At 43.1% G+C, this 72,089-nt stretch overlaps 1 protein-coding gene across 1 annotated transcript; it reads left to right on the top strand.

Annotated features, from left to right (window-relative positions):
- Nucleotides 1–29,136: 29,136 nt before the first annotated feature.
- On the top strand, nucleotides 29,137–57,046 carry LOC311236426 (putative global transcription activator SNF2L2). Its single transcript, XM_084324108.1, has 6 exons — nucleotides 29,137–29,298; nucleotides 46,200–46,432; nucleotides 52,063–52,168; nucleotides 53,842–53,943; nucleotides 55,035–55,197; nucleotides 56,351–57,046. The coding sequence occupies exons 1-6, from the start codon at nucleotides 29,197–29,199 to the stop codon at nucleotides 56,482–56,484; spliced, it is 840 nt and encodes a 279-aa protein (XP_084180234.1). The 5' UTR covers nucleotides 29,137–29,196; the 3' UTR covers nucleotides 56,485–57,046.
- The last annotated feature ends 15,043 nt before the right edge of the window (nucleotides 57,047–72,089 follow it).

Genomic DNA, 72,089 nt, shown 5'->3' with positions numbered 1-72,089 from the left:
GTGGGGAAACCCTGGGGCGGAGTCTCTTTCTGATGCATTTTCCCATCGACTCCAATCCAATGATGTGCATTACCATCCGGGAGACGATAGGGGGCGGTATTTGCCCTTTTCGAGCTCGGAGCCATTCACAATGATAATGTCAGGCTGGATGGATGAAAAATGAATGGATATCGCTAATAAAAGAAATAACGATTAAATAACGAGAAATCTCGTCATTGGCAACCAACGCATGGCGGCCAACAACGAGATATCTCGTTGTTGGCACCAAATGTGTTAAGAGAGACCGCTTGGCCCCTGCACTTGTCTCTCTCTCTCTCTCAAATCGCATTCCGAGTATGGGCGGAGCCGAGCCTCAAAACGGCTTAAAATTTTGAGGTAGAAAAATTCTGTTTTTGAGTACTTGATTAAAAATACAAAACAATGAATACAAAAAAAATAATACTTACAGATGTGTTCCATAAACTCACAGGAATTGTGTAAAATTGCCCAAATAGTGAAAGAAATGGTAAATTAGTTCCCCTTTAACACTTTGATTGCCTAAGGTTAAATTCATGATATACCATCCGTTGCCAGCTCTATTTAACATGGAGAAGTTCCCCTTCTTTGCAGGGCTATAACTTTTTAAATTCTATTGCTAGATTGCCATTATTAGGGCCCATTCAAGGTCCTATATGTATTGTTCTTGCAGTAATTAGTTAGGACTGTTACTTAACCCTCCGAATTTTTTTACATTTTACATTTATTTGTATATATATATATTTGTTTTGTATGGATTTAAATCAGTAAGGAATTACATTCATTTTGAGTAGTGGAAAAGGGGTATGATTAAATAAGTTCATATTCTTCCTACTCCTTTTTGAACATGTAAATTGAGTTATGTACATAATTTATATTTCATTGCTAGAGATGAATGATTTGCTTTTGTTTTATTTACATGTTCGAAATAAAGATATACAAACAAAAATAAACATCTTTGGTTATATTAGTCAGATTATTTTAATTCAGCTGGCTGCTTCCATTCCTGCCATGTTGGATGCAGCTATCGTTAAGGCGCTACTCCTTGTTTCATATGGACGCACAGTGGATCAACCCTTAATCTGCAGGAGCTAGTTAGTCTGGCCGGTCTTTGACCTGTTGTCAAAGGTAGAGTTAGAAGACGGTTGAAAAGACGTTGTATATGTGATGGTTGTTTGAGATCCTATCCTATAATCCTGTGTGAGCTCATTACAGCAGTGTGGTGGGAATCGACAGATGAAGGGGCTGTGCCTGTAAGTGGTGTTCTTTTGTTTGTTAAAATAAGTGGTCAACGTGTTAAAATAATGGCTCTACATTCTGACGGCCATCACTGATGTAGAGTGTCTGGTCAGTAACATGGGTCTCTCAGTCCCTCCACTCTGCAGTAAACAGCCATCACTGATTTAGGGGGCTTTCTCACTGCCATTCGGGGTCGAACCAGCTCCGCTCCGTCCTCGTTCCGTCCTTGGGTGCGAACTTCTACCGGTCGATCACGGCCGACTGGTTGGGCACCACTGGTCTATAGAAATAAATGCATTCGAACGAGAAACCAATGTATAGTAGACATAGCAATGGCAAAAAATGTTGCCAGGCCTAATGCGAGCCAGGGAAGTCTTTAGCCCCTTCCGTGACTGCGATGTGCAAGCCAGGGGCTTTATATCTGATATATTTCGGACCCACCCGAGCTTTTTTTTTTTTTTTTAAACTTTGGCCATTCCGCTGGCTCTTTTTTGCGTTTATCGCATTTACTCTGGTCAAGAATGACCGACAGAAACAGGCTGAAGGGGTACAGATGGGGGGGAAGACACTCTGGGAAAGGCACGGCTGCAGTCCGGGATTCGAACTCGCTAAACCCCAGATCCGTGACGAGCACGGTTGTCCCCGGCGCCGAAATAGCGCTCGAGGTATGCGGTGAGCTACTGGAGCTCCCCCCACCCGAGCTTTTAAGCAGTGTTTGGTGGTCCAAATTAGCCTGGCTACTATGGAGCTGCGAGTGACTGCGTATTCAAAAGCCCCTGGCTTGCACATCGCAGTCACGGAAGGGGCTAGGGAGTCTTATGCTTGTAACGTGGCTTCATGTTTTCATCCACTGAGCCGTGAGGCTCAACATGATTGTTTGGTTGAGGTCTGAACTCGCCAAATTGCCCATAAATATAGTTTTTGTGGGTATTGTCCAGTTGTTGCTGTATGTTTTTATCTGCCCAAAATTCAAGCAAGCATGAAAGCATTACAGTAATGACGTTGTATGTCAGCTAGTTGATACAACAAGCCTCTCCCGTGTTTTGGTACAAGCTCGTACACCACGCCCCCCGCTCCCACTGGCGCGCACCCGGAACCACCTATTTCAGCAGTCCAGGTTTGGAGCGAATCAGCGTCCCCGCTGGTGCGATCGGGCTGTGATTCGACCCCGAATGGTTAGTGAGAAAGCCCCCATAGAGTGTCTGGTCAGTAACATGGGTCTCCCAGTCCCTCCTGGTCTGCAGTAAACAGCCATCACTGATATATAGTGTCTGGTCAGTAACATGGGTCTCTCCCAGTCCCTCCTGCTCTGCAGTAAACAGCCATCACTGATACAGAGTGTCTGGTCAGTAACATGGGTCTCCCAGTCCCTCCTGCTCTGCAGTAAACAGCCATCACTGATATAGAGTGTCTGGTCAGTAACATGGGTCTCCCAGTCCCTCCACTCTGCAGTAAACAGCCATCACTGATACAGAGTGTCTGGTCAGTAACATGGGTATCTCAGTCCCTCCTGCTCTGCAGTAAACAGCCATCACTGATATAGAGTGTCTGGTCAGTAACATGGGTCTCTCCCAGTCCCTCCTGCTCTGCAGTAAACAGCCATCACTGATACAGAGTGTCTGGTCAGTAACATGGGTATAATAATAATAATAATAATAATAATAATAATAATAATAATAATAATAATAATAATAATAATAATAATAATAATAATAATAATAATAAAGAAAAAGTTATCTACAATAAAATAGACAGCCATCACTGATATAGAGTGTCTGGTCAGTAACATGGGTCTCCCAGTCCCTCCACTCTGCAGTAAACAGTCATCACTGATATAGAGTGTCTGGTCAGTAACATGGGTCTCCCAGTCCCTCCACTCTGCAGTAAACAGCCATCACTGATACAGAGTGTCTGGTCAGTAACATGGGTCTCTCAGTCCCTCCTGCTCTGCAGTAAACAGCCATCACTGATATAGAGTGTCTGGTCAGTAACATGGGTCTCTCCCAGTCCCTCCTGCTCTGCAGTAAACAGCCATCACTGATACAGAGTGTCTGGTCAGTAACATGGGTCTCCCAGTCCCTCCTGCTCTGCAGTAAACAGCCATCACTGATACAGAGTGTCTGGTCAGTAACATGAGTCTCCCAGTCCCTCCTGCTCTGCAGTAAACGGAAAATAAATGTCCTGGTATCACTTTCCCACTTTATCCAATCAGGAGAGAGAACTCCACACTGCAAAAATGGTCTGACAAAGTATTTTTTTAAGCAAATGTGTGCTTGAAACAAGTAAAATAATCAGTGCAGTAAGAAAAATAAAATCTAGGGTTCTCTCCCCTCATTGGATAAAGTGGGAACAGGAAATGTATTTTGTGGAGGGACTTGGAGAATTATCTTGCTGACCAAACACACTATATCAGCAATGGCTGTTGGAATGTAGAGCTACTTAACCCTTTCACTGCCACACTACAGAAGGTTAACCCTTTACTATCACACTACCGACGGTAACTGTTGTGTGATAGTAAAGGGTTAACCTTCTGTAGTGTGGCAGTGAAAGGGTTAACCTGCTGTTGTGTGGCAGTGAAAGGGTTAACCTTCCGTGTATTGTCGCAGTGAAAGGGTTAACACATATTTTAACAAAGAAATACCACTTACAGCACCTTTATACAGACAATACAGAATACTCAAACATGAACTGAAACACAGGCCTTTTCCCACCACCATGTGACGAGCAAGCAGACGGCAACTGTCAATTACAAGAAAGCATGTGTGTCAATCACAACTCACCAATTAGTGACGCCACACTCACACCACAGTGTGAATGTAACACCAAAGAACAAAGAAAGTAAGTATACCCTCCACCATGTGAAAAGTACACATAACACTGGGCAAGGAAAGTGACGAATGTGGGGAGACGGAAGGGACAATAATAGTTTCAAAATAAAGAAAAGGTGTCCGTATGCTGCCTGCCCATGATATAGAGCCCATTATATCTCTTTTCCCGACCAAAATCCACCAGCGAACTGAAAGGAAAACATAGACTTGAATTAATCCTGAGCCAATAGAACACTACCTGTGACACCTTTGATGAGGCGCCCAGGTGTGGCCTCCGCCTCGTTAGCACTCTCTTGGCATCGGGAGCCATTTGTCTCCCCAACCAGGTGATTGATTGATCGATCTTTATTTATTTATCTCGAACAACCATAAACACACAAACTTGAAATAACAAAAACTAAATAAAATACAAATACAAATAAAATAAAATATATCTTCCTAGACATGGAAGCAATTGTCAACATAGCTCAAGACAAATGGTTTTGTTCAAGAAGGGACAGAAAGAAGCAAAGCTTATCTGGTCCTGCCCCTTCCTTACAATATCATATTAATATTAGGGCTGTCAAAATGAATGCTTTAACTCTGGAGATTAATTTAAATTCTTTAAAGCGTTAAAAAATATTTATCTAGATTAATCTATGGAGTGAACATTTTTCAATATAATATAAGAAAGCGGTCTAGCTGAGTCAATGTTTATGGTTTTGTTGAACATTTGTATTTCACAGGAGAGAAACTGTATTCAAAGAAAGCTATTAACATAGTCTTTGAATCTAAATATACTTTCTTTGTGTTGATTTTACATTAATCCCATGATTTTACTCAAGTAAATATCTGTTACAAGCTTTGGTCGTAGAAAAATGCAATTTTTAATCTAGATTAATTACAGAAAATTGTGAGATTAATTAGTAAATTTTTTATCTATTGACAGCACTAATTAATATGTAATAAATTATCTATCAATATCAAAAATAATATACCTATCCACTACAGCAAAAGATAAATAAATATAAATAATTACAAAAATACTAGTTCACATTATTTTCAAGCTCCTCTCATTTATACTGCCAGCTGATTGACTAGTGGCCCTTCCACAAGCAGCAGCAACGGTGCTCTTTGTCCCTCTGTTTGCACACCGTGTATAATCCTGCTTTCAACAATGCCAACAGAGGGGGGCAGGGTTTACATTTGACATTTTGTCATTTAGCTGACGTAATTATATTAGTTACTAATCCAAGTAACGATGGGTTACTGTGTTACATCGTTGGTTGTTATTTATCTCCTATAACGTTAGATTGCGTTTATAGGGAGGTGTAGTGGTTACATCATTGCTGTTTCCGGCCGGTCCACCTCGCAAAATTGCAACGTATTTCCCCATTGCCCATTTCTAAATCGCCTCGTTTAAAACAAATAAAGCATGCACATTTGCATGGTGTACCTTTCTGTGCCCATTCATCCACATTATATAGCTCAACATGAAAATATTCGCAATTAATCGCAAAATAATTATGTCATTTTATTTCAACCAAAAATGCTTAACACTTTCGCGGCCACTTGGATCCGTCTAAAATCACTCTAGACGGCCAGCATTTCATAATAGACTTGCATAGTCCGTGGGGCTGTTTGTAGAGCTAAATCTATACTTTATAGTATTGCTATCTGTCCATTCTCATTGTCAATTGACACCATAAGCCGTCCCTTCAAAATGGCTTAAAGAAATATTTTTTTCATCAATACGTTCTCATTTTATAGCGTCTTGAATATAAGCGTTATAAGGGATTTGGTCTAGTATATTTCCTGGAAGGCGAGATACAGACCGCTAAGCTACTAACGTTAAATCCAATGGCATTTCGGATATACAGAAGCTACAGTTAAAACTCAAACTGCATATGATCGGTATGATGGTCCACCATGAATGCATGAAAGGGGGGGGGGGGGGTGGCGGGGGACGTCGTTTCTGATTATTGATTACCAATAACCTCGTTAGCCTCAGTAGCCACATTCGCTGACCGGGTGGATGGCTATCATAACAAGCCCTGATCAGCATGTAATTTACGTGAAAAAGATCTTACCGTGGGCCGGTTGGATTCCCCAAATGATTTCCCAGTTATCGATCGCCATCTGGTAGATCGATATGTCCATTGGCTGATGATATATTCCTTTACTGCACACTGAAATCCGCGTCCCAAAACGTATTCCAAGCTACAGGCTATAGGCATCGCTTCATGTTAGCAGAAAACTACATTGGAGTTCCAGAAAAAACAAGACAACTTCTGCCACAGGGAACACTGCATTATCGAGATAGCGCCCCTAAGAGGATCTGGCCGGTAATGCACTTTTTCGAATTCAAAGAGTAGGGTACTTCTGCAGTGCTGCTCGGTGACATCGAGTAGGTTATTAAAATGGAATAAAAGCCAAAACAACCTGTTGGTCCTCAACCGTTGGATTCGAAACACGGATTTATCCGTGGTCGGGCGGGAATGTGTTAAACAATAATGTTAGTGATAGAAGGGAACTCATTTTGTGCAAAAATGGAAAGCTTTCCAATGTTCATGAGGCATAATTGTTACAATAGCCGATAATCCATTTTCCCAATGATAAATCCCTATACGGTTGGACCTTGCGGGCGGGTCCAAAGTGACGGCAGACTACACCTCCCTATAGCTGTCTGTTGTAAACTATGTGGGGGGAGCAAAGCGTTTGTAAACACGAAAAATATAACATCTCATTTTCCTGAAGTCATTTAGAAATTTCAGAAACCGTGCCAGATAAAACTGGTACTTTTAGGAAAGATCATTGAGTGACAGAGCTGGAGTTCGACCGAGTGACGAGGATACATTTATTGAAAATGCCTAGGGGTCATGTGACCCCTTGTCGCTGGGTATATTGTTAAGGAGATCTGTAAAGTATTCATAGAATTTGAGATTTTGAGAATTGTGAGATGTAACCCAAGGAGGGGAACATTGTCTACGGAGGGAGCACAGCGGAAACATCTCCTTCTTAGGTCGGTCTCTGGGCTGCCTGGTAGGCCTGCGGGAGTGCAGGAGGCACCAAGTGTGTAGATAGTCCCGTTCGTCTCCTCGTCTCCAGCATCTCTTATGCCGCTCGATGTCTCGATTTCAGCACCCAGTGTCAGATACTGAGAGCGCGGTCTAACTTGACTTTGATACAGAGACCTGCAGCTCCAGAGTTTACAGTTCACCCTGTCCCTAGTGGATATACATAATCTTTTGTAGCTACAACGATGGAGTCAAGAGACTCGTATCATACTCCATGGCCTTACTAACTATTGGCAGGACGCCATCATCCCGAGGGGCCTGTTCATCGCCAAGGCAAGACATCGAGCGGCATAAGAGATGCTGGAGACGAGGAGACGAACGGGACTATCTACACACTTGGTGCCTCCTGCACTCCCGCAGGCCTACCAGGCAGCCCAGAGACCGACCTAAGAAGGAGATGTCTCCGCTGTGCTCCCTCCGTAGACGATGTTTCCGGACGGCCCCCTTCCACCACGGAGGAGTAAGCAAGAAAGGATCATCGGTCCCGGAGATATATACTTTTACTGACATTTCAAGTGTTTATTTGAGCACCACTATGTCCTTGCTTAAGGGTGTACCGTATCTCTCTATTTTCTCCTAATGCAATCTTATTGTTTAAGGGACTCGTTAGTCTACAATGCCCTCTAGAGGGGAGACAGGTTACTATATTCATTTGATTAATGGCTCTGTACCAAAGGGAATGAATGAAACAAATTTTGTTATCCTGTTTCCTACAAGAGACGTTTTATTACTTTTATTTTCATGAGTATATTATTATTATTTTATGAATGGAGAAAAGTTTTCCTTCTGTTGTAGTGGTTCTTTGCTTATAGAATTTTGTGTTTGCTTTTGGCTTATTTAAGTTTCTGGTATATATTTGTTTTCAACATGCTACATTAACAAGTCCTTACTCTGGAGGTCAAAGTTGACTAGCATTCCCAAGCTCACCTCTATGATGTCACTTCCTGCCCACATGGTATATAGCTCCCATTTTTACAAGCTATCACTGCTAGCCTATTAACACTGAAGATGGAACTCCTGTTCCGAAACATGTCTTAATAGGCTGCCATTAAAAACTTTTTTTAAATCTGAGAGTGCTGGTCCGGCCTTCGGCTTTATTCTTCATAAATGTTTGGGATTTCAACACCCAGTGTCAGATACTGAGAGCGCGGTCTAACTTGACTTTGGACTTGACTTAAGTAAAAGTAGAAATACTTTCATCATCTGAAATGAAGAAAAAATTAAATAATAACTTTCTTACTGTCCTATACTACCATGCACTCCTACTATACTAATATGTCTTATGTCTATTCACTCAACACTGCAGCACCCAAGTCTCAGCACTATTCGATGAACATTGTTACTCAGCTGACAGAGTTGTGCCCTTCCTGCCAACTTGTCGTACAGAACTTGTAAGTCGCCTGGGATAAAAGCGTCAGCTAAATGACAACATGTAAATGTGAATACCAAGATAAAATAGTACTATGGTGAAATTAAAAGTCCTCTATTCAAAGTCCTACTTAATTAAAAGTACAGTATTTGATATGCACATTTGTTTTCCTGTGCTGTCTGGCCTCTTCTCTCTGTCTACCCTAACTGGCATGATATACGTCGTACGCTATGTAGTCTGTGCAGGTTTTGGTGGTTGAGAGTCAGACACACAAAAGGGCTGTATACCCCCCATGTAGAGCTGCAGCAGCTCCTTGGAACTGAAATAAACATCACCCTCTGTCCTCCCCAGGGGTCATCTCTTTATGTCATCTTTGCCTGAGAAATGCTTTGTAAATGGTAACCGTAAATGATGCATTTATGTAGTGCTTTTATCCAAAGTGCTTTACCATTCTGTTCCTCACATTCACACGTTCAGACACCGACGGCGGAGGCGACCATGCGAGGTGCCAAACCTGCTCATCGGGAGCAATTAGGGGTTAAGTGTGGGGGCTAAGTAGGGGTTCTGATTTCCAGACGAACGCTCTGTCTCCTCCTGAGCCGCTGTCACTTGGTCTACTGGGGTCCGCTTCTCTCTCTCGACCTTACACACAGCTAACTCCAATAAACTGGCAGGAACAAGAACTCAACGACGGAGACGGTAAAAGCAGGGTAAAGTATTAAAGATGTAGAACCTTTTTTTTTTTTTTTTTTATCCACTTTTTCTCCCATTTTTCTATATTTTCTCCCATCCCAATTTCGTATCATCCAATTCAACCCTCCCCTGTCACGAACGCTGTTTCTTGCCTCCCACAAGCCGGCTGCAATGTGGACTAAGTCATACATAGCACAAGTCCCCTCCGGTACTTGAGGTAACAGCAGTCGCATCTTTTCACCTGCGCAGCTCGATCTCTCAGTGTCGAGGAGTAACGCGTGGGAGGCTCACGCTGCCCCCGACACTTCCTGATTCTACTGCGCAGGCGCACCAACCGACTTGTAGGAGTCGCTTGTTCACAACGTTCGATCCCCACCCTTCAGTTTTCCCTCCCCGTAATACGGCCAATGTGTATTACTGCGGACGACCAGCTAAACTGAAAACAATGTGGAGAGCTGGATTCGAACACGCGAATCCTAGCGTCTCCACACTGGTGGCGAGTGCCTTGCCCACTACACCACCTAGCCGCCCTAAAGATGTAGAATTATTTAAAATCTTTTAGAAGGCAGAGTGGATTCTTCAAGGTGCCTTTTGAGAGCTGCAGCAGCTGCAAGGATGGACTGCTGATGAGATTTGGTTTAGCACGCTCTCTCCACAAAACAGCAGTGATGGTGGCGTAGAGACAACTGTGACAAGCGTCCATCCAAATTGTCAATAGCTTGTCACAGTTGTCTCGATTAGGGGCTACACATTAACACTTTGAGTGCCAGCAGGGGTCGCCAGAAATAGCGCTTGAGTGCCAGCGCTGTAGTCAATGTGAGGGCGATCACATTTGCGAACGCATAAACTATATCTTAAATTATGGCTATGTGTCTAATACGCCCGTCGCTTATCAATGACTTGTTTGCAGTCAACATTGTCGAAACGGATTGTTTTTTAATCGGTTAATTTCCGTTTTATACCATTTTGAATAAAACACTCGTTTTTTAAAACTTAAAAAAAAAGAAAAAAAAAAGATTCTGCAGGAATCACCCTTTACTGGAATACACAAAACACGTTGTCATTTTTCGGCCTATTTATGAATCGTTTTCAAATAAACGCTAGATTATCTATAGTATATGTGTACTTATGCACGCTAGAGAAGCGGGCTGAAAAATCGATTATCTTATTTCCTGATCAGCACACACACACATATGGGACACGCTGAGATATAGGTGAAAAAAACTCTGATTATCCCAAGACTGGTAAAATAGATTCCTTACCTCAGATCAGATGTTCTCCAAAAAGATTATTCCAATTCCTGATCGCCATTCCAAATATCGATCGCGTTTATTGATCCAACGCTGGGTACTGGTAACACATATTCCACGCTGTTCTGCGGCTCGGCAATGAGTGGGATCGTCTCAGGTTACATGCCTGACAAGTAAAATGTGGATTCCGGACTATTTTTTTCCCATCCATTTCATTCAGTCCAATCCAATGGGTGCAATACCATCCGGAGAGACGATAGGGGGCGGTATTTTCCCTGTTCGAGCTCAGACAGATCCCCACTGGTAACGTGAGGCTAGATTGATGAAAAATGAATGGAAATCGATAATAAAAGAAATTACGATTAAATAACGAGATTTCTCGTTCTTGGCACTCAACGCATGGCATGAACTAACAAGATTTCTCGTGGCTGGCACTCAAAGTGTTAAGATAAGATATTCCTTTAACTGTTTCTTTTTTCTCATTTTTATATTTAGAGTTAATTATATATATAATTATATTATATTTACACTGTTTATTCTTTGTCATATATTGACATTTACATTTACATTTACATTTAGTCATTTAGCTGACGCTTTTATCCAAAGCGACTTACAAGTTCTGTACGACAAGCCATCAGGAAGAGCACAACTCTATCAGCTGAGTAACAATGTTCATCAAAGTGTTGAGTGCTACAGTGTAGGTTAGTTTATTAGGACAAGTGCATGACAGTATGGTTAGTTAGGGTTAGATTTTTTTTTTTTCTTTTTTTTTTTTTTAATTCAGATAATGGTTGAAGAAGTGCGTCTTTAGTCGACGGCGAAAGATTGGACGTGTTTCGGCTGTCCTAACTGGGGTGGGTAGTTCATTCCACCATTGTGGGGCAAGGACTGAGAATAGGCGACTTCTCTTTGATGACCCTCCCGGAGCTTGGATAGGAGTAGGTCTGAGGCGGCCAGAAGATGCAGAGCGTAGGGGTCTTGAGGGTGTGTAGTTAGAGACCATTGACCGGAGGTAGGCGGGAGCAGTTCCCTTTGCCGCACGGTATGCTAGGTCGAGGGCCTTGAAGCGGATTCGTGCAGCAATGGGGAGCCAGTGCAGGTCCCTAAGAAGTGGGGTGACATGGGCCGACTTCGGTAGGTTTGAGATCAGGCGGGCCGCTGCGTTCTGAATGAGTTGAAGAGGCTTAGTGGCAGTGGCCGGGAGGCCAGCGAGCAGTGCGTTGCAGTAGTCGAGGCGGGAGATGACTGTTGATTGGACGAGGAGTTGGGTGGCTTCTTTTGTCAGGAAGGGGCGTATCCTTCTGACGTTGCTCAGGAGGAATCGGCAGGTTCTGGTTGTCGCTGCGATGTGAGCAGAGAAGTTCAACTGGTCGTCGAGGACAACACCAAGGTTCTTGGCGGTCGGGGACGCGGTCACAGCTGCATTCTCGACTGTGATGGAAAGGTCGGTCAGGGGGGAGGATTTGGCCGGCAGGTGGAGCAATTCTGTTTTGCTTAGGTTCAGTTTGAGGTGGTTGGTCGTCATCCAGGCGGAGATGTCGGACAGACAGGCCGAGATCCGCTCAGAGACGTGGATATCTGAGGGAGGGAAGGAGAGGAAGAGTTGAGTATCGTCGGCATAACAGTGGTAGGAGAAGCCATGAGACGTGATAATGTTACCCAGTGATTTAGTGTAGAGGGAGAAGAGAAGGGGTCCTAAAACCGAGCCCTGGGGGACACCCGTCCGCAGGGGGCGGGTGGCCGACAGGGTCCCTCTCCATGACACTTGGTAGGAGCGGTCATTGAGGTATGATGACAACCATGTCAGCGCAGAGCCAGCCACTCCCATTCCTGCGAGGGCCGCGAGGAGGATCTGGTGGTTGACTAGTCATTCAGCTGACACTTTTATCCAAAGCGACCTACAGGTTCTGTACAACAAGATAGATAGATAGAAAACTTTATTGCCATTTCAACACATGGTTGATTGGGATTTGTCTAACAAGTCAGCAGGAAGGGAACTCTTACAACTGAGTAACAATGTTCATCAAAACAGTGCTGAAACTTGGGTGTTGCAGTGTTGAGTGCATAGTAGTAAAGACATATTAGTATAGTTGGAAGAGCGCATGATAGTATAAGACAATAAGAAGGTTAGTGCTTTTTTTTTCTTTTTTTATATTCAGATAAAATGTTATTGCCTATATTTATGTCTTTCTACAATTACCCTGCCCATACCTGTACCCCCCCCCCCCCTGCTGCTATGATGCCCGAATTTCCTCCAAGGGATCAATAAAAGAATATCTTATCTCATCTTATTCTTGGTGATTCGATAAGTAAAAAAAAGAAGACTTGACTAGTAAGCGGAGAAGGATAGATGTGTTGATGTCATACATAATTTCAACATGTCCCCCCACCCTGCTCTGTGTGAGTGTCGGAGTGAACATGCCGTGCCTGTGTAGTACCGTGAGAGCACTAATAAAATACAAGGCCATAACGCTCTATGAGGTCCGTCAAAATCTGCAGTTGCTATGGTAACATCCGGCAGTAGAAAGTGTTGTTTTGAGCAAGTGGATCTTGGAGGGAAAATGGTAATGAAACGGAGAGCCAATCCAATCCAGGCGGTGGTCTGAGAATCGCTGCTAGGCCTGTTTAATTAGGCAGTCTGCTCTTCACAGCTGTGATTAGCTATTGATTAAAAGAGGGCTTTATTTATTTATGATATTTTTAATTTTTTTTGTCAGTTGTTGTTGTGAAGGTTAATCATGTAGTGGAAATTCCAATATCCTTCTGACAATCAAATCCTTCGCACGACACCAAGCTACCAAACTCCCACCCACACTCCTCCTACTCAGAGAGTTGGACGACGTTCCAGTGGTCAAACTCTGCCCAGAGAGGGGCGCCCTCGTGGCGCATACCATAGTGCCTCGCGCACCTACGCGGCCGACCCGGGTTCGATCCCAGCACCCGACGTTATTTGTCGCATGTCCTCCCCACCTCTCCTCCCGGTCGCCCTCTCCTCTGTCGGTCCTGCGTGACCAAGAAAAGCTGTAAAAATGCTAAAAAATAATAATAAAAAAAATAAACTCTGCCCAGAGAGGAAGCACTGTAAGGAAGCGCTAATTGGCAGTGGTACATTATATTAATTGTCTTCCATATCTCTCTCAAAATTGGATAAAAGCGCTATATAAATGCGCCGTTTACCATCTTTCTCAGTCTACCCTATAAGTATGAACTGAAGATTAGTTGGAAAAAAGTTCCACGCCTATTTGTGTGTCCGTGGAAACTATGAGGAACGCTACCATAAAGGTATGGCTTCCTTATGCAGAAAAGATAGTCATTTACTTTTCTGATAACTACATCACAGCATAACTCATAAATGTTTAGAATGATAAACTTAATATTTGGTTATTTGTGATATTATGTGATACTTGTGATACTGTATAATCTCTGCATATAATCCTTTTTACATATCTGTAGATACTATATATATATCTTTACTGTTACATTTGCACTCTGGTCGGATGCCCAACTTCTTTTCCAGGCGTAGAGCAACTATGCGTAGGGGTGTACCGAACTCCAACAAACACCATCAACTAACTAGACGTTTGCTGTCGGTAAGGGCCCGAATTCTCAATCCACCGAGCCATTGAGGAGTCGTTAATGTTTTTAGTAGGGCTGTCAATCGATTGTTTTTTGTTAAGTCTTGTAAATTATTTGCTTGAGAAAGAATGCATGGCCAAAACCTGCATGGACTGCAACGTCATGCCAGTTAGGGTAATAATAATAAATCATCATCATCATCATCATCATCTTCGTTTTACGTCCCTATTTTCCCACTACAGTGAGGTTGGACGGGGCGATGACTCCACGCCACTGGGCATGGTTTTGTGCCATGTCTTCATGTATCTCCAGATCCCTCATATCATTCTCCACACATCCCCTCCACGTCTGCTTCGGTCTCCCTCTCGGCCTCCTCCGCCCATCCACAATCATCTCCTCCACCCCTCTCAACATCACCCCCTCCTCCGATCTTCTCACATGTCCAAACCACCTGAGACGTCCATATCCATAAATCAATCAATCAACACCACAGATCTCATCCACCTCGGCACTGGTCCTCCCATCCTGCCGTCTGACTCCCGCCACATAGCTCAACATCTTCCGATCACAGCTTCTTAACACCACCATCACCATTTTTGTCATTGCCCACGTTTCTGAACCATACAGGAGAACTGATCTCACACATGCTTCATATATCCCTCCTCTGATCTTTACATCTATGTTTCGATTCAACAGTAGCCTACTAATTTCCCGCCACTTCCTCCATGCCGCCGCCACTCTCGCCCTCACCGCCCTTTCCATTCCCGCCTCACAGTCCATCACAATAATTCATTACATTTATATAGCGCTTTTCTAGACACTCAAAGCGCTCCCCACAATGTAGGGTGGAAATTGCCTCCTTCACCACCACTGGTAGCACCCAACCTTGGGCTATGCAGGCTCAATGGCTGCCATACACACAGGCACCAGGCACACATCACACTACACAATGGCTTAACGGCTCAGGAGACAAGGGCTGATATCAGCCAATTAAGGGGGGGAGGGATGATTAGGTGGCCTTGATGTCAGAGGCCTGATTGGGAATTTAGCCAGGAACGTCGGGGAACGCCCTACTCTTTGCGATAGGCGTCCTGGGTTCTTTACCGACTGAGATTCAGTCAGGAGGACCTCAGTACCTTGTGTATTCGGATTCAGTCAGGACCAAGGGCACCTTGTGTATACTGTTTACTCTCACTCATAGTATATATTCAGATTAAAATGATTTATTGCCTATATTTATTGTAACGTATAAGATAACCGATAGGGCACACACTGTTACACTGTTTATTTTTCTCGTATTTTTATGAATAGAATAGAATAGAAGTACTTAATTGATCCCGAGGGTAATTCAGCTCCACAGATCGCTCACAGTAAACATTTAGGTAGTCGAAAATCACAAATCACGAATAAAATACAGACAGGGATATACATTCTAAAATATATAGCCAAAAATATACAGTCATATATAGTAAAATGTACAGTAATAATAAGTGTACAATTGTAAAATGACGATTTAAGGCGAGACACCCCAGGTGAATAGGCAAATATACTTTTTTTTGTTGATTTTGTTATATTTTGCTTCCTAAACATGTTTTCTATGAAACTAGTGAAAATAAAACGTCAATAACACACATTTAGTTGTTTATTTTACTTCATGTTGCCTTATTGCATCCATAAATGTGCACATATTTTATGGGGAAGTGCCTCATTTGCATATATAAACATAAAATTCAGAAAACATGCAATATATTTTGTCTTAGTTTATATGTACATAACAAACTGGGAAAGTTTCATAGTGATATCTATTCAAATATTTTTTGCCTATTAGGGGGTACTACACTGTTACTACACTGTTTGTAGCCTGTGTGTAGTTCTGTTCAGTTCAATAACATCATTATTATTTAGGGCTGTCTTAAATGCTTCGAAGCTTCGAACGTTCGATTCGATGGCACAAGCTTCGAACATTAAAAAAAAAATCAAAAAAAAAAAAATCAACGAATTTTTTTTTCAATTTTTTTTTTTTTTACTTCGATTTGTGTGTGTGTGTGTGTGAACTACCCATCCCAGTTAGGACAGCCGAATCCCGTCCAATCTTTCGCCGTCGACTAAAGACTCACTTCTTCAACCATTATCTGAAATGATAAAAAAAAAAAAATCTAACCGTGACTAACCTTACTGTCATGCACTTGTCCTAATAAACTAACCTACACTGTAACACGCAACACTTTGATGAACATTGTTACTCAGCTGATAGAGTTGTACCCTTCTTGCTGTCTTGTCGTACAGAACTTGTAAGTCGCTTTGGATAAAAGCGTCAGCTAAATGACTAAATGTAAGTGTGTGTGTGTGTGTGTAGGTGTGTGTGTAGGTGTGTGTGTGTGTGTGCGCGCACCTTGTAGAATTCCACACATAAGAAAGAAAGATACTGGGATGAATAAACAAAATAGGAAATAAAATGTAGAAACGCATGCAATACATAAATAAATATGAATCTCCATATATGAAATATAACATTTAGATAAGGTGCTACTGAGATGTTTTGGTGAGTTCTTTGTTTTTTTGTGGAAGTTGCCCTTCTTAAAAATGCATGAACATTCACTGATAATTGGTCTGTAGTGGAGTCTACAAGGTCTACATTGCCGGACCATGTAGAATCCGGACCTTGTAGAGTCTACAAGGTCCGGATTCTACATGGTCCGGCAATGTAGACTTTGTAGATGTAGACTGACATAATTCTGTGCATAGTTTAGTCTACACAGGCCATATTTCAAATAATCAAAATCTTACTTCATTCATCTTAAACATTCTTGATTTGGGGGATTGGTAGTTCCCATGAAATCTGAAGTTGTTCAAACGACAACAGCGATCCACCTTGAATTAAATCACACAGCCGAGTGAAACCTTGTTGGATGCGTCAGTCACGAAAGGGGCTACTTAATTAATTAATCCAACCCACTTTATTTATAGAGCACATTTAAAAACAACAACGTTTACGAAAGTGCTGTACAAGTCCCACAACATAAGATAAAAAAAAAAAAAAAAAAAAAAATCGAAGCTTCGAATTAAAATCGAAGCTCGGCCCTGAAGCTTCGATTGCCAAAAAAAGCTTTGAAGGTCAGCCCTATTATTATTATTCAGTTATCAGGCATGTGTTTAGGTTGTCAATTACTAATGGTTTGATTACAGTAGGTATTGTGTTTGTAAATAGCCATTTCAAAAAAATAATTATGGCATTTTACAATACAGAACTTTGAAGGCGTTTTCCCAAAAATTTGTATTTATGCGTTTTTCTTACATGCAAGGGTAGACATGTACCATTCCATAGCACCTACACACACCATACTTTCCACATTTCTTCCTATATATACCCTGCATCTTTTTACAGAGGGGTTTGTTGATATATCATTCATAGCCTGATTTATAGTACATTTAGACCAAAAAACATGGCGAAAATAGATTTTTTTATGACTGTAGTCAGCATTTCCTGATTCATGGGATGATAAAAAGACATATCCACAATCCCTTCTGTAAAAAGTTCACTGTGTTATGTGTCAACATAATGAAATTTTTTTTTTTAAATCTGGCATCATCCAATGTTAGTATTTATACCCAAACGTCATATGCAAATTAGTGCATATTTAATGAGGTAATGCTTATTTTGCATATATAAACATAAGATCTCAGAAAACTTGCAATACATTTTTTCTAAGTTGTTATGTACATAACAAACTGGGAAAGTTTCATCATCATCATTAGGTGGCTTCTTCGTTCCGAAGGTTGCCTATCACTCTCCAACCCATTCTGTCCCCACTTCTTCTGTCCAACTCCGTGACTCCGTCTCTCACTCCGCTCCAATTACAGACATAGTGATATTTATTCAAATTTTTGTTTTGCCTATTCACCTGGGGTGTCTCACCTTAAAAGTCCAGTAAGATTTGCCAGAGTTGTACTGTCACCCTGTGCTCAGTGATGCAGTGAGGCACAGACAGTGATGCATTATATAGTCTGATGGCTGTCGGAATGAAGAACTTTATTCAGAGTTCATTATATTTTTTACACTGTTTATTTTTTCTCATACTTTTATATTCAGATCTAATTGTATGGCTTATATTTATGTCTTTCTACCGTTACCCTGCCCATACCTGTACCCCCCCTCCCCCCTCCTCCTATGATGCCCGAATTTCCCCAAGGGATCAATAAAGGAAGACCTTAACCTCCCCTGTGACTCCCCAGGTCTATGGGCTACCATTAGAAGCATCCCTGTGGAAACCAAATCAGAGTGAAAGTCCTCAGGGCATTTTAACTTTTATAAACATGTGTGTTGTCTGAAGTTCCTAGGGCCAGAGGCCCCGCCGCTCTACAGGGGTCAGGGGAGCCTTATTGACGACAGCTCCAATAAATTGATTTATGGCAGTGTTTATACACAGTGGCCAGTGTACGAAACAAACTTTGGCCAGTTCTCAAATGACCGTACAGCTTTTTTTTTACGACAGACTTTGGCCAGTTAAGTGTTGTTTTTGGGGGGGCGGAGTGGCTCAGGAGGTAGAGCAGTCATCTGGTAATCCAGAGGTTCCCGGTTTGATTCCCGCTCCTCCTCCCGGGCAGCGTGTTGAAGTGTCCTCGAGCAAGACACCCTAATTAAACCCTAATTGCTCCTGATGAGCAGGTCGGCACCTTGCATGGTCGCCTCCGCCATTGGTGTGTGAATGTGTGAGGTGAATGGATCAAAACAATTTTTAAAGCACTTTGTATAAAAGCTGCTATATAAATGCACCATTTATTTATTTTATTTAAGGGTCGTTGCCATCGAACATGGAACCTTTACTATGGCAGTAGTTTTGCTCAGGAAAAGAAAAGAATACGCACAGACAGACGGATCTGCCCCATCGGCACAGATACCGTACGACACGTCTGACCTTTTCGGAGTGGAAAGTGAAATGGTGTGGATTGATTGATTGATTGAACATTTTATTAACAGATTGCAGAATGGGTACAATAGAGTACGGCTCAATACACACAATTGTTAAGGGGATGCAGACCAGAGAAAGACTTTCGTCTTCGTCTACATCAGGGTCCCCCATTTTCAATACACAATGACATTTATGACATACACAACATACAGATATACCGATATATATATCATGACATTTATGACATACATGATATACAAATATACAGTACTGTATAACAGAGATTATTATTTTGATTATAGACTAGTATAAAGCTGTTGCATCGTTTAGATGTGCCGTAGGAGCTCAACATCGGGGGTCTTACAGATCTAACTACTGAACAGTGCCAACAAACAAGACAAACACTTACCCTTAACATTAACACTCACTTTAGACACTTTTAACACCACACCATATTTAAGAAATGTTTTGAATTTAGCATTTCTTTTAAAGTTTGAATTTTTGTACCTCATTGTCTGCATTTTACTTCATTGTACTTTAGGTTGTACTGTAGTTTGCATATTGTATATATTTGTATAGTGTTGGGATTTTATTCTTCTTTTAAACTTTTTTTACTGTATGAAGCACATTCTCAGGGACTCATACAGAACCAAGCATGTCATTTATACGTGACAAATAAAACAAAACTTGAAACTTGAAAAGAAAGGACTGTTTGGAGGGCAATGTTCTCTGCATCGGAGTTGGGTTCCAAACTGTTGTTTTGAATTATTGGTTATTTTCATCTTGGGGTTTCTATTTGATTTTCTATTTGATTTTCACCATGAAACGAAAGTAACGCCAGGTATTTGGCACAGTCCCTACCTGGCTTCTCTCTCTCTCTCTCTCTCTCTCTCTCTCTCTCTCTCTCTCTCTCTCTCTCTCTCAAGTTTCTTTAATAGTTGTCATAGTAAAATACACAATACTTTTCCATGAAATGCTTTTTTCTGTATGAGCTCCTGAGTGTGCTAGATAAAATAGATAAAAAGTATAAAATAGAAAAAGTCTCTCTCTCTCTCTCTCGTATTGTTCTCTAGTCCATTGTGCTTCGACCGTATCTAACCCGTGTTCTCATCCTTCCCTGCAGTCCTACCTGGCTCTTCACCCTGTTCTCTGGCTCTCAACAAGACGTGCTCTGACCCATGCCCGCCTGACAACTCTCCTTGCCTATTCCCACAACGTATGAGGACCTGCAGCACCCGTTTTTGATCCCTGCCTGGCTAACTACCCTGTACACGCTTTGACCCCTGCCTGTCTGACTCTCCTGTCCCGCGCACGCCCCTGGACTGTACGAGTGCTCTCCCCCGTGTATCGACCCCTGCCTGAATACCTGACCATTCTATTATTATTAAATAAACCCAAACTGGGTTTTAACAAGATCTGTCTGCCGAGTCTCATTATCTGCACATTGGGTTCAAGATCAATGCTGCTTCACAGTGCGGGCGAGAGGCGGAGTGAATTGGGCAGACGGAGAGAAAACTATAGGAGGAGACACTGCTGGTGGGTGGGATGAAAATGCAGCCATCTTACTTGGGTCAACTCTTCTTGATTTAAACTCAAACAGTGAGAAACATACCTTTATTTTTTATTTACAGGTGCAGCTCAATCAATTAGAATATCGTGGGAAAAGTCCATTTATTAAAAAAATAAGAAATATTTAAAACTATTCATAAGTCATCATTATCTTGGCCACTATGAGAAAATCCGATAACTAGGGACAAACCAAACCACTGCCTTTCTGTCTGCTAGCCTGCCTGAGCTGCCTGGGGGTTCGGAGATAAGATAAGATATCCTTGGGGAAATTCAGGTGTGATAGCAGCATGGGGGGAGGGGGGGTACAGGTATGGGCAGGGTAACAGAAGAAATACATAAATATAGGCAATACAATAAAATATGAATATAAAAATACGAGGAAAAAATAAACCGTGTAAACAATATAATTAACTCTGAATATAAAAATATGAGAAAAATAAACAGTATACACAAGATAGGTGCAGGTGAGGATCAACGATGGAAATAAGTGCTGGACTTTTCATTCTATCCCTGACAAGGTAAATACACATGTTGATCTGTCAATGTTGTTATATGTTTTTTGTCAATAAATCGGTTATATTATGCCAGGTTATCCAGGTGGGGTATCTTCCGGGCCTTTCTGTGTGGAGTTTGCATGTTCTCCCCGTGCTCGCAAGGGTTTCACTTCAGACAGCTCAAAATAAATTAATGAGAGTAGTCCTTTTTTTTTTAAACTTTATTTTTTAGCATTTATCGCTTTTCTGGTCAAGCATGACCGACAGAAACAGGTTGAAATGGGATGTAGAGCAGGGGAAGACATTCTGAGAAATGACGGCGGGTCCGGGAATCGAACTCGTGTCCCCCAGATCCGTGACGAGCACGGTTTTCCCCGACGCAGAAATAGCGCCGAGATATGCAGTGAGCTACGGGAGCTCTATGAGAGTAGTCCTTAACTCATTCAGCACCAATCACGGAAAAAGTCGGGTTAACTCGCCAACCGGTCAGCGCCAATCACGAGAAAAGTCGGGTTTTAATCGTTATCTCTTTTATTAGCTATATCCATTCAATTTTCATCCATCCAGCCTGATGTTATCATTGGGAATGGGTCTGAGCTTGCAAAAGGGCAAATACCGCCGCCTACGCCTTCCAGCCGGTATTGCACTCTATTAGAAATGGTGTAGTTTGTTTTCGGAGCCGATCTGAGCCGTGCGGGTGGGGTTTAAATACTCAGGCTGGACTAGCGTTTACAACGTTACATCTGGCTACACATGTGTCGGAGGAAGCATGTGATAGCCTCCACTCTCCCAGACCGACTGTAGGGGGGGTAGGTGCGCAACGACCAGGAAGGGGATTGGGAATTGGCATAACGACTAACATTGCGATGGGAGAAAAAGGAAGGGGAAAAAAGATAAAAAATTAAATAAAAAAATAAGTCAAATACAGGTTAATGTTTATGGGGTTGCTATATGTTTTATTATGATGCTCTATGTTTTTATTATGATGATCTATGTTTTATTATGATGATCTATGTTTTATTATGATGATCTATGTTTTATTATGATGCTCTGTGTTCTATTATGATGCTCTATGTTTTATGATGTCTGTCCATGTCCAAAACCAGGGACCATGATGGAAATAAGTGCTTGCACTTTCTCATGTTTTTATCCCTTGGATGCTGTCTTTTACTCCACAATAAAAATCAATCAATTCCCCTCCAGAAAAAGAGATAAACCCAATGGAAATACATGCAGAACAGATCGCTAACGCTGTCACGTCCCTAAACGAAGACTGACAGGAGCACTTGGATAGGTCCCCGGGGCGCGGCCCACGTCTGCTCCCGGCTGCCCTTGGGGGGGGGGGGGGGGGAGGACGACGGGATGTGTGTGTTCCCGCCCATCTAGCATGCGTGTGTGTGTGCATGACAATTAAAGACTTATTCTTATACGTTACAATAAATATAGGCAATAACACATTTGAATCTGAATGTATACCATTAGTGTAAAATCTGTTAATACAATTTTCATTCAATCAATCACCTGTGTGGTGATTGATTGAATGAAATTTGTATTAACAGATTGCAGAATGGGTACAATACAGTACTGCTCAATACACACAATTGGTAAGGGGATACAGACCAGAGAAAGACTTTCGTCCTGTTTACATCAGGGTCCCCCATTTTCAATTCATAATGAATTGTAAGTAAGGGTGCAATTAGCACTGTGCAATCCATTCTTTGTGGATCTAGCCCTTAGTATTTTACAAATTAAAGAGTTTTTTTTATTTGATGAACGTGGGCACTGATTAAAATTAACTAAATCTCTTTGGCAAATGATCTCAATACCTTCTATGCGAGGTTTGAGGCTGTGAATAACAACACCAGCCTACAAACCTCTGCAATGGAGGGGGGGAGGGCACTGCTGATGGAGACTCAGTTTTCAGGATAACAGAACATGAGGTGAGGAGGACCTTTAAGAAAGTGAATACCAGGAAGGCAGCAGGACCGGACGGTATCCCCGGCCGTGTCCTAAAAGTCTGTGCCGACCAATTGGCCCCGGTATTCCCTGACATATTTAACCTGTCCTTAGAACAGGCTGTCATCCCCACCTGTCTGAAGAAGTCCACCATTATCCCTATACCCAAAAAATCTGCGCCCGCTTGCCTGTAGCTCTCACCTCCATAGCCATGAAGTGCTTTGAGAAGCTTGTGAAGGGCTACATCTGTTCCTCCCTCCCCATCAACCTGGACCCCCTGCAATTTGCATATTGCCCCAACAGGTCCACGGAGGACGCCATAGCCCATGTGCTGCACACAGCAGCATCACACCTGGACAAGAGGCAGGGGAACTATGTGAGAATTCTGTTCATTGTCTACAGCTCAGCATTCAATACCATAGTCCCCTCCAAATTCATAGCCAAGCTCAGGGATCTGGGCTTGAACTATGACATCTGCCAGTGGGTCTTGGACTTCCTGACGGGTAGATCCCAGGTGGTGAGAGCAGGCAACTGCACCTCCTCATCCATCACCCTCAACATAGGGGCCCCCCAGGGCTGTGTTCTGAGTCCCCTCCTCTACTTGCTGTACACACACGACTGTGTGGCACAGCAGAACAACAACACAATCATCAAATTTGCTGACGACACAGTAGTGGTGGGCCTGATCTCTGCAAACGATGAGAGGGCCTACCAGGAAGAGATAGAGAATCTGGCGCGGTGGTGTCAGGAGAACTGCCTCTCCCTGAACGTCAGCAAAACAAAAGAGATGATTGTGGACTTTAGGAGGTCGGGGGTCAGGGACTACAGTCCCCCTCAGCATCGACGGGGCACCGGTTGAGAGAGTGAACAGTTTTAAGTACCTCGGAGTCCACATATCCAAGGACTTGACATAGACCACACACATTGACAGTGTAATCAAGAAGGCAAGGCAACGCCTCTACTTCCTTAGGTGCCTAAGGAAGTTCAAAGTGAGTCAGAAGATCCTTAAGAACTTCTACTCATGCACAATAGAGAGCATCCTGACTGGCAATATCACCTCCTGGTTTGGGAATAGCACCGCACAAGACCGTAGCAGACTAATGCACAATTGGAGGTGGGCTTCCCACTCTCCAAGATATTTACAACAAGCATTGCATGGGTAAGGCTAAGAGAATAATCAAAGACTCTAGCCACCCAATCAACTGCCTCTTTGAACTGCTGCGGTCAGGCAAGCGATACCGGAGTCTCATGGCAAGCACAGAGAGACTCAGAAGGAGCTTCTATCCCCAGGCCATCAGGATGCTCAACGACAATAACACTATGTAACAAACCATCAAATACACTCACAGCACACACATCCACATGCACACACTCACTTTAAATAAACAACTCACTGTAGCACCCTTTAGACACTTTATATTTATATTTATTGGTAAAAAGATTTGCACTACAACTCATACCTCATTGCACCTTATCCTAAGTTGTACCTCATCCCATTCTGCATTGTACTTTATATTGTATTGTAACTCAATTACAAAAAAAAATCTCTCAGGAGCAGAACAGGAACAAGCATTTCATATAAAAGTATTCTGTATTTTTGTATGACAACTAATAAAGAAACTTGAAACTTGAAATGGATTTTATTTCTATTTAAAAGTTTTTTATAATAATAATAAAAGCATACACCGGTGGGCATGTACAGTAATGTACTCGGTGGATGCCTGAACCCCAAGTAACACTGGTATCATGACTACCGTGGCAAGCCTGAACTCCACAACACAGTTCAGATCATGTCAATATTGTCAGCCATTCGCTTGCTACCAGTGGGTTAGGAAACAGTGTTAGCTGTGTTTTACTTGCTCTTATTGCAGGCTTCATTGGATACTTGATTCTGATTGTAAGGGCATTCTGTGTTATTTCCTTTCTTATTTTATTATTTATTATTCCACCTTTTTATTTTATTATCTGTCTGTTAACTCTTTCAGTGCCACGCCTGGTTTTCCATTTTACCGCTTGAATGCCACCATCCGCGCCAATGTTAACGTTAATATCGCCTAATCTATGTTTTAAATTATGGCTATGTGTCTAATCTGCCCATCGCATTATCAAAGACTATTTTCCAGACAGTGCTGTGAAGGCAGATTGTTTTTTTATCGCGTCGTTGCCGTTTCAGAGCAGTTAGAAAAGCCCCCGTTTTGATATAAAAAACAGCTCATTCTGGAGCATTCTATGAAAATCGTCTTTTAGTGGAATATTCCACAACGTTGATATTCGTCGGCCTTTTTATGAATCGTTTTCAAATAAACGCTAGATGATCAATATTATACGTGCACGCACGCACATTACGGCCGCGCGCGGATAATCGCCTCGTTGATTTCCTCTCGGAGTTTTACATTGAAACCAAAAGAAGACATTTCACAAAACAGCTTATAACTTCATCAAACTTACTCTGATTATCCTACCACTGATAACATAGAGTCCTTACCTGACATCAGATGGTATCCAACTGGTATATTCCAATTCCTGATCACCATTCGAAAAAATCGATACGTGTATGGATCCAACGCGACACAGTGGATCTCCATGATCCGCGGGGATCTGAGGCTCCAGAATGAACTCTAGTAACCCCTGCTGGATCAGTGAACTGGAAAATGTGGAGTACCGGATTTTTTTCCCCATTCATTTTCATTGAGTCCATTCCAAAATCACTTATGTCATCTGGGAGACGACAGGGGGCGCTTTTTTCCACAGTGATCACCGGCGCAGCTCGGCAATACTCGGGTAGGCTCGGGTGATGCAATAATTTTTCAGATCGCAAAAAAAAAAAAAAATTAAAAATTCCGAGAAATCTCGTGAGTGGCTAGCAACCACCTATAAAAAAACACGAGAAATCTTGTGAGTGGCACTGAAAGAGTTAATGTCGCAACAAAAACTACCAAATCAAATTCCTTGTATGTGAAAACGACTTCGACCTTCTGATTTAGCACTGCTGTGTCAGGGCTGTCCAGAGTGAAATTAGTGACATACTGTAGTCTCTAGTCTATATCATTCGATAACAAATAGCATCAAAGCTGTAGCTTTAGAGCTGTATCTTTCTAAAGCGAGAACAATGCCTTATTAACCTCTTAAGACCACGATGCATTATAAGATGCATACATTTGAGCCTTTCAATGCATTATGCAATAATTATGTCACCGTACAGTTACTACCGCTACTATTGTCCAAACTGTACGGTAATCTGTTTAGTTCTGGATAGGCTAATCTCCAGTTTATAATGCATCATGGTCTTAAGCCCGACGGGTCCGGTACCGGACCCAAAATGTCATAAATCCATGTCTACAGAATATGGATTAATGTTGCGTTTATTTTTTTCAAATGTAGCCAAGAGTAAAGACCCTAATTCTGTCAAAACAGCAGTCATAGTGTATATTTTCAGCAATACGTTTGTTTACCAATAGGTTAAGGTTAATAAATCCTTTATTATGCACTTATTAACAGTGTAGCTTTGATGCTATTTGTTGATTTAGTCATATGATGCTGCCAGGTCAGCCATTTTTCTCTGTGTTTGCCATGAGGTCTGCTCCCAGCTTTAAAGCTACCTTATTTTTCCAGCTCTGTTTCCTCAGAAACTATTGTCTATACATTTTATTTGTATTGCACAAATATGTGTAGTTTATTGTGTTTTGTTAATAGATTTTTAGTTTGACTAAGTATTTGCTTAGTCTTGGCTACACTATCTGTTAGCTCCTGGTTAGCCTACCTGTATTGCTGCTCTATTTCCGATGGCTATTCCTGTTTATATTTCATAGCTTAGAACTATTAACTAACGCTTATTACAAGGACCTTAATATAAAACATTACCTATTTCTTTTTAGCCCTGCAATGTGATACTATTTGAGTCCCACAGTAGGAACTGATGTAAGCTAGGCCTACTGGTTTTAGCTTGAATACTTGAACTGCAGTCAAAATATACAGGAAAAAAGTTGACTAATTGTGTTTTCAAAAAAAGAACAAAAAAACTAAAAGAGAGATGTGACTTGTATTGACATCTGTTTCTGTACAAGGCCATTGTTGGTGAGCTTGCACTGCATTGGGAAAATCTGCTTTTAGCTTCTGTGCCCCAGAAACATGGAATGTTTTGCAATGCACTTTAAAACTCAATTCATTAGTATCTATTGGGTCAGTTTATATCCTTATTAGCGAACCACTTCTGGAGTTTAATGAATTGACCTTCTGTTTCTATATCGTTTTCTTTTTTTTGTATTCATCGTGTTTTGTATTTCTCAACGCCATTGTGAATGAGAGCTCGCTCTCAACGATTAAATAAAGATTGAATGAATATAGTGTCACTGAACCAGATCACCAGTCGTCGAGGGAAGTGATTGTTGGATGATTGCTACCTAGACCTTCTTCAGTGAATGAATCAACCTGGCAGTTATCGGTAGTCCTGTTCTTCCACAAGGAACAGGCTGCAGAATACACTGTCACCAGTAGCAGTGAAGATAAACCATAAAAAACACCACCATGCTCGAGGGCGGCTGGGTGGCGCAGCGGACTAAGCGCTCGTCACCAACGCGAGAGACACTGGTATCGAATCCGGCTGTCAGCGTTGCCTCCGGCTTGGGCCGTCCGTCATACTGGCTCAATTGGCAGAGTCAGCGGGAGGGAAGCCGGTGGTGGGTGGTAGTCCGATTGTTGTAAACAGCGACTCCTACAGGTCGGTCAGGGCGCCTGCACAGCGAGGACAGGAGATGGCGAGGGTAGTGTGAGCCTCCCACACGTTACACCTCGCCAATGTCCACGAGTCCGCGCTGGCAGGTGAAAAGAAGTGGCTGGCTGACTCTGCATGTATCGGAGGGGACATGCGATAGTATCTATCAATCCTCCCTAGACCGACCAGTGGGGGGAACATGCGAGCAACAATCAGGAAAGGGGAGGGGGGAATTGGCACGACTAAATTGGGATGGGAGGACAAAAAGTGGATAAAAAAAAAAACACCACCATGCTGTGTTAATGTTCATAACGGCAAGAACATACATTAAATGGTAAATGGCTGCATTTACATAGCGCTTTTATCCAAAGTGCTTTACAATTGGTTCCTCACATTTTACCCATTCACTCACACACCGACGGCGGAGGCGACCATGCAAGGTGCCAACCTGCTCATCGGGAGCAATTAGGGGTTAAGTGTCTTGCTCAAGGACACTTCAACACGCTGCCCGGGACGAGCGGGAATCGAACTGGGAACCTCCGGATTACCAGACAACTGCTCTACCTCCCGTATACTGTTTTTCTGTTTGATGTTTCTAACTTGATGTCTTTTCTGCACTGTATGTTCTTACCGAGTAGCTTTCGGAACATTCTGAGGTTGAAAGGGATCAAGGGAATTCTTTCTAGAAAGTGCTTCACGACCATGAGGTATGAAAAAAGCTAGTATTTCATTTCATTTAATTTCAAACAGCCACATTGACAGCTGTATTCACGGTAGCTGAAAGGTTATCCGCGGTACAAGAGGTTTTATTGACATTACATTTGTGAGAGTGGATACGTCGTTAAACTTTGCGACGGATCCTCTTTCGCAAATATAACGTTGATAGAACTAAAGTGTTGTGTCGCGGACTCCTTTTTTCCGACATTCTTTCGTGTATTTTTACAAGTAGGTTTTCGAGACACCGGGTTTTGCGAAACACACGGGAAGTGAACAGTAAAAGGGGGGGGGGTATTTATCCTCTGCGCGGAAACCACAGTGGTGAAAGCGAGTGTCAGTATAATGGGTTTACATCGTGGGGGAGGGGGGGGGTAAGGAACATACACGGGAGGAACACGTTCTACAAAAGTTCCATATCGCTTTAACGGATCTCTTTAGCTGTGACTCACGGCCTCTTTAAAAACCATAATGCAAAAATCATTCTAAGATATGAAAAAAAAAAAAAAAAAAAAAAAAACTGCATCCGATAACTTTAACGGCAGGGACGGGGGGAAAGAAAAAAAAGGAAAAACGTCTGCCCCGACAGTCGATATTAAAAACATGCAGAGGGAGACGAGCGTCGGGCCTTCCTTCCACTGCCGGGGGAGAGACTTGCGGACAGCTGCGGCCGGCCGGCGAGACCACTGTTCCCCCCTCTGTGTCTTTCCCCCCACCATTGATTTGTATATGAAAACATAGCTCTTTTATTCTCTCTCTCTCTCTCTCTCTCTCTCTCCCCCCTTCTGGGCTCTCTGCGTTTTGAGCGATCGGCTGATGAAGAGACTAGCGGCTCGCCGCTATGCTGGCTTGCTAATTCTCTCTCCCCCGTCTACAGCCTCCTCTCCGGATAGCCAGCCGGCAGCAGACTGCAGTCAGGTAAATATCCCCGCTCTCTCCGTGTCTTTCTTTTTTTGCGCAAGGATTCAGCCAAGGCTACATCGCATGGGCACAGAGGAACAGATGGAGACAGACCGACCGCGCGTGCGTGTGTGTATGTCGGCGGTGTGTGTGCGTGTGTGTGTGTGTGGGGGGGGTGTGTGCGTGTGTGTATGTCCGCGCGTGTATATGTCTGCAGAGGGGAAAGAGAGTGAGTGTCTCCGCAAGTCTGTGTTTGTGTATATGTGTGAGGAAGAGAGAGAGGGGGGGGGGGGGTGTAGAGGTGTGCTGTAACGGATGAGAGGGGAATCGTTGCCAGATGAGTCACAGGAGAGAGGCAGGCGTGTTTTGGAGATAGCGCAGGCAGGCATGGACCATCACATACGCACACACACACGCACACACACACGTACACGCACTCTCGCTCCCGTTCACACTCAGCTTTTTGTTGGCTGTTTTATCTGTCTTGGAGGATTATGCTCTATCCCTCACTAGCGATTGCAGCTCTGTAGCGAGAGAGAGAGAGAGAGAGAGAGAGAGAGAGACCGGCGTTACCTCTGAGTTGTCCGGCCATCAGAGAGAGAGAGAGACCAGTACCTCTGAGCTGACCAGCCATCAGCAGGGCGCCTATTGTTCTCCCCTGTTGTCCGTCACGCCTCACCTCAGCGGTGCAGGCGCGTGCGGTATATTGTATTATTATTTGTTCAAGTGTACAACGTTCACCCGTTTCAGACGCCGTGTACCGGTCCCCGTAAGGCTCATGTTTATATCTTAAGGTCCTGTGTTTTAACTGTTGCTTTAGGGGAGAGGGGGGGGGGGGGGGGGTATATTCTTTTATGTATTGTTTTATTTCCATATATATACGTGGTGGTGGTGGGATTCGAACGAGCCGCCGTCTTTATGTCCTCCTCGATACGCGGCGCCGCACGTTGTACACACGACGAGTGTGTGTGTGTCTCGTGTATCATCGCATGACAACATCATGGATGTGTTTGCGTGTGTGTCGCCTGTGTGTTGTCGTCTCTCTCTCACTTGAATATTCTGTTAGTGATTGGCCAGCCTATGCTGCTCACCCCCCTCTCTCCCCTCGCTCTCTCTCTCTCTCTCTCTCTCTCTCTCTCTCTCTCTCTCTCCTCTGAAAACATATTTCCTCCCTCCTCCAGTCTGGGCGGCGTGGTGCCGGTTGCTGTCGTCGCCGCTGCATGCATACATATTACGTCTCTCTCTCTCTGGCCTCCTAATTGCCTTTGTGGAAAATACAGCGGTTGCAGCAGATATGCAGCGGCTATGAAAGGGATGGGGGGGGGGGGGGGGGGGAGAAAAGAAAAAAGAAGGAACACACTGAGCATGTTTCCTTCTAAGCACGCGCACACGCAGATACTACACACACATGGACATTTAGAGAGGAAAGTAATTTGCCTGGACAATGGAGAGAGAGAGAGAGAGAGAGAGAGAGAGAGAGAGAGAGAGAGAGAGAGAGAGAGCGGCATCAGGTTTCTGTTGATGCCCAGGAGAAGACGCTTGAATATAAAACTACAGACAGACACAAGGGGGCTCTTAATGTCAGTGGCCACGTCTTGTTTAGGTCGTTTCATTATTATTATTATTATTATTATTATTATTATTATTATTATTATTATTATTATATAAGAAAGAAATCACATTGAGATCACTTTTTTTTTTTTTTTTCTCCTATCCCACTGTTAGTCGTTATGCCAATTCCCAACCCCCTTCATGGTTGTTGCCCCTACTGTTGGTCCGGGAGGCCGTAGGCTGTCACATGCAGTGCCGTCTGGGAGAAATGCGAGCCCCCCCCCCCCCCCAAAAGGCAAAAAAATTCAAATACAAAATTATATACTTTTTTTTTTTTTCAGCCAACATACTCCTAAACAATAGCATTGCCCGAGGCTGGGCACACAGATACAGTCAACATATTCTTAAATAGTAGCGCTGCCCGAGGCTGGGCACATGACACAGTCAACGCATTCCCAAATAATAGCGCTGCCCGAGGCTGGGCATATGATACAGTCAACGCATCCTTAAATAATAGCGCTGCCCGAGGCTTAGTGGCAATGCACCTGCACAGTCGCACACCCGGCAGCCTGAATACTTTGGGCAGCCGAAGAGTGTTTCCTGATTGGCCAGGTCATTTCTGGTCATGTGACATGTATGCCCAATCGTGGGACCGCAAGTTTCTACACTGGTTCTCGTTCGAAGTTGGTTAATGTTAGAGTTTGTCTTAGAGCATGGCGATAGAACACCTGCCCTGATTCCGACGGTTAAGCTTAGGCACTCTTTCGAAGTTGGTTAAGGTTAGAGTTTGTCTTAGAGCATGGCGATAGAACGCCAGGTAGTTTGCAGGCTGTTAGACCCGGAAATAGGCGCAGAACTTGCTGTCCCACGATTGGCGCACATGTCACATGACCTGGCCAATCAGAGCGCAAAACTCGAACGCGGAAGCACTCTTCGGCTGCCCAAAGTATTCACGCCACCCGGCAGCAAAAGGGAAAATGCTCAAAACACCCCCGGAACCTGACAAACAAGCCCAAAGCCAGATAGGTAGATATAGAGAGAGAAAGAGAGAGAGATAGAGAGAGAGCTATAGATAGAGAGGGAGAGAGCGAGATAGAGAGAGATGGATAGAGAGCAAGAGAGAGAGCAAGAGAGAGAGCGAGCGCGAGAGAGAGAGCGCGAGAGAGCAAGAGAGAGAGAGCGCGAGAGAGAGAGAGCGCGAGAGAGAGAGCGAGAGAGAGAGAGAGAGAGAGATCCACGGCGGGAACAGAGCAGACCGCACCAAAAACTCACCCTAACGCAGAGTCAGGTCCAAGAGGAAGGAGACGACCGTGGAGAAAGTTCACCAGTCCCATCATGATATTGTCCCCCCCGTTGGGATGAACCCGGGAGTCCGCTCCCAGTCCATCCGCCACACGTTAGCACCCGACAACGTAGCCAACCGTTAGCTAACGCTAGTTAGCTGTCCCTGCCCCCAGCCAAGCTACTAGCTGACATAGCTATAGCCTGACTGAAGGTTCCAACACGCAACAACTTTCATCCTCAGTCCATCCGCCGAACGTCCTCCCCGTCCCGGCACAACCCAATCACCACACCCGGTACCGACAAGCCCACGGCACGCTGCGCCATCTCCTCCGCTCCGATGCTGCACATCTGGTTCTCTTGGCCAAGACATCCACTCGCTCCAGTGGACAGCGCCGAATAGGCCCTGTACCTGGCTGTACCCCCTCCCCTCGTGGATAATACCGGTCTTTCTTCACATCTCTCTACCGACTACCAGACCGACGCCAACCAGCTCCCCCTAGTGTTAGTCCTCCCACCCCACGATGCTTTGCATAAAAGTAATTGAATGAAACCAATAGTATATCTGCAGAGCCGCAGAGCCCGGAACACTATTCTACAAACGTGTCTAATGTGAAATATATAAGCATGTAAGCAAAACTAGAGTTTAGGTCTGTGATGGAAAGTGATTGTTAACATTCTAATGTATTTGTATTTAAATAAAAAAAAAATAAATTGCGAGGCCCTGTGCGACCGCACTGCTCGCACACCCCCTGAGGTGTGCGAAAAAAATCTACGCCCGCTTGCCTCAACGACTACCGCCCTGTAGCCCTCACCTCCATAGCCATGAAGTGCTTTGAGAAGCTAGTGAAGGGCTACATCTGTTCCTCCCTCCCCATCAACCTGGACCCTCTGCAATTTGCATATCGCCCCAACAGGTCCACGGAGGACGCCATAGCCCATGTGCTGCACACAGCAGCATCACACCTGGACAAGAGGCAGGGGAACTATGTGAGAATGCTGTTCATCGACTACAGCTCAGCATTCAATACCATAGTCCCCTCCAAACTCATAGCCAAGCTCAGGGACCTGGGCTTGAACTATGACCTCTGCCAGTGGGTCTTGGACTTCCTGACGGGCAGACCCCAGGTGGTAAGAGCAGGCAACTGCACCTCCTCATCCAATTTTTTTTTTTTTACTTCTAATTTACATGCTATACTATGTTATTTTATTTCATACTTATCTTGTCTTGCACAGTCTCTGGAGCGTAACAGTAAGAAGCATTTTGTATAAAAGTATTCTGTACTTCTGTATGACAACTATTAAAGAAACTTGAAACTTGAGGCGGCCCTGGTCACATGCTTTCCTCCGGCAGCCAGCCTGGCAGCGCAGATTCTCACCGGGAGAGTGTAATGTGTGGAAGGTCACACTACCTTTCTCCAGATCCTACCCTCGCTGTGCAGGCGCCCCGACCGAACTGTAGGGGTCGCTGTCCACAATGCCCATGACCCACCCACGGCTTCCCTCCCCCTAATTCAGCCAAACGAGTTAGTATAGCGATCAGCCCGAGCCCAGGGCTGTACGCTAAGCTTTTTCACTAGGGGCACACTTGCCCCTAAATGAGAAATTTAGGGGCAAAGAATATTTTTTAGGGGCAAATTTTTAAATAACTATTTTACCATTATAGTAGGGCTGGGCGATATGGCCTCTAAATGATATTGCGATATTTTTTGGCCATATCACGATACACAATATATATCGCAATATTTTGACATTTCCTAAAGCACTTAAAAATGCTTGATTTAACCCTTTGATGCATACAGTCACGCCAATATGATGATTATAATAAGTCCCTGCAACATATGTTTGCATTATTAAACCATGAAGATGCTTTAAAAAATTATTTAATGAAAATGTACTAAGAGTAGTCTACTGACACACTAATAAAAAAAATTATTTACATCTAAGACTATTTATATAAAAACTCTTGGGTGCCCTTTTTTTGCACAGTACTGTGTTTTCTATCCACTTTAGCCAAACACACACACACACACACACATATATATATATATATATATATATATATATATATATATATATATACTACTGTGAGAAAATAATAATTACACACAAAGGGATAATGGCTTATAGCAGACTTAATGATTTTAGAATATTTCAGATAATGAAATTAAATGTTTATCATCAACTATCCAGTTAGTATTTATACTGTCTGTAACGTTTGGCTACTTTAAATCATTGAATGTAGAGAGAGAGCAAGAGAGAGAGAGGGGGCGAGAACGCACAAGAGAGCCAGCCCCCCCCCCCCCCCCCCGGGTTTTGTTCTAGGTTCGCGTTTTGATCGTCTAAGCTGCCGTAGGTGATGACGTCACACTCGAATGTAAACAGGAAGAGTCTAACACGGAGATGGAAAGTCACAGTGGATGATATACAGAAACGAATAACTAATAAATATGAAGTTATGTTTAAACTTCTGTTGTCAAGCGTTGTCACTTGTCAATATAACCCACCCCCTTTCCTCACTTTTCCACCGTCCCTGCTTCACTCGGGACCACCAGCTAACGTTAGCCTATAGCTCCGCCGTCCCTGCTTCACTCGGGACCACCAGCTAACGTTAGCCCATTGCTCGTGTCAATTAAATTGCATGTTATTAAATGTCCGCGCTGGTCTGTCTAATGAAATTACAACCGCAACATTATGTCGCCTGTACAGCCCTGGTTGTAGGCTAATGTTAGTGTAGTGAAATGCGAATGAAGGGGTGAAATCACTATTCGCAAGCTTGCGAGTAGATATAATTTTTCATTCGCACTGGCCAAATTAGGGGGCAATTTGCGACGATCTCGTCGCAGCGTACAGGCCTGGAGCCGAGGCAATGCTGACTCTCCGGGAGTCGAGACCGCAGCCTCTTGCATTGGTGACGAGCACAATCTCCGCTACGCCACCTGACCGCCCGAGATCACTCTTTTTCAAGTGGGCCCTGGTCAAGACAGCAGCGTGCGTATGATTATCACATATAGAACATTCAAACAAACGCGAATGAAAACAAGACAGCGATAGCATACAAATACAAAAAATATATTAAATATTAACAATATTAAAAACATGATCACTCCGCCAATTGAGCCAGTATGACGGCCGGCCAAGCCGGAGGCAACGCTGACAGCCGGATTCGATACCAGTGTCTCTCGCGTTGGTGACGAGCACTTAGTCTGCTGCGCCACCCAGCCGCCTTTTCACAAAGGTTTTTGTAATGTGTGTAGCTCAATAATTCAGCGTGATTATCCAAAATGGCTGTCCACTGCCTTTATTTTGCCTCTCGAGTCAAAACAAAGGACTTCTTCGTCTTCTTGTGTCACCTTCCACCACTCTGAGCGCCCGTCTGGGATCGCTTTCGGAGCAGACGCTCCTTGGCTACAATGGTGGTCAATATTTTCGCCATCAGCGGTGACTGGCAGTGTTGGGAAAGTTCACTTTCTACAAAAACTAGTTCAGTTCACAGTTCACACATTTTAAAATTAACTAGTTCAGTTCATAGTTCATAATTCTAAATGTTTAACCAACTAAACTAGTTTATCGTTTATTAGGGGTGGAACGGTACGCATTCGAACCGTACACCATTCGGTACGACCTCCCCGGTTCGGGGCACGTGTGTATTGTTCGGTTATAACGTTAGCCGCAAGCTAACCGTGGAAACGCTCACAGCGAAGTGACTCCACGACACCAGTTCCATTTTTTGGGGAAGGGGGGGGGGGGGGGGGGTATATTGACGAGGCTTGACAACAGAGGTTCAAAGATAACTTCACATTTATTGGCTGTTGGTTTATATTATATCATCAGGGCTTCTCCTTCCAATGCAGTGTTACTGTTGACTATTTACTTCCTTGTGTGACGTCACTTCAAATACGGCATCCAAGACACTCAAAAAGCAAAAGCGAGTCGAGTCGATTAGGTACCATGCAGTGAAAAGTGGCATAAGAGAATACTTCATAATGTTTCATGCAATTAAAAAGTAAATATATATTTAGTACACATGATTTATTTATTTTAAATAACAGTGACTTTTCCTTTTTGATAAGAAAGTCTAGTGCTGGTTGAGCATAAGCATACTTTATGTTGATGGGCTTTGTCTATAATGTGGCCACAAAAATAGAAAGGTTTAATTATTTTGTTTGTTTGCACTAAGTTAATACTTTGACAAATGTTGCCTATATTTTTCAGTCAGTTTGGTCTTTGTGTGACAAACATTATTAACACAATCGCGGCCACTGGGATGAGTCTAATAAATCTCTAGAGGACCAGCAAATGTAAACAGACGTGGGGCTGTTTGTAGAGCTAAATCCATACTTTATAGTATTGCTATCTGTCCATTCTCATTGTCAATTGAGTCCATAAACCGTCCCTTCAAAATGGCTTAAAGACAAAAAAAATCATCAATATGTTCTCATTTTATAGCGCCGTGAATATAAGCGTTTGGTCTAGTATATTTCCTGGAAGGCTAGATAAAGGGCTAATAGCTACTAACGTTATATCCAATGGCATTTCCGTTATACAGATGCTCCAGTTAAAACTCAAACTGCATATGATCGGCACAATCCTCAAGCATGTATGCATGAAAGGGGGGGGGGGGGGGGCGGGGGACGTTGTTTCTTATTATTGATTACCAATAACCGTGTTCGTCTAAGTAGCCACATAGGCCGATCGCCTGGATGGCTATCAAAACAATGCCCGATCGGGTTGTACTTTGCGTGAAAAAGATCTTACCATGAGCCGGTTGATTCCCCCCGAGCATTTCCCCGTTATCGATCGCCATCTGGTAGACCGCGATATGTCCATTGGCTGATGATAAATCCCCTTATTGCATAGTGAAATCCGCGCTCCAAAAGGTATTCCGTGGAACAGACAATAGCTATCGCGCATGATGAGTCATAACGTTTAGGATCATGTACAGTTGAAATGTTTAATATAGCGTGTATCGGCAACAAACGGCAGTTGATAATCTATATATGCGTTTATGCCTATAACTCACTTTCTAGGAATTACTGCAGAAAACAATAAAAACATATTTATATTCTAGACGGTATTTTCGTATGAATCTATGAATGAAAAAGTATAACGTTCCTACATCCTGAACGATAGATAATCGATGTTGAATGGGCCATAGTAAGTAATGTCAATTTAGCAATACAATTAAAAAAGTTATAGCCTTGCAAAGAAGGTGAACATCTCCATAGGCTTAGAGTGGTGGCAGAGAGTGGTATGAGACGGGCAAACTCCGTGGCAGTTAATGTGTTAAGGCCTGTTTATGGTGTGTTTTAGCTGGGTTTTCGCCTGGAAGGCTCTTAGAAATCTGGCACACTTTTGAACCAAGTTATACTGTGATAGAGCGCCGAGAATGAACGCGTTCACAATTATGGAAATACAGTACGTTCAGTTCACGTTCGCCCAAAATATGAACGAGTTCATGAACAATCTTTCATTGAACGCGTTCAGGTACATTACCGGTGACTGGTCAGTTCAGGACCGTTCACAACCGGACGTGGTCACTGGTCAAATGACGCTCGCCGGATGTTTCGTCTTGTAACTCGGGAATGGAATCACACAATAAGTTGAATGTGGTGACGATCGAAAGGCGGCAATTTCAACTTTCCAACAATGTATTGGTTGATCGGCAAAAACGCAGCCCGGAGCTGACAGACGAGAGCAAATGCGATAAAATGCGTGTTTTTAACACTTTGAATGCCATCCACGAGTTTTCTCGTGTTTACCACCCACGGGTTGAATGCCCACTCACGAGAATATTCGTTTGTTCTCTTTTTTTTTTGCGATCTGAAATCATATTTCATCAACCGAGTCTACCGTTGGAAATTCAGCTACCCCAGGCGCTCAGATGTGGAAAAAAGCGCCCCCTATCATCTCCCAGATGGTAATTCACCCTTTTGGATTGAACTCAATGAAAATGAATGAGAAAAAAAAACCTGCACTCCACATTTTACTTCTCACTCATGCAACCGGCGTCTACCAGCTTCATGCTGGACTCTCTGTGTTTTACAATATACACGGTGGATCAATAAAAGGAGCGATTTTTTCTAATGGCGATCAGGAATTGGAATAATCCATTTGGATACCATCTGATCTCAGGTAAGGAATCTATGTTACCAGTCTAAGGATAATCAGACCCGTTTTCACGGATATATAAGCGCTTATGTGATTATGTGATATGACTGTTTGACTGTGCGCGCGGTCAGGAAATAGGAGAATCGATTTCCAGCTTGCGGCCAGAGCGTGCATGCGTACACATATACTATCGATAATCTAGCGTTTATTTGAAAACTATTCATAAATAGGCCGAAAAATGACAACGTTCTAGAATATTCCAGTAAAGTGCGAATATCATGGAATGTCTTCATTTTTCCGTGAAACCGAGTGCTTTTCAAAATGCTAGAAAACGGAAAGTAACCGATAAAAAAACAATCTGCTACGACAATGTTGACTGGAAAATGAGTCTTTGATAAGCGACGGGCAGATTAGACACATAGCCATAATTTAAAACATAGATTAGGCGATATTAACGCTAACATTGAAGTGGTGCTGGGCATTCAAGGGACTAATAAGGAATTAAGCTTGGGCTCCCAAAGTGTTAACAAGATACAAGATTCCTTTATTGCCACACAACCAGGTTGGTGGTATTCGTGATCGGTACAGAGTGTAATAAGCTCTACAGTACATAAAACTGGAACATAGATACATTTACCCCCCCCCCCCCTTCCCACAGTGGATACATAATACAGCACAACATGACACAATAAATACATACATACAACACAGCACAACATGAACACACGGAAGAGTCTAGTCCATCAGGTCACAAGCTTGGTTAGTGTAAGGGGGGAGGGGGAGAGGGGGGCCAAGGGAGTTCAGGGTCCAAATGGCGGTTGGGAAGAAGCTGTCCTTGAAGCGAGTGGTTTTTGAGAGGATGGACTTGAAGCACCTACCTGAGGGCAGGGGCTGAAACAGGGGGTGTGCTGGGTGTGAGGGGTCCTTAGCAATTTTTCTGGTGCGGGTGGTTGTGCGGGAGGTGAAGATGGAGCGTTTTTAATGTAAAATGTTTTCTGTAGTTAAGTAATCTAAATTAACGCGATAAAGTCCCAGCCCTAGTTGTAATGTCCACCTCCTGGTTGAACGAGGAAAGTGTAAAGTTCTTACGTATGACAGATCCGGGAGAAACAGCCAGGACGTCAACCTCTACCAACAGGCTTTTAGCTCAAGGGATCCACAAAGAATGGATTTCACGGTGCTAATTGCACCCTTACAATTCATTATGAATTGAAAATGGGGGACCCTGATGTAAACAAGACAAATCACCTGTGCAGTGATTGATTGATTGAAAATGTTATTAACAGATTGCAGAATGGGTACAATACAGTACGGCTCAATACACACAATTGTTAAGGGGATATAGACCAGAGAAAGACTTTCGTCTTGTTTACATCAGGGTCCCTGTCACGTTTTAAACTCGGACGTGAAAGTTGTAATAAGATATTTAAAGATAAAAGAGATGAAACACTTTTGACTGGTATTTATTATAAAAAGTGAACAAGCAAAGTAATATAAAAAGTGAATAAGCAAAGTATTATAAAAAGTGAATATAGCAAGGTACAATTGAAATCTAGTTGGTACAACCGGCCGGTCGTGTAGAAAAGAAATGCAGTCAAGTCATTGTTCCGTCAGTCCAGTCTCGTCTGTCCAGTCCAGTAAAAAGCAGAGAAGTGAAGTCAAGTCCCCTCCTCCCTTATCCTAGTGTTTTTATTGGTCCCCCAATCGTCCAGTGTGGTTGTGGTCTTCGTCCTGAGTGCACGTTGTGTGTCTGTGTGTATTGGTCAGCCTGTATGTCCGCCGTGCATGAGTGCGTGGTACGCACATCTATGTGCACATATGTGCGTGTGTGTCTCTAGCGATAACGATCTGTGATTAATGGAGACTGTGGTATGTCTGACCAGTGGTTGACCGGGGTCTCTAATCCCTTGGCTAGTCGTATATTAGCGACTTGTGGCATCTTGTGACAATGAGTTGAATTATTTGATCTGGCTAATCTGGTGAGATCTCTCACCAAAGGAGTCAATGTGTGTGTGTATGTGAGTTTGTGTGTGTGTGTGTGTGTGTGTTGAGAGTGAGGGGGAGTGTGCTGTGTAGAAATGTAAGCCTATTTATGTGTCTCCTGGATCGTGGCCTATGTGCTATGTGCTGTGTCTTAACTTAGTAATTATTTAACATCCCCCATTTTCAATTCATAATGAATTGTAAGTAAGGGTGCAATTAGCACCGTGCAATCCATTCTTTGTGGATCCCGCCCTTAGTGAGCATAGATAAGATAGAGCACATCTGACTTTTTCCAACAAGAACTTGAGAGCGCGGACCAATGGTCTTCAAACGTCTGCGTCATACCGACCGACGGGCCATCCCTCGAGGGCGCGGGAAAAGTCAAACCTACTCTCGCTGACGGCACCCGGCTGCTGGTTTCCACCAATTATACAGCCCCGGGAGACCAAGGAGCACAAGGAGCAGGAGGAGCACAAGGAGATCCGCGCTGAGCTGTGATGGAAGGTGACGGACTCGTTCCTTATATACCCACGAGGATATCACTCAGCAGAAGAGGAGGAAGAAGCCCTGAAAGCAGCGGTGTTGGAGGATGTGTAGTTCGCTATATACTTTTAAGAAATTACTCATATAAGTCGATACATAAATATAAAACCTCATTATTATCCTAATTATATTTTAACATAACATAACTGTATTCAAATAGTGACAAAGAAACAAAAAAATTATAATAATAAATAAAATAAATAACATGAATAAATGTGTATACGTTTTGTACATAAAACTATGAAACGTTTGTAACCTTTGCTAAATGATATACTAAATTATGTTTCTTTTTTGCATTTTGTGTGTAGATAATGTAATACAAATAGATAATGTAGATGTAATGTAATGTAATAATGTAGATAATGTAATAAAAAGGATAGGCAATTATAAGCCTCGCCTTCAGCCTACACCTTTTCGGTAATTTTTTTTTATTTTTATTTTTTTAAATGTTCTACTACTATGCTTTGTAAAAGAAGACCAAAATAAAATCATTCATTCATATGGAAGGAGACCCTGAAAGCAGCGGTGTTGGAGGATATGGAAGGAGAACCAAAGATGGATCTGCGTTTAAGAACTTTTTGAACAGCCTACTTTTGCAATCTAAAGGACATATGATTAGATTAGATTAAAATGTATTGTCATCATACAGCTTGTCATCCAACCAGAGTGCAAATGTACATGTGATTAAACTGGATATAAAATATATAAATTAGTACTACTGAGTAGGGGTGTAACGGTACGTGTATTCGTCCCGCGAATTTATGGTACGGCCGTCACGGTGCGGTACATGCAGCCTACGACGAATATGCCTCAGTGCAAACACACCAGCACCAACACACACACAGGCCGCGCGTCACCAACACACACACACACACGCGTCGCCAACAAACAACAACAACATTCTCCCCCGCCGGACTCACGCTGATCAAATAAAAAAAAAGAAACATACTTTTTCGGACTGATCATCTGAGCTCCTCTCCAGTCTCCAGTTGAACTGCTATTGTGTTTAAAATCCAAATAATCCTCTGCCATTGTTGTGTAACATGCCATCTGTTCTCTAGTCTTCAGTCTCGGCTTCACGTGAAGTTAAAAACTCTCTAGAAGTGAAAGTGAAAATTATCAAGCATATAAGTTGTTAAAGGGGCACTAGGCAATTAATTTACTCTGGATGCCTGAACACAGAATGACAGTTCTGAGGGTCGGCGAAGACTTGGATCTTAAATAATATATAATAATAATAATTTAAATATTCAACACATCTTTCTACTTATAATACGGGGCCAATTTATTTATCTGATTATTGCAGGCTAGGGTTCAAATACAATTATTTAGTTGACATGTTTACATGGTGTTAAAATCTGCCCAGAATATACAGGTAAATACACATTTTAAGCGATATGCAACACACCTGAATGTTTTACTTTATAACGAACTAGGCTGGTGAAGAAGAGGCATGTCTTGAATAACTTTATTGGTACATTTAGGCACATAAGATAAGATATTCCTTTATTGATCCCTTGGGGAAATTCAGGCATCATAGCAGCATGGGGGTGGGTACAGGTAGTAAAAACAACACAAGCAGTGTAAACAAATAAGTCAATATAATTCACTATCTAACTAACTGAAATATACAGTATTCACAGTGTCACATGTGCAGTATGCATAAGGTAGTGTTATAATTTACTGTCTAACTAACTGAAATATACATGTTTACACTCCTGGCGTGAGACATCTACGGTTGATCAGAATAACGGTTTCCTATAATAGTTGTTGGGCATCTCATTGATTATTTATCATGCCATGTGTTACATTTGAGAGCGTAATGGTTTTAATTATTATAGATTGATGGGTTTGATTAGGGCTTTTTGTTTTGTTATTTCACTGTGCCTTGTGCTACTATTATGGGATAGTCAGTGTTCAGTGTTTGACTCTGCTAAGTGACATGAATGGGAGTGAATGGGGGGGGGAGACTCAGGGCTCCACCCCCAACTCACAACAACAAATCCTCATTTTTTTAAACTTCCAGAAAAGAAAAAAAAAAGATTCTGCAGGAATCGCGGTTTACTGGAATACAGAAAACACGTTGTCATTTTTCTGCCTATTTATGAATCGTTTTCAAATAAACGCTAGATTATCGATAGTATATGTGTACTTATGCACGCTAGAGAAGCGGGCTGAAAAATCGATTCTCTTATTTCCTGATCAGCACACACACTCACAGCCACACACACACATATGGGACACGCTGAGATATAGGTGAAAAAAAACTCTGATTATCCCAAGACTGGTAAAATAGATTCCTTACCTCAGATCAGATGTTCTCCAAAAAGATTATTCCAATTCCTGATCGCCATTCCAAATATCGATCGCGTTTATTGATCCAACGCTGGGTACTGGCAACACATATTCCACGCTGTTCTGAGGGTGGGCAATGACTGGGATCGTCTCCGGTTACATGCCTGACAAGTAAAATGTGGATTCCGGACTCTTTTTTTCCCATCCATTTCATTCAGGCCAATCCAATGTGTGCAATACCATCCGGAGAGACGATAGGGGGCGGTATTTCCCTGTTCAAGCTCAGACAGATCCCCACTGGTAACGTGAGGCTAGATTGATGAAACATTTATGGAAATCGATAATAATAAAAAATACGATTAAATAAGGAGATTACTCGTGGCTCGCACTCAAAGTGTCAATTGCCAATAACGAGTATACTCACCGCCATGCGTTGAGTGCCAACAATGATCGTTATTTCTTTTATTCGCTATTGGCATTCATAATTCATCCAGGAAGCCTCCAGGAGCCAGCTGGACCCTGTCTGATATTGCAACGCCTCAATACCGCCGCCTGGTGGATTTCGGGCGAGTTACACTCCACTCTAAACTGGAAGTGGCGCTCGGTGCATCGGGGAAAAAGCTCCGCCAGAGATATCTTGTAACGTGGATCAATATACACACCTCGAGTGCATTGGATCGCTTTCGAGACGCAAGAATCAATATGCTTTCGGCGTTTATTGCGTCATACAAACGGAAAATGGATCTAGCAGATTGACGTCAAATTATTGGATATTTTTTTCTCCAGACGCATCGGCCAGAGGTAAGAGCAATCTAACGTTATTTCCAGCTCGATTGTCCATTTATTTCATTGCAATCTGTCCGATCAACGTATGGTGTCTTACTAAAGAAAGCCGTTAGTGACAATCAAGTTATCATAAACGACCCCCCCCCCCCCATTTCCTTCACGCATGATGGAGCATAATGTATAGCGATCATATGCATTTGACATTTTTAATATAGTGTGTATAGGGACGAAACGTCAATCGATAATGTATAATACGTGTCAGGGCCTATAGCGCGCGTTCTAGGAATTACTGCTATACAGTCTAAAAACATACTTATATTCTCGACGGTACTAACACGACAATGTATGAATGGAAAAATATAACGTTCCCACATCCGGAACAATAGATACCCGATGTTGAATGGGCCATAGTAATGTCGATATAGCTATAATATTTAAAAAGTTATAGCCCTGCAAAGAAGGTGAGCCACTCCATAGGCTTACAGCACTGGCAGAGAGTGGTATAAGATGGGCAAACTGTGGGCGGCTACGTGGCTTGGGGCCAACGTACGACATCATACGTTGAGCAGATGGATTGCAATGAAATAAATGGACAATCGAGCTGGAATTAACATTAGATTCCTCTTACCTGTGGCCGATGCGTCTGGAGAAAAATAATTCCAATTATTTGATGTCGATCTGCTAGATCCATTTTCCGTTTGTATGACACAATAAACGCCGAAAGCATATTGATTCTTGCGTCTCGAAAGCGATCAAATGCACTCAAGTGTTTGTCTTGATCAACATAACAAGATATCTCTGCCGGAGGATTTCCCCCGATGCACAGAGCGCCACATCTGGTTTAGAGTTGAGTGCAACTCGCCCGAAATCCACCAGGCGGCAGTATTGAGTTTGGCATCCAACCAGAGTGCAAATATAACAGTAAAATGCAATAGAAATATACAATATACAGGTGATTAACACATTGAGTGCCACGCCCCTTCCGGGAAGTGACCACTTCCATGCCGCCCATTAATCCCATGTAAACGTAGTTGTAGTTTGTAGAACTAAACCTATATTTTATAGTATCGCTATGGGTCTAATAACGCCCTCGAGTCTTATTGAGCTATTTCTGGTCAACGTGCAAAAAACTGATTATTACATATAGTACATTTCCGTTTGATACTGTTTTGAATATGAACATAGTCCGGCCGCTTCTGAGCAATTCCAGGGAAAATACACGAAAACAGCGTTTTTGTGTAATTCAATAAAAATTCAATGTCATTTTTCACCTGATTATCGGATCTTCCTGAAATCAATGCTAGATCATCACTATTATCCTTTGTGGTGCACGCATGCAATGTGGTTTAGACCGGCGCCCCCCCCCCCCCCCTCCTGCATCCCAACGGCAGAACAGCCAGACACATAAACACATATAGCTTCAATCGCAGTAGAAATAAATATCAGATCAACGCAAGCTTTCATATATAGTGTCCTTACCTGGTCTCTGAAGTAATGAAAAAAAAATAATCCAATAATCTCATCGCCATTCCAGTTATCCACAGCGATCGTGCCTCCGACGTTATTGGGCATTGCTCTTCAACGGGCGGGCGGGGTCAGTTGTCCAAGCCATCCCTATAAGCGTGTGTTTTGCCGGAGTGTTTAGGACCCGCCCCCACGCCGCAGCTCGGTATAGAAAATAAACGAACCCGTTTCTAACCGGGTGCATTACTGGCCGAAGGCGTTAGAGGGCGGTATAATACCGTCTGCCAGCTTAAACACACTCAGAACAGTATGCATAAGGTTCCCCGCTGAATTATGAATGGATATAGATAATAAAATAAATACCGTGACAGAAACGTAGATCTACGTTTCCGGCACTCAACGATCGGATGACAGAACCGTAGATCTACGTGAACGGCACTCAAAGTGTTAAAATGATATAGATATAGTATCTACAGATAAAAGATATAGTATCTACAGATATGTACAGATATAGATACAGTATCTACAGATATGTACAAATATATATACAGTATCTACAGATATGTACAAATATATATACAGATATGTACAGATATAGTTATAGTATCTACAGATATACGTATAGTATCTACAGATATGTACAGATATAGATATAGTATCTACAGATATAGATATAGTATCTACAGATATGTACAGATATAGATATAGTATCTACAGATATAGATATAGTATCTACAGATAGTCAAGTCAAGATGTGTACAGATATAGATATAGTATCTACAAATATGTACAGATATATAGTATCTACAGATATAGATATAGTATCTACAGATATAGAATCTACAGATATAGATATAGTATCTACAGACATGTCACCCGTCCTCCCCCCCCCCCCCCCCCCCCAGCCTCAGGCAGTAGAGAACGGAGGCTCGGAGGGCATGGAGGAGGACATCAGTCTGAAGAAACGTAAGGGTGATCACCATGGTGACCAAGAGGAGCTCCAGAGCGGCCAGGAAGCCGGCGAGAAGGTCAAGAGGAAGCGAGGGCGGCCGCCGGCGGAGAAGCTGCCTCCCAACCCGCCCGAGCTCACCAGGCAGCTCAACACGCTGGTGGACATGGTGCTCAACTATAAAGACGGGTGAGGGGCAGGATGTGTAAAATACTTGAGTAATTGTACTTCGTTACAATACTTAAGTACTGTTTTTGGGGATTTGTACTTTACTCGAGTATTATTATGTTTGTATACTTGTACTTTTACTCAATTACATTTCAGAGAAAAAAAAATGAACTTTTGACCTCCTTACATAAAATGCAGACCTACAAAGTACAAAGTAAAAATCTCGCAGGTTCAACAGTTATAATTCGTATATTTGTTTCTCTGGCCGAACTAACGTTAACGTTATTAATCCTGCGGCCGCAATTTATTTAAAAACAGCCAATCAAATCCCCATCAGTGGAAAATGAACCCGCCCATACCCATGCTGATTGGTCCTTGTGCAAGACTAGAAAGCGGGGATCTTTGATTAAACACCTGCTATCAGAAGAATAGACAGTCAGGAAAAAAAGCTTTTACTTTGATAGTATAAAACTGAGTTCTTTGGATTGATATGATGAGCCAGCTGGACAGATATTCAGGAGACGAAGGTGAAGTCAATCGATGGTATTTATTGACAGGAACACACGGAGAACGAGGAACAGTCCTGGAGACCACAGCCCTCCATGGGGGCTGCAAGGCTCCAGAATGACAAACACATCATGGCTTAAATACTATGTGGGTTCCAAATTTAGCGAGCCACTGGTTAATAAATAGATGATCAGGCTTGGTCGTATATGGTCATATGTGGGGTTATATGTGAGCTGTTGCTGAATCTGATATTACGTCCATCTTTGCTCCTCCTCAGTGGCCTCTGGCCGGATACAGCCATGCGTTAGGTCACACAGGTCACACAGGTCAATGTATTTCTAGGTGCCTGCCTGGCTTGGCCTCCTGGCACATTCCAGGGACCTATGTACTCATGGTGACCAGAGGAGCTGGATGTAAAATATTAGACAGTAATGAACTGAAAATACCTATCAACTTTTACTTTTTAGTACTTAAGTACATTTAAAAGTAGAAACTTTTTTACTTTTACTCAAGTGTGTTTTTAGCCAGATTCTGACTTTTACTTGAGTACGATTTTGAGATGGTACCCATACTTTCACTTAAGTATAATTTCTGGGTACTTTTTACACCCCTGGTGAGGGGGACCGTGTTATACATGACGCGGTTATACGTTGACCATATCCCAAGCCCCGCCCTCTTTTATTGTTCCTCCAATCACAACGGTTGCTTCCCGATTCTTTTTATTTTTTTTACATTTCTTTTGTGAACAATTAGTTTTGTTTTTAATCATACAAAAGAAGAACAGATAGGGTCAACAGATGTTCGTATGGACAAAAACAGCAAAAATAATGGGGAAAAAGTGAACAAATAATGAAAAGCGTATACATGGTATTTGTATATGCATAATTTGCATATACATGTAATTGCACATAGCATCTCATTTTAGAATGGAATGTGTATATACACAAACATGACGTGTTGTTTGTTCGTCCGAGGGAAGCGACAGTTGTGATTGGAGGATCAAGCAAAGAGGGTGGGGCTTGAGATCAGATCAAGTATGTAAGGACTACACCTGTATCATCTAACTGTCATTTAAAGATAAATCGGATTTGTTTTGATAAATCCTTAACACATTGGCGGCCACTGGGATGAGTCTAATATCACTAGAGACGACCAGCATTTGTAGAGCTAAATCTATACTTTATAGTATTGCTATCTGTCCATTTTCATTGTCAATTGAGACCATAAACTGTCCCTTCAAAATGGCTTAAAGAAAAGAAAACATCAATACGTTCGCATTTTATAGCGCCGTGAATATAAGCGTCATACGGCATTTGGTCTAGGATATTTCCTGGAAGGCTAGATAAAGGGCTAATACCTACTAACGTTATATCCAATGGCATTTCCGTTATACAGAAGCTACAGTTTAAACTCAAACTGCATATGATCGGTACGATCCTCAAGCATGTATGCATGAAAGGGGGGGGGGGGGCGGGGGACGTCGTTTCTTATTATTGATTACCAATAACGTGTTCGTCTTAGTAGCCACATAGGCTGATCGCCTCGTTGAGTATCATAACAAGGCCCGATCGGGCTGTAATTTACGTGAAAAAGATCTTACCATGAGCCGGTTGGATCCGCCAGACCATTTCCCAGTTATCGATCGCCATCTGGTAGATCGATATGTCCATTGGCTGATGATAAATCCCCTTATTGCAGTGAAATCCGCGGTCCAAAACGTATTCCGTGCAACAGACAATAGCTTTTTTTTTTTTGATCCACTTTTTTTCTCCCATTTTTTCTATATTTTCTCCCATCCCAATTTCGTATCATCCAATTTCAACCCTCCCCTGTCACGAACGCTGTTTCTTGCCTCCCACAAGCCGGCTGCAATGTGGACTAAGTCATACATAGCACAAGTCCCCTCCGGTACTTGAGGTAACAGCAGTCGCATCTTTTCACCTGCGCAGCTCGATCTCTCAGTGTCGAGGAGTAACGCGTGGGAGGCTCACGCTGCCCCCGACACTTCCTGATTCTACTGCGCAGGCGCACCAACCGACTTGTAGGAGTCGCTTGTTCACAACGTTCGATCCCCACCCTTCAGTTTTCCCTCCCCGTAATACGGCCAATGTGTATTACTGCGGACGACCAGCCAAACTGAAAAACAATGTGGAGAGCTGGATTCGAACACGCGAATCCTAGCGTCTCCACACTGGTGGCGAGTGCCTTAGACCACTACACCACCTAGCCGCCTACGCAACAGACAATAGCTATTGCTTCAGGTGAGTAGAAAACTACATTAGAGATAAAAACAAAAAAAAAGACAACTTCGGCCACAGGGAACACTGCATTATCGCGATAGCGCCCCTAAGAGGATCTGGCCGGTAATGCACTTTGTCGAATTCAAAGAGTAGGGTACATCTGCAGTGCAGCTCGGCGACCTTGAATAGGTTATTAACCCTTTATTCGCCAAGGACGAGTTTCCACGTCATTCTCCGCCATGCGTAATCTGCCAATGACGCCGTAAGGCGTCTTTGAGATCAATATTTCAAAAATCTGTGATGGCAATCATATTTTACCCACGGAGACTTGGGATCTCCTGTTGATCTCCTCTCAACTCTCCAACGGTTCAAGAGCGCCATCTGGTGGCCGATCGGTGGATCGCCCAAACAGGAAGTGACGCGCCGGAAGTGGTGCTCATCCATATTCGGTCCGGGCACTCGCTATCGTTAGCGGGACTCTAGCTCGACACACTGGACAGCGATCAGTTGCCAATAACTCGATAAACAACATGATTTGGACGTATATACTATTATACAACCTGGAAATGGATTGCATATATCAACATCCCATAATAGAGATATTTCTGCTCCACGCTGATCACCCAACGGTCAGAGGAAGCTGCGGTGAGTTTCAGCGTGTTTGATTATTATTAAACGTATAATCTGCTCTGATATACATATCGCCCATACTACATAAATGATTTAACGTCGGCCACGGACTTAGAACCCCCCCCCCCCCCGTCCGGTCACCAGCAGATGATGAGGCATGACGTTTAGGACCTTGTGCAATTGAACGTTTTATTATGACATCAATCGGTATCAAACTACATTTGATGATCTAATATATGTATTTAGGGCTATAAATCACGTTCTGCAGAAAACGATAAAAACATATTTATACTTTAGACCGTATTTTTGTATGAATATGTGAATGAAAAAGTAGAACGTTGCTACATCCTAAACGATAGATACTTGGCGTTGAATGGGCCATAGTAATGTCAATTTAGCAATACAATTTAAAAAGTTATAGCCCTGCAAAGAAGGGGAACATCTCCATAGACTTATAGTGGTGGCAGAGAGGGGATTAAGATCAGAATAATCCCTGGCAGATAAAGGGTTAAAATGGAATAAAAGCCAAAACAACTTGCCACAGATATATCCGTCCTTCGGTCCTTTAAGCATGGATTAGAAACACGGATATATACGTGGCCCGTCCCGATTGTGTTAAGGCGAGACACTGCAGGTGAATAGTCAAATATACTTTTTTTGTTGATTTTGAGATTTTGTTATATTTTGCTTCCTAAACATGTCTTCTATGAAACTAGTGACAATAAAACGTCAATAACACACATTTAGTTGTTTATTTTACATCATTTTGCCTTATTGCATCCATAAATGTGCACATATTTAATGGGGAAGTGCCTCATTTGCACATATAAACATAAATTTCAGAAAACTTGCAATATGTTTTCTTAGTTTATATGTACATAACAAATTGGGAAAGTTTCATAGTGATATCTATTCAAATATTTTTTGCCTATTAGGGGGTACTACACTGTACTACACTGTTTGTAGCCTGTGTGTAGTTCTATTCAGTTCAATAACATCATTATTATTATTATTCAGTTATCAGGCATGTGTTTAGGTTGTCTATTACTAATGGTTTGATTAGGTATTGTGTTTGTAAATATCTGTTTAAAAAAAAAAGTATGGCATTTTACAATTCAGAACTTTGAAGGCGTTTTCCCAAAAATGAGTTTTAAGAGTTTTTCCTCATACTCTGAGCCAGAAATCTCCACTTCAGTAGCACTCACATACACCAAACCTTCCAGTTCTATTCATATCTATGTTCTGAAGGTATTTACAGAAGGGTTTGTTGATATCGCATTCATACCCTGATTTATATCACATTTTATTCCTAAAAACATGGCGAAATATGGAATTTTACCATAAAAATGGACTGAATGGAGTATTTTCTGATTTATGGAGTGATAAAAAGAGATATCCAAAATCCCCTCTGTAATAACCTTTGGCTCTAATATGTCAACAAAATTAAACTATAATTTTGAAAATGGCTCTATCCAATGTTCAGATTTCTGTCCTGGAATTATATGCAAATTAGTGCATATTTAAGTAGATAATGCCTCATTTGCATATTTAAACATACAATTTCAGAAAACTTGTAATACAAAAAAGTCTTGTCTTAATATAAGTAATCAACTGGGGAAGTTTCATTGTGATATCTATTAGTTAATTCTTTTACCCTATTCACCTGCAGTGTCTCCCCTTAAAGGGGAATAGAGTGGAGGTAGAGCAATCGTCAGGTAAACGGATGGTTCCTGGTTCGATTCCCGCTTCTCCCGGGCAGCGTGTCGAAGTGTCCTTGAGCAAGACACTTAACCCCCTAACTGCTCCCGGTGAGCAGGTCGGCACCTGGCATGATCGCCTCCCCCGTCAGTGTGTGAATGTGTGATTTGATTTGATGTTTTTTATTTTTCTTGTCTTACATACAGGTGTAGCCCAGCCCAAGACACATAAACAATAAGTATATAATAGTATACTTGACAAATTACTTGACAAATCATGACATTGACAATAGGTTATATAGACCAAGGTGGCCACACAAAAAAAGGTAATACAATAAAACGTAATATAACACAAGCTGTAAGCAATGTATGTAAACAAAGAAACAAGAGGAATTCATATACAATTATATAGGATATAGTGTGTTTTGTCTCAAGTGCCATGCTTTCTCCAAAAATCCTGCAACACTGATCAAGATGTCCTCCACAAAAAATTGGTAAAATGTGAGGAACAAAAATTGTAAAGCGCTTTGGATAAAAGCTGTTATATAAATACACCGTTTACCCTTCATGCCTCCAGGTCGGGTCGCCAGATCAGTAAAGGCTTCGTCCAGCTGCCCTCTAAGAAGGAGGTCCCTGAGTACTACGAGCTGATCAGGAAGCCTGTGGACTTCAGGAGGATACGGGTAAGATAAGATAAGATGAAGTTGCTCAACGAACAATAACACTATGCAACAACCATCAAATGCACTCACAGCACACACATCCACACACACACACACTCACTTTAAACAAACAACTCACTGCAGCACCCAGTCTACACACTTTAGAACACCTAAACACACTTTATATATATACATTGTTCTAACCCGCACCAAACCCTGGCAGCACATCACCCCCACCCTCATCCACCTCCACTGGCTCCCCATCAAATCCCGCATCACCTACAAAACCCTCCTGCTCACCTACAAATCCCTTCATGCCCTGGCACCTCAGTACCTCACTGACCTCCTCCACCCCTACACTCAGTCACGGTCCCTGCGATCCACGGACACTGGTCAGCTTTCCATCCCCCGAACCAGACTACGGACGTTCGGGGACAGAGCTTTCAGTGTGGCAGCTCCCACCCTCTGGAACTCCCCGCAGAACTCCGCACCACCCCAACTCTGGCATCATTAAAAAAAAAAAAAAAAAGGCTTTTTTGATGCTGAGCTCATATGGGAAAGGTGCTCTGCATACCGACGTATGGCGTCGGCCGGGCGGGACACCGTTCCACCATGTAAGGGCAAAGGACTGATGCCACCTGCTTCACTAAGCACGGAACACCAGTGGTGGCTGCAGACCAAAGTCTACTACCAGTGAAGCACTACCTCACTAGTAGTCATGTAACAACCTCCACTGCGGTGTGCACCCATGAAGGGATAAATGAATGAATGAACGAAAACTCGATTAACATATTGCAGAATGGGCTAGCCCAATACACACAATTGTTAAGGGGATGCAGACCAGAGAAAACATTAGTCCTGTCCACATCAGGGACCCCTATTTTCAATTCATAGATTCATAAAATGCACACCTGCCCTGAGCCTCAGCCCATCCACCCATGTAAATGGTAAACAAGCCCCCGTTAAACCCCCAACATTAGACACCGATTGACCGTCAGCATGAATGGTTAAGAGGAGGGAAGACAGTAAAGACAGCCCTCGGCGGGGAACATGGGAACGGCGCCCCAACATTGTAGCATTAGCTGCGCGCTAGGATACTTGGAAAACATCCAATAGAGAGTCATGTTTTCCCAAATATCCCGTCCCCCCGCGCCAATACATCACTCGGTCGCCTCACGAGACAACGAGCAGTATTACCCATGCTAGTATCAATGCCTGATAGCGCAGGCCCTACCTGTGCACGACTTAGCTCGACTGCTAACCGTCGCGCGACGTCCCTCTGTCCGCTGTCACGAGACGATGAAAACCCAGGACAGGACCGCTGCGCTGTTAGGATGTGCCGAGAAGGTTCCCGGGGGCTGGTGAACTTCTGGCGAATACCCAACATTGTGTAATTTCTCCCTACGTTTCATAACAACTAGTTCACAGAGTGCACTGCTACTTCCGCATTGGAAACGAAATGAGGAAGGTGGAGCGTGACCATTTCTGGCGTCATATAGGGAGACGCATCGGAGTGGCTTGGTCACGTGCAAGTGGGTGCATTTGTTTGTTTCGCGTGCACGCTAGGTGCGTGGCGATAAGAGGGCAGAGCGAGACGCGATAGCCAAGTATGATATATAACAAGCCCTTTTAGACTACTGTTTAGTTAGCAATGCAACGCCTGTACTAACTGTACACCATCTTGGCTCCTTCAGGAACGCGTGCGTAATCACAAGTACAGGAGTGTGGGCGATCTGGAGAAGGACCTCGTTCTCCTGTGTCACAACGCTCAGACCTATAACCTGGAGGGATCTCAGGTGAGTCCCAGAGCATTTCAAACCCTGCACTCCTTTTTTGATCCTCCAATCACAACTGTTGCTTCGGGACCGGGGTTGGAGATAGGTCCATTCTTCCAGTAAAAAGCATACATATTTATAAATAACTACATATATTACATTATTATTATTTTTTTTTAAACTTTTAACATGTTCAGAAAACGTTTTGAGTTCCCCTGCTGGGGAACAAACCTGGGACACCTGTATGTGAGGCCTTTACCTCAAGACTACCGAAACACACTTTTCTGATAGCCTTGTCCAAACCCTAACCTACTGTTACCTTAAACTAACCATAACCTTAACCCTAACCTTAACCACACTGTTACCTTTAAACTAACCTTAACCACACTGTCACCTTAAACTAACCATAACCTTAACCACACCGTTAGCTTAAACTAACCATAACCTTAACCTTAACCACACTGTTACCTTAAACTAACCATAACCCTAACCCTAACCGTTACACCGGTGGGTCGGTGTCTTAGTCCAGTGGTGAGAGCACTCGCCCACGACCACAATCATTGTTAGTTTGACTCCTGATCACGCTGTTTGTTTTGGACTTTCGTCTATACAAAATGTAAATGTATTACTTATACAATCAGTAAATATATTACGTATTGCTATAACATAACGTACATTATGTACCTTTTTTCCTGTGGTCGCTTAGTACTTTGTTTACGTTTTCTGATGATACCGCGTTGGTTATTGCACAGTTTATTTGTTTATTGGGGGGGGGGGGGCGACAGTGGCTCAGGAGGTAGAGCAGTCGTCTGGTAATCCGGAGGTTCCCAGCTCGATTCCCGCTCCTCCCGGGCAGCGTGTCTAAGTGTCCTTGAGCAAGACATTTAACCCCTAATTGCTCCCGATGAGCAGGTTGGCACCTTGCATGGTCGCCTCCGCCGTCGGTGACTGAATGTGTGAGAGAATGGGTCAAATGTGAGGAAGAAATTGTAAAGAACTTTGGATAAAAGCGCTATATAAATGCAGCCATTTACCATTTTATAATTTACACAGAGGAAAACGCAAACGGCAGAAGAACAACCCAACCCTTGCCTCTGTGTCCCTCCCTGCAGATCTACGAGGATTCGATCGTCATAAAGTCTGTCTTTGAGAGCGCGAGACGAAGAATCATCACAGAGGAGGTGGAGGAAGAGGAGAAGGTTCCTGACAGTCAGAACAATAACAATAACAATAAAGCTGGTGACGGAGCTGAAGAGCAGTTTATCCCGTCGGCAGGTGAGAAAGTGTCGATCTATACTTCAGTTATTTTGTTTTTCTTAGAAGTGGCAAATGGAAGCAGAAAGAACACAAGATAATAATAATAATAATAATAATAATAATAATAATCATCATTATTTGTATAGCACTTTTCACACAAGAATTGCAGCCTAAAGTGCTTCACAGCAGTAATGTAGACATAATGGACATAAAATAGACATAACATTTGCATAGAATTGGCATACACATTTTACAGGCATAAAATTAGCAGATAATTGATAAGATACGATATTCCTTTATTGATCCCCTTGGGGAAACTCAGCGAGCAGCGAGAGGGGGGGGGGGGGGTACAGGTAGTAGAAATACATATAGGCAATACAATTAGATCTAATGGATAAAATGGTAGCTACTGTATGAGGTTGTTTTTTGTGCTGTTTTAAAAAAAGGATTTCACATGCGAATCCCAAAAGCCTTTAAAGGCGCTGCAAGTGGTATTCGTTTGTTCAAACAAGTGGTCTACTCTACTGTACATGTTAAAATAATAGCTCTTCATTCTGACAGCCATCACTGATATAGAGTGTCTGGTCAGTAACATGGGTCTGACAGCCATCACTGATATAGAGTGTCTGGTCAGTAACATGGGTCTGACAGCCATCGCTGATATAGAGTGTCTGGTCAGTAACATGGGTCTGACAGCCATCGCTGATATAGAGTGTCTGGTCAGTAACATGGGTCTGACAGCCATCACTGATATAGAGTGTCTGGTCAGTAACATGGGTCTGACAGCCATCGCTGATATAGAGTGTCTGGTCAGTAACATGGGTCTCCCCAGCCAACAGAAGATACACTTTATACAATCAGGAGAGAGAACACAAAAAGAAAGGTAAAATAATCTGCCCGTGCAGTAAGCAAATCGGGCGTGGCAAGATTTCTTGAAATAAGTTAAAAAAAAATATATACATCCAGGGTTCTCTCTACCGATTGGATTGAGATACCGGAGCAGAGGACTGCGAGACCCCGTGTTACTGACCAACAAACACTCAGTGATGGCTGTCAGAATGTAGAGCCACTTAACACGTATTCTAACAACAATATGCCACTTTGAAATGAACAAAACAACGCGATTACAAAAAGCGTATGGTTTTCTGTTTTTCTTTTGTTTTAACGACAGCGAAAGTGTCGCCGGCACGAGCGAAGGCAGGGAGGAAGAAGAAGAGCAGGAACGCCATGATGATGAAGAGGCTCCACAGTGACTTAGACTCCGACGAGGGTCTAGAGGACAATACCGTGAAGGAGGAAGGTTGAAGAGGCCCCTTCATCCTCCCTCCTCTTCCTCACATCCATTCTTTGACACATCCCTGTTCTGTTAGCGTTATTTTCATTTGCGGAGCGAGAAAAAAATAGTTTTTTTTTAATACCGTATTCCACTGGGGAATACTTAAGGCTACTTAAGGAGGAATACTATTACTTAAGGCTACTTCAGGAGGATTCTCTCCGTCACATCAGTCATGCCACTCGACAACAAACTCTCGTGTCTCTTCCCCGCACACAGTGCCGGTGTTTTAGTTGATTTTAACGGCCTCTCTGTAGTATCTGTTGTTTAGGATTCCTCTGCCTTGGTCCCTGTGGTTGCTTCAGTAGATGTAATCTCCCAAAACAAGTTACACTGACTGTTTTTTTCTGTTTGTTTTTATCAATGTATTCGATTGTACATGAAATGCCTTCATACGTCTTGAAGCATGACGATTCCTCTCAGCTGAAGCAGTCTCCATGACGATGTCTGTGTGTTCATGGGGGGGCAGAGAAGCACATGGCTTACTGTAGCGGTAGGTCTTTACTAAAGAAGACCTGGAACAATGGACTCTCTCTCTCCCTCTCTCTGGATTGTTATAAATCTCTGAATCTGTGCTTTTGAAAGATAATGGTTCTTTTAATAAACACCTTGTGGAAGTCTGGACGAGTCTGAAAGAGAGGAAGGTCGTATCTGCTTCAGATTCTGATTATTTTATTGTCACAGCTTTTTTAAATGTACATATGTTCGGAGAAACGTGAGATGCTTGTTTTTCCCGGCAGTCGATTTGTAAACAGAATACACAGCGTATATTCTATACAAACATATCTAAAAACTATAACCATGAATATAAACTAAACAAGCTATAAATAAACTATAAACTAAACATATTCTATCTATACAAACTATAACTATATGCTATAACTATAAACTAAATAAGATATAAATAATACACTATAAACAAAACTATAGAACTAAACATAATACACAACATATATTCTATCTATGCAAACTACGCTATGCTAACTGTATAAATAAGCTATAAACGAAAACTATAACCTAAACATAATACACAACGTATATTCTATCTATACAAACTATACAATACAAGGTATATGTTAGCATGTTACATATGGATCGCTTTCTAAACTTAATAATCGATATGATTTCGGCGTTTATTGTGCCATACAAACCGGAAATGGACCTAGGCGATCGCCGTCGAATAATTGGGATCTTTCACAGCCAGTCTCATCGGCCCACGGTAAGGGGACAGTAACGTTATTTTCAGCTTGATTGTACGTTTCCTTGTTTGTAATCATCTGATCAATATATCCACCCATAGTAAATAAAGCCGTTACTGATGATCAAGGAATTATAAACGACCCCCCCCCCCCCCTTTCCTCCACGCATGATGAAGCATAATTTATACCGATCATATACATTTGAATTTTTTTATATAGCGTGTATGGGAAAGAAACGGCCATCGATAATCTATCATATGCGTTTGGGCCTATAACTAGCGTTTTTGGAATTACAGCAGAAAAGATTAAAAACATACTTATATTCAAGACGGTATTAACACAACAATGTATGAATGAAAAAGTATAACGTTCCCACATCCTGAACGATAATCGATGTTGAATGGGCCATAGTAATGTCAATATAGCAATACAATTTAAAAAGTTATAGCCCTTCAAAGAAGGTAAACATCTCCATAGGCTTTTAACGGTGGCAGAGAGGGGTATGAGATGGGCACAACCCCCGGCGGTCAATGTGTTAATGTACATAGATACAAAGAAATAATAATTATAATAATAAACAGAACCCTCCTAATCGACCGCCCCCCAGAGCGTTGATTCCCCACCCCCCCTCCACATACATGCACACACACACACAAGCTTCATCTAAATCGATTCTAAATCCACAAGCAGTTTTGAGTGGAATGTTCCAGATAGATAAGTACAAACTAGATTGCAGCGCAGTGGGATGAAAACAGCCCTCCCTCTTGCCTCTTACTCCACTGATTGTCGGAAAAAGGAATCAGGACATTGTTCACGTCTAAAACGCTTAGGGAAGCGTATCATCTGCGTTTAAAAATAATGTTATGCAAGCTTTTATTGTGATGTAGTAATTGAGAATATAACAAATTGGCCACCTCAGTTGAATCTCTACATACTAAAAAGTGTCCAGCTGCCAGGCTGACTGATACGTTTCCGCTCCGTGAAGAACACTGTGACGGGGATTAGACAGCTTGTTTACTGCGTCTTTTCTCAAATATTCAAATATATATCCAAAACATTTACTTCATTGTCACTTTCATTTAGTCAGCAGCAAAGGTACAACTCTGGCATTGTTCGTCAAACAGTGTCGAACTTGAGTGCTACAGTCTGCATAGTAGTATAGATATATTAGCATAGTAGGTAGTAATATAGGCAAGGTAGATTCCTTAGTAGCAAAGTGCATAATAGTAAAAGACAGTACGAAGGTTAGTATTTTAATAAAGAAGTGTATTTCTTGTCGATAGCGGAAAATTGGGCGGGTTTCAGCTGCCCTGACTGTGGTGGGAAGTTCGTTCCACCATTGTGGAGCAAGGAACGAGAATAGACGTCTTCTCTTTGATGACCCCCCCCCCCCCCCCCCCCAGGAGCTCGGATTGGAGTGGGTCTGAGGCGGCCAGAAGATGCAGAGTGCAGGGGTCTTGAGGGTGTGCAGTTAGAAGAGGCAGAGCGTAGGGGTCTTGAGGGTGTGTAGTTAGAAGATGCAGAGTGTAGGGGTCTTGAGGCTGTGTAGTTAGAAGAGGCAGAGCGTAGGGGTCTTGAGGGTGTGTAGTTAGAAGATGCAGAGTGCAGGGGTCTTGAGGGTGTGCAGTTAGAAGAGGCAGAGCGTAGGGGTCTTGAGGGTGTGTAGTTAGAAGATGCAGAGTGTAGGGGTCTTGAAGCTGTGTAGTTAGAAGAAGCAGAGTGTAGGGGTCTTGAGGGTGTGTAGTTAGAAGATGCAGAGCGTAGGTGTCTTGAGGGTGTGTAGTTAGAAGAGGCAGAGCGTAGGGGTCTTGAAGGTGTGTAGTTAGAAGAGGCAGAGCGTAGGGGTATTGAGGGTGTTTAGTTAGAAGATGCAGAGCGTAGGGGTCTTGAGAGGTATAGTTAGAAGATGCAGAGCATAGGGGTCTTGAGGGTGTGTAGTTAGAAGATGCAGAGCGTAGGGGTCGTGAGGGTGTGTAATTAGAAGATGCAGAGCGGAGGGGTCTTGAGGGTGTGTAGTTAGAAGATGCAGAGCGTAGGGGTCTTGAGGGTGTGTAGTTAGAAGAGGCAGAGCGTAGGGTCTTGAGGGTGTGTTATTAGAAGATGTGTAGTTAGAAGATGCAGAGCGTAGGGTCTTGAGGGTGTGTAGTTAGAAGATGCAGAGCGTAGGGGTCTTGAGGGTGTGTAGTTAGAAGATGCAGAGCGTAGGGGTCTTGAGGGTGTGTAGTTAGAAGATGCAGAGCGTAGGGGTCTTGAGGGTGTGTAGTTAGAAGATGCAGAGCGTAGGGGTCTTGAGGGTGTGTAGTTAGAAGAGGCAGAGCGTAGGGTCTTGAGGGTGTGTTATTAGAAGATGTGTAGTTAGAAGATGCAGAGCGTAGGGTCTTGAGGGTGTGTAGTTAGAAGATGCAGAGCGTAGGGGTCTTGAGGGTGTGTAGTTAGAAGATGCAGAGCGTAGGGGTCTTGAGGGTGTGTAGTTAGAAGATGCAGAGCGTAGGGGTCTTGAGGGTGTGTAGTTAGAAGATGCAGAGCGTAGGGGTCTTGAGGGTGTGTAGTTAGAAGATGCAGAGCGCAGGGGTTGTGCGGGTGTAGGAGGGAGCCGTTCCCCTCGCTGCACGGTTACACAAGACAATTTAAAATGTTCCTTCCACATTATTCTTCCCACACATGCAGAGGTCAGAGCGTCGGGTCGCCTGCAGGACAGCACCCCTGGAAGAGAACCCCTGGAGCAGCACACCTGGAGCAGCACACTTGTAGCAGCACCCCTGGAGCACCTTTAGGGTTCAGTGCCTTGCTCAAGGGCACTTTGGTAGATTTACAACAGCTTCCAACGGTGGAATGTAACCTCCTATCGATACCTGGGATCAAACCAGCGAGCTTTGTGTCACCAGTCGGCCTCTCTGGACCACGCTGCCACCTCAGGAGTTGGGAGTCACTGAGGAATTAGTGATTGTTTTGCCTCCTTGAACATATGGCCGTTTGTTCTCTAAAACCTCAATATCGCTGCTGGCGGGACAAAACCTCATAACTCCATTTACATTTTTTATTTTTTTTATATAAATCAACTCCGTAGATCATCCTCCATATGTGTGTGTGGGTTTTACAAAGTTTAAACAATGGGAAAGCATTAAACCGATCATCTGTCTAAACCTCCTAACTCTATTCGCCCTCAAATCTGTGTTTGTTTTTTTCATCTGCTGAAAAGTTGGGTTTTTGGAATTATGAGGTTTTGTCCCGCCAGCAGCGATATGCTAATTGATCTATTAATAAGTCATTCCAGCTAAGCCCTCTGGTCTCATTCTTAAGTTACTGGTGGCTGTGAAATGTATTTGGTGTTCCAAGTCCTCGCCGTACCACGATTGATCAATCCTCTGGATTTGAGCAAGGGTCACTTTAAGGCATTTGGAACGATCATGTGGGAGTTGTGTTCTTAGCCATTTTGCCAATAGGTGGTGCAAGAGAGCTGTTTGGGGGTCTAAGTTACCCATGCCTTCATACGGTTGTTATGTTGATAATACCACACTCCTGTCTTTATCATAAGATAATCAAACATCATATAGGATTTATTTTCCTTTTTTTCCCAGCCAGTAATCACTAGATATCATATGAGAGATGACATGCTCTGAGGAGAACCACTCCCCACAGAGGATGTCCTCCCTTCTGCACGGCTCCACTTCTGATTACAACCTAGGGTCCAGCGACTTCATCAAACTCACCGTCCCCAAAGCCTGCACGGTTTCTGGCCACAACCCCTTCCGATTTGCTGCTGCATCTGACTGGAACACCTTACAAAACACCCTTAACACTTTGATTGCCCAACCCGAGTTTTCTCGGGTTTACCCCCCGTGGGTTGAAGGCCCATCACGAGAATATTAGTTTTTTCTCGTTTTTTTTTTTAATTAGCGATCTGAAATCATATTTCATCAGTCTACCGTTGGAAAATCAGCCACTCCAGGCGCTCAGATGTGAAAAAAGCGCCCCCTATCGTCTCCCAGATGGTAATTCACCCTTTTGGATTGAACTCAATGAAAATGAATGAGAAAAAAAATACCTGACTCCACATTTTACTTCTCACTCACACAGCCGGGGTCGATCAGCTCCACTAGTGAGCCTCAGAGCAGCGGAGATTATGTGTTTTTACAGTATACACGGTGAATCGATAAAAGGATCGATTTTTTCGAATGGCGATCAGGAATTGGAATAATCCATTTGGATACCATCTGATCTCAGGTAAGGCTGATTTGCTGTGCGAGCGGTCAGTAACTAGGAGAATCGATTTTCAGCTCGCGGCACGAGCGTGCATGCGCACACATTATACTATCGATAATCTAGCGTTTATTTGAAAACGATTCATAAATAGGCCGAAAAATTACAACGTTCTAGAATATTCCAGTAAAGGGCGATTATCATGGAATGTCTTATTTTTTTCGTGAAATCAAGTGCTTTTCAAAATGCTAGAAAACGGAAATGAAGCGATAAAAAAACAATCTGCTACGCAGCTACGACAATGTTGACTGGAAAATGAGTCTTTGATAAGCAACGGGCAGATTAGACACATAGCCATAATTGAAAACATAGATTAGGCGATATTAACGCTAACATTGAAGTGGTGCTGGGCATTCAAGGGGGTAAAAAGGAATTAAGCTTGGGCAGTGAAAGTGTTAAACTCACTGCCCTCACAGTTTTTAACACTTTCAGTGCCCAGCAGGGGGCGCACGATTTAGTGCTTGAATGCCCAGCATCCACTTCAATGTTAGTGTTAATATCGCCTAATCTATGTTTTAAATTATGGCTATGTGTCTAATCTGCCCGTCGCTTATCAATGACTCATTTTCCAGTCAACATTGTCGAAGCGGATTGTTTTTTTATCAGTTCATTTTCGTTTTATAGCATCTTGAAAAGCCTTCGTTTTCAAGGAAAATATAAATATTCCATAAATAACGGAATATTCTAGAATACACAAAAAACATTCAAATTTTTCGGCCTATTTATGAATAGTTTTCAAATAAACGCTAGATTATCGATAGTATATGTGTAGGTATGCACGCTATATAGGCGATCTGATATCAGCTCTGATATATTTCCTGATCGCTCGCACAGCCAAACAGCCATATCAAACATAGGGGAAAAGCTTATATCTCTGTGAAAACAGGTCTGATTATCCTAAGACTGGTAAAATAGATTCCTTACCTGAGATCAGATGGTATCCAAAAAGAGTATTCCAATTCCTGATCGCCCTTCCAAAAATCGATCCTTTTATTAATCCAACGCTAGATACTGTAAAGACATATTACATGCTGTTCTGAGGCTCCAAAATGACTGGGATCATCTCCGGTTACATGCGTGAGAAGTAAAATGTGGATTCCGGAGTTTTTTTTTCTCATCCATTTTCATTGAGTCCATTCCAAAATGGTGCATTACCATCTGGGAGACGATAGGGGGCGCTTTTGAGCACATCTGAGCTCCTGATGAGGCTGGTTTCCCAACGGTAGACTCGGTTGATGAAATATGAATTCAGATCGCTAAAAAAAAAAAAATCACACGAATTGTCGTGCTGGGCATTCAGGGGGCGGGCTGTTAACACGTGTTATGTCGTGGCTGGCATTCAAAGTGTTAAACAAAATCTGCAACAGATCATAACCGACTGTTGCACCTGCTGACTGCCTCCCAATTGCACGCATAACCCTCACTCTTCTCTCCTCCCCCTAAGCCCCCTCACCTACCTCCCTCCTTCTCACCCTTTCTTCTCTCTCCGTTTCTTTCCCCCTCTTTCAATTATTTATTGTAATTTTCCTATTGCTACTGTAATTATGTATTTTATTTACTTGTATGCATGTACATAACATTTTCCTTTTTTTTGCTTTTGTATACGAATTTGTTCTTACTTGTGTCATGGTTTTGCTTTATTTCACCTTTCTGTGAGGGACAGCTGTCTATTTTTGCTTTATTTCACCTTTCTGTGAGGGATAGCTGTCAATCCCTGGTCCCTGTGGTTGATTGCCTCATGGGTCGGCAGGTGTGTGGGCTTGATTGCACCTGATCCAGTGCAGCTGTGCCTATGGCCATGCCTTGAGTCTATTTAAGTTTGGATCTCGCAGTGTCAACTGCTAGTTCATTTCCTAGTGTTGGCTGTTCTTTTGGTCATGCTCACGCTTTTCAATCAATCAATCAAACGCTCATTATATTGAAGTTTAGTCTGATCTCTGATTCAGAGTTTAACATTATGGTAGTCGTTCTTAGTTTAGGCTACTCGTTTTATTCTATACATAAACTCCCTTAGTGGAGGTTTATTGTTTGACTTTTTTCAATATAAACTCCGTTATTAGGAGGTGCCCTTGTGGCTTATTTACTTTTATACTATACCTCTTTATCGAGAGTAGTCCTGTTTTTTGGACTTGATTTATTTTCTTAATTTCTCTCTTTGAGACTTCCACCTGTAAAGGTGTTTTGTGTTGTTTAATTTTTCCCCTCTCCTAAAATATCTGCATAAGCAGTCTAGTGGTTGTTCGTTTCACGGATAACTTTAACACATTCATGACCATTTGGATCCGTCTAAAATCACTGTAGACGGCCAGCATTTCTAAACAGACTTGCATAGTCCGTGGGGCTGTTTGTAGAGCTAAATCTATACTTTATAGTATTGCTATCTGTCCATTCTCATTGTCAATTGAGACCATAAACCGTCCCTTCAAAATGGCTTAAAGAAATATTTTTTTCATCAATACGTTCTCATTTTATAGCGTCTTGAATATAAGTGTTATAAGGGATTTCGGCTGGGATACTTCCTGGAACGCGAGATACAGGGCTAATAGCTACTAACGTTAAATCCAATGGCATTTCGGATATACAGAAGCTACAGTTAAAACTCAAACTGCATATGATCGGTATGATGGTCCACCATGAATGCATGAAGGGAGGGGGGGCGGGGGACGTCGTTTCTGATTATTGATTGCGTTAGCCTCAGTAGCCACATTCGCTGATCGGGTGGATGGCTATCATAACAAGGCCTGATCAGCATGTAATTCAAGTTTTCAAGTTTCAAGTTTCTTTAATAGTTGTCATACAGAAGTACAGAATACTTTTGTACAAAATGCTTCTTACTGTTGCGCTCCAGAGACTGTGCATGACAAGATAAGTATGGAATAAAAACATAGTAAAAATTAGAAGTAAAAAAAGAGGTCACAGTGTTCAGTTTAGACATATGTACAATGTTCGTAGACGTAGTTACCATACAATATACAATACTGTGCAGTGTACTAATATACAATACTATATAGTGCAAGGCATAAATGGACGAGGTGCAGTTTAGGTACAATTCACAGTAGGTGTACGAGTTGTAGTGCAAATCCTTTATCAATAAATATAAAGTGTAAGTGTGTTTGCGTGATCTAAAGTGTGGAGAGTGGGTGCTGCAGTGTGTTGTTTGTTTGAGTGAGTGTGTGCGTGTGGGTGTGTGTGCTGTGTGCATTTGATGGTTGTTGCATAGTGATTATTGTTCGTTTAGCGATTATTGTTCGTTTAGCAGCCTGATGGCCTGGGGATAGAAGCTCCTTCTGAGTCTTTCTGTGCTCGCCATAAGACTCCGGTATCGCTTGCCTGACGGCAGCAGTTCAAAGAGGCAGTTGTTCGGGTGGCTCGAGTCCTTAATAATTCTCTTAGCCTTCCCCTTGCACCGCTTGTTGTAAATGTTCTGGAGGGTGGGAAGCCCCCCTCTAATTGTGCGTTCGGCTGAACGTGTCACTCTTTGTAGTCTGCTACGGTCTTGTGCAGTGCTATTCCCAAACCAGGAGGTGATGTTGCCGGTCAGGATGCTCTCTATTGTACATGAGTAGAAGTTCCTAAGGATCTTCTGACTGACTTGGAACTTCCTTAGGCGCCTGAGGAAGTAGAGGCGTTGTCGTGCCTTCTTCACAACACTGTCAATGTGTGTGGTCCATGTCAAGTCCTCGGATATGTGGGCTCCGAGGTACTTGAAACTGTTCACTCTCTCAACTGGTGCCCCGTCGATGCTGAGGGGGCTGTAGTCCTTGACCCCCGACCTCCTGAAGTCCACAATCATCTCTTTTGTTTTGCTGACGTTCAGGGAGAGGCAGTTCTCCTGACACCACTGTGACAGGTTCTCTACCTCTTCCAGGTAGGCCCTTTCGTCGTTGGCAGAGATCAGGCCCACCACTACTGTGTCATCAGCAAATTTGATGATGGTGTTGTTGTTCCGCTGTGCTACGCAGTCATGTGTGTACAGGGAGTAGAGGAGGGGGCTCAGAACACAGCCCTGGGGGGCCCCTATGTTGAGCGTGATGGATGAGGAGGTGCAGTTGCCGGCTCTTACCACCTGGGGTCTGCCCGTCAGGAAGTCCAGGACCCACTGGCACAGGTCATAGTTCAAGCCCAGGTCCCTGAGCTTGGCTATGAGTTTGGAGGGGACTATGGTATTGAATGCTGAGCTGTAGTCGATGAACAGCATTCTCACATAGTTCCCCTGCCTCTTGTCCAGATGTGATGCTGCTGTGTGCAGCACATGGGCTATGGCGTCCTCCGTGGACCTGTTGGGGCGATATGCAAATTGCAGAGGGTCCAGGTTGATGGGGAGGGAGGAACAGATGTAGCCCTTCACTAGCTTCTCAAAGCACTTCATGGCTATGGAGGTGAGGGCTACAGGGCGGTAGTCGTTGAGGCAAGCGGGCGTAGATTTTTTGGGTACAGGGATGATGGTGGACTTCTTCAGACAGGTGGGGATGACGGCCTGTTCCAAGGACAGGTTGAAGATGTCAGTGAATACCGGGGCCAGTTGGTCGGCACAGACTTTTAGGACGCGGCCGGGGATGCCGTCCGGTCCTGCTGCCTTCCTGATATCCACTTTTTTAAAGATCCGTCTCACCTCATGCTCTGTTACCCTGAACACTGAGTCTCCATCAGCAGACCCCCCCCCCCCATTGCCGTGGTTTGTAGGCTGGTGTTGTTATTCACAGCCTCAAACCTCGCATAGAAGGAGTTGAGATCATTTGCTAAGGAGATGTCACTGTTCAGTTTGAGGGGGGTTCCTTTGTAGTCTGTCATTGTTCTGAGGCCCTGCCACATGCCTCTAGAGTCAGCCTGTTCAAACTGAAGTTCAACTTTATCCCTGTAACGCCGTTTTGCCTCTATTACTGCTCTCCTGACGTTGTATCTTGCCATCTTGTGTTCTTCCATGTTGCCTGTCACCAGCCCGGTGTTGTATGCTGATGTGCGCACTTTCAGAGCCTCACGGACGGATTTGTCTACCCAGGGCTTTTGATTTGGGTAGATATTAATTTTGGTGGTGGGGATTATTACTTCTACCTGAGTACAGACATAGTCAATCACCGTTTCGGTGTATTCGTTAATATTGGCTGTGTTATCACGGAATACACTCCATTCTGTGCTTCCCAGCACTGCTTGGAGTGACTCCACTGACGTCACGGCCCAACGCTTAACCTCTCGCGAGACCACCGGCGTTCGCTTGAGACTTTGTCTGTACTTTGGCAAAAGAAAGTGAAAAAGATCTTACCGTGGGCCGGTTGGATCCCCAAAATGATTTCCCAGTTATCGACCGCCATCTGGTAGATTGATATGTCCATTGGCTGATGATATATTCCTTTACTGCATAGTGAATTCGGCGTCGCAAAAGGTATTCCAAGCTACAGGCTACACATAGGATCCAGCTAACTGGAAACCCCATTGAAAGTAAATAAAAAATAGTGCACCGTTCTGCCACAGGGCACAGTGCATTATCGAGACAGCGCCCCTAAGAGGATCTGGCCGGTAATGCACTTTTCAGAATTCAAAGAGTAGGGTACTTCTGCAGTGCCGCTCGGTGACCTTGAGTAGGTTATGATGGCCCTCTAGTGTTGGATTCGAAACACGGACAACTCCGTGGTCGGGCGCCAATGTGTTAACAGCCTGATACAGAGTGTCTGGTCAGTAACATGGGTCTCTCTCAGTCCCTCCTGAGAGGGGGAGGCTGTTCCATGTTGTTAAGATAAGATATTCCTTTATTGATCCCCTTGGGGAAATTCAGGCATCATAGCAGCATGGGGGAGGGGAGGTACAGGTAGTTAAAAACAAGCAGTGTAAACAATATAACAAATCAATATAATTAACTAACTAACTGAAATATACAGCCATACTGTATTGTAACCATTCTGCAATCTGTTAATAAAATGATTTATTGATAAAATTGATTGAATGACATTTGTATTAACAGAGTGCAGAATGGGAACAATACAGTATGGCTCAATACACACAATTGTTAACACATTGGGGACGAACCACGGAATCCATGCTTAACACAATCCCGCCCAACAACGTATATATCCCCGTTAGAGAGTTGATAGGGTCTCACCAGTAGATATAATGTCTCCGGGGGAGAAATATGATTTCGATCACAGATTTTTGAAATATTGATATCAATGACGCTGTACAGCGTCATCGGCAGAATAAGCATGGCGGGGAATGACGCTGAAAAGCGTCAACGGCAATTAAAGGGTTAAGAGTCAGATAGTCCTAACAGTGTTTATTAGTAAGAGTCAGATAGTCCTAACAGTGTTTATTATTAAAACTTTAATCGCCGTTGACACTGGAACACGTCTTTCCCCGCCATGCTCATTCTGCCGAAGACGCTGGACAGCGTCTTTGATATCAATATTTCAAAAATCTGTGATCGAAATCATATTTCTCCCCCGGAGACATGAGATGTACTGGTGAGCCCCTATCAACTCTCTAACGGTTCAAGAGCGCCATCTGGTGGCCGATAGGCGGATCGCCCAGGGAAGTAACAGGAAGTGGAAGCTGGTGCTCATTTCAATTTGGTCCGATCACTCTGTAATAGTCCCAGGACTCGAGCTGATCACGACGGATAGTGATCCGTTACCAATAACTCGATAAACAACATGATTTGGACGTATATACTATTATACAACCTGGAAATGGATCGGATATTTCGACATCCCATAATAGAAAAAATTCTGTTCCACGCTCATCTCCCAACGGCGAGAGGAAGCTACAGTGAGTTTCAGCATTATTTTGTAATGTCTTCTATACTAACTGCTCTGATGATCATATCACCCACACTAGATGAATGATATAACGTTGCCCACGGAATTATAAACGACCCCCCCCCCCCCATCCGGTCATCATCAGATCATATGTAGTAACTTCTAGAAGTACGTCCATTTGAAATTTTTTATCTCGCACAGATTCCTACCAAACTGTATTTGATCATCAATATAATGCATTTAGGGCTATAAATCAAGTTCTGGAGAAAGCTGCAGAAAACGTTAAAAACATACTTATACTTTAGACCGTATTTTAGTATGAATATGTGAATGAAAAAGTATAACGTTGCTACACCCTGAACAATAGATATAAGACATTGAATGGGCCATAGTAATGTCAATTTAGCAATACAATTTTAAAAGTTATAGCCCTGCAAAGAAGGGGAACTTCTCCATGTTAAATAGGGCTGGCGAGGGATGGTAAATTATGAATTTAACCCCGGCGATCAAAGTGTTAAGAGTCAGATAGTCCTAACAGTGTTTATTATTAACACTTTGACTGCCATGAAACGTCTTTTCACGTCATTGCTGGCCATGCTCAAGTTGCCGGGGGACGCTGTACAGCGCCCTTATATCAATATTTCAAAAATCTGCGATCGGATTCATATGTCCCCGCCGCTGGCCTGAGATCCACCAGCAGGACCCACTGAGCTCTCTGGCGGTTCAGGAGCGCCATCTGGTGGCCGATCGGCGCAATCGCCAAACAGGATGTTGAATAGAGGTTGTCATGACGACCGTAGTACTTCCGGGCGCTCGCTATAGTTCATGGGACTCTGGCTCGTCACGCTACACGGTGATCGATTGGCAATAACTCTATAAACAACATGATTTGGACGTATATACCATTATACAAGCTGGAGATGGACCGGGTAAAAATATATCCCATAATGATAAGATTTCTACTCGACGATGATCGCCCAACGGCGCGCGGAGACTGGGGTGAGTTTCAGCATGTAACGTTACCGTCTTCGATACTAACTGCTATTATCAACATTTGACCCACATTAGATGATTGGTATAACGCTGCCCACGGAATTATAAACGCCCCCTCGCCCATCCGGTCAACATCAGATGACGTGTAGTAACTTCTAGAAGTACGTCTAGTTGGAATTTTTTATATCGCGCTGATTGCCATCAAACTGTATTTCATCATCAATATAATGCATTTGGGGCTATATATCACGTTCTGGAGAAAGCTGCAGAAAGAGATGAAAACATACTTATACATTAGACCATACTTTACTATGAATATGTGAATGAAAAAGTTTAACGTTGCTACACAATGAACAATACATATAGGACTTTGAATGGGCCCTAATAATGGCAATGTAGCAATAGAATTTAAAAAGTTATAGCCCTGCAAAGAAGGGGACTTTCTCCATAGACAAATAGCGCTGGCAATCTATGGTATATCATGAATTTAACCTTAGGCAACCAAAGTGTTAAGAGTCCTAACAGTGTTTATTATTAATTAACGTCATAAACGAACTACCAGATTTATTTTGCACCAGGGAACTTGAAGGTTCCTGCCGCGCTCGCGGCAAAAGGGGGCGGGCTAGCGGCGTGGGGTCGTGGCCAATCAGAGAAAAGCTGAACACAAGTTGGTTGCCTTTAATATTCACGCCACCCGGTCTGAAACAAGGTTTACTGCACTCTTGGTACTGCCTACTAGCAGGATCTGGCCGGTACTGCACCTTCGGAGTCCCAGTATGCCTTTTAACGGCAACATACAGGTCCCTGACATTGAATAGGATATTAAAATCCTAAGCCGTTAACTTTCTTGTTACCACTTAATCCAATTTGACTGCACCTTGCTTCCTTTTCTTTTATCTTACTTGTTTATTTTTTACCCCTGTTGTTACTATATATTTGTATCTACCCTTTCTTTTATATAGCTTCTCTCTCCTTGTACAGTGTCCTTGAGTCTGAGAAAGGCGCTTCTCTCTTCAAATTACATTTATTATTATTATTGGAGGGGGCGGGGCCTCCCTCTCCCTGCCTCAAATTTAGAACTCACCCCAGTGGCTGCCCTACAACCTCCTCCCTCTGAGAACCCTCTGCCCAACCCACAAGTCCCTGTCAAGAGGAAGAGAAGCTGGCCGAAGGGCAAGAGCCGCAAGCCCCTGCTGCCCTGGAACCAAAGTGCAGGAAGGAACCCTGGCAGCGGGACCAACCAGTCGGCTGCAGAAAGTCAGATCAAGAGGAAGCCTGGCCATCAAACCCCGGAGCTGGTATCTGATGGGATATTGTGAGGACAACAGTAGAGAGGCACAGTAGAGAGGCAGCTCTAAGGTCTGTGAGGAGGACCGTCTTCCCTGCTCCCCCTCCCACTAAGAGTTCCTGGAGTCTGGACACTCCCACTAAGAACCTGCTGGACCACTCCTCTTAACACTCCCACTAAGAACCTGCTGGACCACTCCTCTTAATAACGACCTCCAGGCAGAAGTTCCCCATTTGCGACTGTGTGGAACAAATTCTGGAGAAGGATGAAGGTCCGTACTACAATTACCTGGGCTCTGGACCTACTGTAGCCGCCATAAGAGAACTGATGGAGACTAGGTGAGACTCTGTTAATGAGCAAATGCTAGATTTCTATGTCTGAGGCCATGGTTAGACTAGGTGTTTTTGTTTTGTTTGCTGTCCCAGTTAAATAGAAATGCCGTTTTGGCAGGAAAACGCGTTGCCCTACTGACAACGCTGAAATTGTGTTTCCGTTTCGCCAAAACTCGCCGACAACATGTCATGTAATCTGCGCGGAGCCGTTGTTGCTCAACGCCCATGCGCAGTAGATACCGACATCTGCGTGCCCTCACCAACGTCCGGTGACGACAGAGCTGTCCCAAATAGTTGCAGCTACCATGTGTTGTCAAGTTATTGTTATAAGGACCCCAGTCCAAGCTACAACAGTCTGCATTCCCTTAACAATTGTTTGTATTGAGCCGTATTGTATTGTACCCATTCTGCAATATGTTAAATAAAGTTTACATCCATTCATTCTGCTAGCATTAACGATTGCATGAGCAGCTGGCTAACTTGAGCTAACGTTAGCTACCAGACCCTGTTAGCTCAGAGCTCCTCTTTCAATCTTAACAAGCATTAAACAAAATGGCCCAGTCATCTATTCACCTTTGTTTAATACATGAGGCGTTGTCTAATGTTATCTAGCTACTGATAGCTCCTGATATCATCAGTTTGGTGCTGGCTGGCTAACGTGAGCTAACGTTAGCTGCTAGAAACAATGCTATACTGTTATAATGGCATATCCCTATCGCGTTAGCATGTAAGCTAACAAAATCTGCTATCTTTTTGTGA

The sequence above is a fragment of the Notolepis coatsorum genome (assembly GCF_963971535.1).
Source record: "Notolepis coatsorum genome assembly, chromosome: 11".
Lineage (NCBI taxonomy): Eukaryota > Metazoa > Chordata > Actinopteri > Aulopiformes > Paralepididae > Notolepis > Notolepis coatsorum.
This window is presented reverse-complemented; position numbering and strand designations above follow the sequence as displayed.

Coding starts and splice junctions, on each gene's coding strand:
- LOC311236426 (XM_084324108.1), top strand. CDS start 29,197: ATGAAGAGACTAGCGGCTCGCCGCTATGCTGGCTTGCTAATTCTCTCT. Junction 53,944..55,034: donor ATAACCTGGAGGGATCTCAG/GTGAGTCCCAGA, acceptor CCCTCCCTGCAG/ATCTACGAGGATTCGATCGT. Junction 55,198..56,350: donor GCAGTTTATCCCGTCGGCAG/GTGAGAAAGTGT, acceptor TTTTAACGACAG/CGAAAGTGTCGCCGGCACGA.